The sequence below is a fragment of the Astyanax mexicanus genome, chromosome 3 (assembly GCF_023375975.1).
Source record: "Astyanax mexicanus isolate ESR-SI-001 chromosome 3, AstMex3_surface, whole genome shotgun sequence".
Classification (NCBI taxonomy): Eukaryota; Metazoa; Chordata; class Actinopteri; order Characiformes; family Acestrorhamphidae; genus Astyanax; species Astyanax mexicanus.
The window spans coordinates 33,467,702-33,539,790 of NC_064410.1; the positions used below are offsets into that span (position 1 = coordinate 33,467,702).

At 38.2% G+C, this 72,089-nt stretch overlaps 1 protein-coding gene across 1 annotated transcript; it reads left to right on the forward strand.

Annotated features, from left to right (window-relative positions):
- Positions 1-9,171: 9,171 nt before the first annotated feature.
- mc5ra (melanocortin 5a receptor) lies at positions 9,172-36,292 on the forward strand. Its single transcript, XM_007254680.3, has 2 exons — positions 9,172-9,275; positions 34,717-36,292. The coding sequence occupies exon 2, from the start codon at positions 34,800-34,802 to the stop codon at positions 35,787-35,789; it is 990 nt and encodes a 329-aa protein (XP_007254742.1). The 5' UTR covers positions 9,172-9,275; positions 34,717-34,799; the 3' UTR covers positions 35,790-36,292.
- Positions 36,293-72,089: the final 35,797 nt, after the last annotated feature.

Consider the following 72,089-nt stretch of genomic DNA (forward strand, 5'->3'; position numbering starts at 1 on the left):
AGGAAGAAGCAGGAGATGAACACTGACATAAAAATGCTTAAATTCCAATATTGTCATTGGCATGCAAAGGCATACTGTATCTCCAAAATGTTTCACACATGATAGGGATGTGGACTTTCTAAACAGCTAATGGGTTTTAATGCAATATTATATTATTCCATGTCAATTTTGAGAGTGTTTTTATTGGTCAATTCATTTGTCAGAATTGTCTGGTTACAGTAGCAACCTGGCAGCTGAACCTGTTTGTTTTTGAACTGTTAAAAAGGCTCTGATTAATGTAAGCACAAAATATGGGTTTCTAATAAAGTGGCCCATGAATAGAAGTACAGAGTAGGTGTTTCTGATAAAGTGGCCAGTGAGTGGAAGTACAGAGTAGGTGTTTCTGATAAAGTGGCCAGTGAGTGGAAGTACAGAGTAGGTGTTTCTGATAAAGTGGCCAGTGAGTGGAAGTACAGAGTAGGTGTTTCTAATAAAGTGGCCACTGAGAAGAAGCATAAAGTATGGGTTTCTAATAAAGTGGCCAGTGAGTTTAAGTACAGAGTAAGAAATTCTAATAAAGTGGCCAGTGGGTGAAAGTACAGAGTAGGTGTTTCTAATAAAGTGGCCAGTGAGTGAAAGTACAGAGTAGGTGTTTCTAATAAAGTGGCCAGTGGGTGAAAGTACAGAGTAGGTGTTTCTAATAAAGTGGCCAGTGAGTGAAAGTACAGAGTAGGTGTTTCTAATAAAGTGGCCAGTGAGTGAAAGTACAGAGTAGGTGTTTCTAATAAAGTGGCCAGTGGGTGAAAGTACATAGTAGGTGTTTCTAATAAAGTGGCCAGTAAATAGCCAGTAATTGTAAACAGACATTGTTTCTAGTATGTTTAGCCTATGAGGAACTGCTTTTAGAAAATAACTATAAAAGAAATGATTAAATCTGGAACAGGATGGGTTTTATCTGATGTGTGTGATGTTTAATGTTTACTGTCAGTGTGCTGAACGTCTGAATGTCATAAAATGTTTTGTCTTGAACTTTCTTTAGTGCATTTTTATGTAGGGGCTGTCATATTTCATTAGTATAGTTAAGTGTATGAGGAACAGACAATTATGATTTGATCTGTAAATAGAATCAGTTTAAAGCAAAAAGCGTACAGGGCGGTTATGTCTGGATGCCTAATGTTATTTAAAAGGATCAGGGTAGAAGAAAAAAGTTCAATTTTAGCTAAACTCCTTCCTTTTTTGTCTCCAGGCTTTATATTTTCATGTTGTTTATTGGGCTCTGTTGTTCCAGTATGGGAGATTTTTTTTGTCATACTGAAAATGTGCTGCATCAGAGCTGCTTCAAGTGTGTCTATCTGTTTATGTTTTGTGTTGGTAACTCTGATAATAGAAAACACACTCACCAAACACTCTGTTAGCAACACAGGTACAGCACATCTACTCATTGGTACAGTTATGTAATCACCCTGTCATGTGACAGCGGTGCATAGTATAAAATCATGCTGATATGGGAAGCAGCTTTAGTTAACGTTGACATCAACCAGCGGAATACAGATACAAATGGGATCTCATCTAGTTTAAGTGTGCCATGATTGTTGGTATGAGTACGAGTATTTCTAGAATATAGATTTTCAAATCTGCAGACTGACCGGTCAGATTGGTTGGAGCTGACAGAAAGGCTACAGTAACTTCTATAGTACTTGTAAAATAACTCTGTTCAACAGTACTGTGGTAAGCACAAAGGCCTGTTCAGCTGGGCTAGCCTTTGATTCACACACATTAATAAACTGTGACACTGTGGTGTTTAAAATCTCCAGCAGCACTGCTGTGTCTGACCCACTCATGCCAGCAGTACAGTCACTGCAGTGCTGAGAATGACTGAATCCTTAGGGGTCTTGTGGATTTTATACTATAAGTAAGAGACAGAGACACCAGATTTGGAGTTTGTGGTAGTTTACTTGTTAAACGTAGCTCTCTGCAGGACACAGATACACTTAGCATTATCCTCTCATCTTTAGCTTTGTTGTTCTCTTGTTCTACACCTGCGCACCTCTGCTTAGCATCCTCTCTCTTGTGGTGCGTTCACTAACAGTCCATCCCATGGTGCGTTCAAAACTCTTTTGTTACAATGTGTCAAACATTACCGCAGACATTACTGCTCTGAGCGTTAAAGAGGATAATAATCAAGTATACAGAGAAACAGATACAGAATTTTGAAAATGCAGCATAAGCTCTGCTATAGACTCCAATGCTACGTCACCTAATTACCTATCCAATTAGCTGCTCCCTTCTTTCTCTAAATAACAAACTATCATGCAGTACCTTTGCTGCCTTTCAGACTCTGACAGCTCATTCTCCACCCCCCCTTCCCCACCGCCTCCAGGTTGGTCCCTTTCGGATGCCCAGGGGGTTGGCTCCGCCCTGTCTTCCATGAACAACAGGATCCGCAGAGTCCAGACGTATCAAGACCTGGGCCGATGACGGGGCCTACGCCAACGACTTTATCTAAGACGGTTTTTATATAACCTCTTTATAATATACATGTATTTTGTTCAACATTAAATATTTCAACTTACACATTTGCTTCAGAAATCGTCATAGTAGAACTAAAAAGTGCTCCTACAGGGGTTGGACAATGAAACTGAAACACCTGGTTTTAGACCACAATAATTATTGTCCCAACTGACAGTTCTGGTGGAAACAGGAGAGTTGAGGTGCACATTGAATTCTGCTGTGATTTGGGCAGCCGTGGTTTTATGTGTTTTTGGATACAATCCGGGTTAGCACCCAAACATCCCTTTCAGGCAGCTTTCGCTTGCGTCCACAGTTAATCCTGTTGGATGTGGTTCATCTTTCAGGGTGGTATGCTGACGTTACCCTGGATACCGTGGCTTTTGATACATCACAAAGACTTGCTGTCTTGGTCACAGATGTGCCAGCAAGACGTGCAACAACAATTTGTCCTCTTTTGAACTCTGGTATGTCACCCGTAATGTTGTGTGCATTGCAATATTTTGATCAAAACTGTGCTCTTAACCTGCTAATTGAACCTTCACACTCTGCTCTTACTGCTGCAATGTGCAATTAATGAAGATTGGCCACCAGGCTGCTCCAGTTTAGCCATGAAATCTCCCACACTAAAATGACAAGTGTTTTAGTTTCATTGTCCAACCCCTGTGTATGATTAGTGGGGCTAACAAATGGATAATGGGTGTAGAAACAAGGATCATAAAAGTAATGCTTGATTGGTGTAATTTTAAAAATGTTTTTTTTTTTTTGTTTGTTTTTTGCCACTGTATCCAGAAAATCAATGTAATTCACTTTAGCGCTTTAGTGCTAAAACAAAATGATTGATGAATGATCTCAATCTTGCTTAGTTATTTTATTTTCATAAAACGTTATGTTATAATTTAATCTTGTTTGTCTTTGTCTTCATCCTGTGTGTGTTTTGGGAAGTTGCATAATGAAGTCTAGAAATTATACAAGTAGACGAATGAAATAAGCTCAGCTCTGTTCTCATTTAAGTTATGAAAGTTAAATTAAAGCAGCTGGAATGGCGAGAGTTATTTTAATGCTGTGGTTTATGTGTTATTTCAGAAATCTACTGTTTGTAGTGATCTCTGTAAAGATGTCTGGCTTTTACATCATCAGTTAAAGAGGAAAACCCCTTTGGTGCTTGGAGCCACATTCACTGCGTGAAAATTGAGAGAATATTTCTCAGCACTGATGAGTGTTTCTGATAAAGTACTCCTAAGCCTTAGGACACACACTAACACACACACACACACACACACACACACACACACAGACACTACATTACCAGCAGTTTTTTAATCTTCAGAAAAACTTGCAGGCCCATCTTTGAAACAGAAAAGGGATAAAACATGTTCTACTTTGATGTACGTTAATGCAAGGAGATTTTATTTAAAACTAATCCTTGATCATTTCTTTTGTTCCTGTTCTGATTAAATATTTAGATTGTATAGTTTGAAGGATGAACCAAATGCCTGTGTATGTAAAACTTTAAAGAGGATTTAAAAAAGATAATGTGAGTAGCTTTGAGGCTACTTTGATGTAGAATAGAGCACAAATACAATAGCAATCAAAGCAGACATGGACAAACTAGAAAGAGGTCAGAATAGAAGCCAGAAGTCAAACCAAAGAACCCAACAACACAGCGGTGCTTATTCCTCAGTGACCCATGAGCAACACCCTATACCCCTTACTTTACTATAGGTGCCGCAGTCATGGCTGCCCACCGTTCCAGGTGTGTGTGTGCACTGTCATGCAGGGGTGTCATTTAGTGTGTTTTGTCACTGGGGTGTATGTGTGTGTTCACTGCTGGATAGGTTAAATGTGAAGGCAAATGTTTAGATATTAGAAGTATGGTTACTATGGATGATCACAGGACCTGTCAGAATTTACTGTTATTGCTGGGAGCGGGACCCCATATACATGTACACAAATTAAACGAATTAATAAATAGTCTAGAATATTGTTATAATAATCAATCAATGATTTCAATGTATAACAAACTGAAGGAAAACAAGTAATCAATCAGTAAGAACAACAACGTCAATGCATTTATTCATTCATTTAATTGAATAAAATGTTTATATTTTTTTAATTCCTAAATCAATCCCATACCCACGGACGCACAACTGGCACTCAAGGAAAACTGCAAAAAAAAAAAAAAAAAGAAATCTGTTTTAAACTAATAGCCAATGCAAACAACAACAAAAAAACATTATATATTACTGATAAATATCAAAGTGGAGACACACACACAAACCAATGAGACAATTTCAGCATCACCAATTGACCTGACCCAGTAACAATATCAGCACAAACTAGCACAAATGCAGCACTAACAAATGGAAACATTTTAATTCTGTTTCTGATTATATGAGGGGGGCAGCTTTCCTGAGGCAAGGGCATGTGTTTGGACTGTGGTAAGAAATGGGACAGTGGTATCCAGCAATTGTAGAGTAAGAATTCTATAGAAACAGAGACAGAAAACAGTGGTTTAACCATTGGAACTCTTGGCTGTTTTGGTGTGTTTTTTCTTCCTTTTTATTTCAGTTCCTCTTTCAGGTCTTATAACACTTGGAGCTCTTTTACTCCAAAAACCATCCGGCTGCTCAAAAATTTAATCATTTAAAATGTAAAAGGAAGCAGAATTGTTATATTTTCCTGGAACTGTTCATGTTTTGGTCAAAAATTTGTTTTTACTTATTTTTTAATGTATATACTTTAAATATATTCACAACTAAAATACCTTTCTAAAAATGGTTAGACTAGAGTGTTTATGAGTTGAAAGCATAAGAATATTGATGATTTGAGTTCATTACATGGTTTATTAATTATTAATTTGACAAAATACATGGAGAGCATCAGGCGGACTTGTTTTTCTTGATAATCACACCTCTAGGATACATGTAGACTACTAAAATAAAACCTGACTCAGAGCAGCCTATGCCTTTCAGTATTTTGATCAGGACACACAAAGAAAATTATATACAACAATGTAAACTTTTTTTATTCTAAATAAATAAAAATGTTTAGTGCAAAATAACTACTTTTTTAAAATGTGCAAGTAAACTAAAAAAATATATATAAATATAAGTAGTGCCATACCTAGCTTTAGATTGAGTGCAGGTAGTTTCACACTTTTTCTGTGCACACTTTTGAGTCATTTACTGATATTATTTGGTTTAAAACATCATATAAATATGTTTGAAGCACTAAAGGTAAATAATATTGGTTTGGGAAGGAGATCTCACTTTCTAAGGCGTTTTTCTCAATGGGTTTCTTTTAGATGCTTTACCGCACTGGGATGTCATCACTATTTTTAGAAAGAGTAAATTTTGCTTTTTCTAACCATATATGGAATATATTTACGTGTAAAGGAATTTCTAAGTGATTAAGCTGAGAACACAAGGTGTGATCTTGGACGTAAAATCCATCCATAGGGTTCTAAGGGTTAAAATATTGAGATTAAAATCTCGTAAGGATGTATTGGTAAGTGAGAGTCAATTTGAATGTTACTTGTACGTTAGTGCTAGGTTTGATAATCACAGTTAATCAGTCTGACTGTGTTTTGTGGTTCTCTGCAGGAAGGCTGCACTAGATACAACTCGCCATTCTTTTCCCCAGAAGTTTGAACTGCCTCCCTCTGGCTGACGTTTAAGAGATTCAGAGAACCAGCGGCCAAAAGAACCTCAATAAGAGATCCTTTGTTTCTCTGAGAATCAGTCTGTTGACTCAGATGATATTTCTCCTTATAATTTCTTGTACATTTTTATGAGTTGGCATTGGAGGGTTTTATTGCTGCTTTTAACGTCAGACCCAATTACCTCACTTAGTTCTGATCAGTTCAGCTCAGTCCTGTTGTGTAAAGTTACTGGTTTTGTAATATTCTGTTGTTCAGTTTTCTGTATTCTGTTTTGTAGAGTTATGTTCTACAGAATTTTATGTTTGTAAAATTATGTTTTACTGTGTTTAATTCAGTTTTTAATTAAATTCTGTTTTTAACGTTGTGTTCTACTGAATTCTGTTCTGTAAAGATGTTTTACTGGATTCAGTTTGTAAATGTAAGTTCTATTCTATGTTGTTATATAAAGGTATGTCCTATTAAATCTGATATGTGTAGTAATAGAAAACATTTTATTGTTTAAACTGTAGTTCTACTCTATTCTAATCTGTAAAGTAATTGTATGTATTCTAGTCTTTTAAGTTCTTCTACTGTTTCCAATTCTGTACAATTCTGTTTAATTCATTGTAAATAATTCTAGCTTATGACCAGTCAGCATGCACATGATGAGCCTTGCTCATCTTCTATTCTATTCTATTCTATCCTATGTTCCAGTTTGTTAATGCAGCATGTTAATTTAGATGTTTTCTAAATAAGTATTTTATTCTTAAATGTGCTATATTGATTATTTTCTATAGACAGTTATGTCCATAAGTATTTAGACAGTGACACAATTTATTTATCCTCGGTACACTCCCTCCTCATATGATTTAAATATATCAATCAAGACGTTGCGTCAGACCGTTTCTGGCGCAACAGGCCACCCAACTCCTGGTACAAGAAGTCGTTATCTCACGCCTCGACTACTGCAATTCCCTGCTAACTGGCTTCCCGGCCTGTGAAGTAAAACCACTCCAGATGATCCAGAATGCAGCAGCACATCTGGCCTTCAACCAGCCAAAACGGGCACGTCACCTCACTGCCTATTGAGCTCCATTGGCTACCAGTTGCTGCTCGCATCAAATTCAATCTCTCGCTATCTTACATAATATAATAAACTCCTGAAGACAGAGCTCTTCAAAGAGCACTTACTCTCCTAACACCTCTAACACACTAACTACTTCTAACCCCATTTCCTTCTTCCCCTCCTTCACTCCTCTATCCTATTATTTCCCTTCAACCTCCTTTAAGCCCTATCTAAAGACGTTTTTACCTTTAACTTCTATTACTTTTGTACTTCACTATTGTAAGTCACTTTGGACAAAAGCATTTGCCAAATGTAATGTAATGTAATGTTTAAAAGTGTAGATTTTTCAGCTTTAATATTCTGTACTAAATAAAAGTTTCTGTTTTATTGCATTCTTTTTTGATGCAATTGATTAACCTTGAGAACACAGAGGATGCACCGGAAGTGGCTCATTACTATTCATAAATAATGGAGGGAGTAAAGCTTACTGAAGCTTTTGTCTCCTGGGGGTATCGGCGGATGGAATTGCAGTTAAGCAAACAAGTCAGTTCAGTAAACAACTGAACCTGCTGTTTATATTCTCAAACACCCCCGACACCAGCACATCCTGCAACCGTCAGCATGCCCTGTAGTGATTATCTTTGATATTTCACACACTGCTAAACCGCTGAGAGGTGTTACAGTGTGCTTGGTTAGGAGAAGTGAAACCGACATTCTTAATATTTATGATGTTTCTATAGATTCTGAATTTTACCTGTGTAATTTTAATGTGCCTGATATTCAACAGCCCAGATTCACCCAGACATCATACAAAACAAGCATATCTCCATATCAATACACTACCAGACAATTAAAAACTTTTAAAATAGAATAAACAAACTGATCAAAAGACAGTTTCACTTAAACAAACAGAAAAGTAGGTGCACATACATATAAATGAAGAGACTAACATGCAGACAGCTGTATATATAGACAGATAGATAGACAGATAATCAGAAATAAACTATAGATACATTAGCAGACAAATAGAAAGACAGAAAGTTAGACAGATGTACAGACAGACAGCCAGATGGGCTGCCAGAGTTTAACGCGCAAAGGATAGATTAATACAATAAATAGATAGATGGGTACACAAGTAGTTGAACAGACAGATGGCCAGGTAATCAGATGGACAGGTGGACAGATAGGGGGCAGACAAACAGACAGATAGTGGTTATGTGGTCAGACAGACAGAGCTAATTATTCAGACAGACAGACAGTTCATGAAACAGAGCCAGTCATTCAGACAGACAGTTCATAAAACAGAGGAAATCAGACAGTTTATGAAACAGATCCAGTCATTCAGACAGACAGATAATACAACTGATCCAGTCATTCAGAGAGATAGACAGACAGTTCATATAACAGAGCAAATCAGACAGACAGTTTATAAAACAGATCCAGTCATTTAGACAGACAGACAGAAAAACAGTTAAAAATACAGAGCCAGTCATTCAGACAGACAGACAGTTCATAAAAGAGATCTAGTCATTCAGACAGACAGACAGTTCATAAAAGAGATCTAGTCATTCAGACAGACAGACAGTTCATAAAAGAGATCTAGTCATTCAGACAGACGGACAGACAGTTTATAAAAGAGATCTAGTCATTCAGACAGACAGACAAACAGTTAAAAATACAGAGCCAGTCATTCAGACAGACAGTTTATAAAAGAGGTCTTTTCATTCAGACAGACAGACAGTTCATAAAACAGTGCACAAATACAGACCGATAGACAGGCAGGTGGGAAAAAGCTCAATGAGTTTGTCTATAATCTGTGTTAATCTGTGTGTGTGTGTGTGTGTGTGTGTGCGTGCGTATCTGCGCTGGAGGAGGAAGCCCCCTCCCTCACGAGCCTATAAATGCGCGAGCTGTGCCGATGCAGTTCCGCTTCGCTCCCTCTCCTGCAGACACACACACTGTAACACACACACACATACTCTTACACACACACACAGTGCTGCACTGTGATGAACGCGGCTCGAGCCGTTTGGACTTCATCTATAAACCCAACCAGTAATCAGCGCGCGCGGCTCTCAGGTGAGTTAAGAGTTCATATCAAACTTATAATCACTGCTTTATCAACTGGGGAGACAGGCGGTGACGTCTGCCGAACTTCAAAGGCTTCGCGAAGCTCGTGAGCGTGTATTTAGTGCTTCACCCTGCGCGTGTTTATAGAAGGGACGTGTCGCGAGGAGGTCGTGATGTGAGTTGTGGTGGTCGTGGTGTATGTTAGGGAGTTGAGGTGCTTGCGTGTGTGTGTATGTGTGTTAGTGTTTTGAGGTGCTTGGGTGTGTGTGTTAGTGTTTTAAGGTGGTCATGGTGTGTGTTAGTGAGTTTAGGTGCTTGGGTGTGTGTGTATGTGTGTTAGGGTTTTGAGGTGCTTGGGTGTGTGTGTTAGTGTTTTAAGGTGGTCATGGTGTGTGTTAGTGAGTTTAGGTGCTTGGGTGTGTGTGTATGTGTGTTAGGGTTTTGAGGTGCTTGGGTGTGTGTGTGTTAGTGTTTTGAGTTGCTTGTGGTGCGTGTGTTAGTGTTTTAAGGTGGTCATGGTGTGTGTTAGTGAGTTTAGGTGGTCGTATTGTGTGTTGTGGTGGTTATGCTGTATGTGTGTGTGTTAATTGAAGTGGTTGTGGTGTGTGTATTAATAATTTTTGGTGGTCTTGCTGTGTGTTAAGGTGGTCGTCGTGTGTGTGTTAATGAGTTTAGGTGGTCTTGGTGTGTGGTCTGGTGGTTGGTTGTGTGTGTGTGTTAGTTAGTTAGTTTAGGTGGTCGTGGTGTGTGTTGTAGTGGTCGTTCTGCGTGTGTGTTAATGAGTTTAGGTGGTCTTGGTGTGTGTTGTGGTGGTCGTGGTGTGTGTTAGTGTGTTGAGGTGCACATGGTGTGTGTTAGAAAGTTTAGGTGGTCTTGTTGTGTGTTGTGGTGGTCATGGTGTGTGCATTAGTGTGTTTAGGTGGTTGTGGTGTGTTTAGTGGTGTTTTTGGTATTTTTGTGTGTGTGTGTTAGTGTGTTGAGGTGGTCTTAGTGTGTCGTGGTGTGTGTGTGTTAGTGAGTTGATGTTGTGGTGTGTTGTGGTGTTCCTGGTGTGTGTGTGTGTTAATGAATTTAAGTGGTCTTGGTGTGTGTTGTGGTGGCTGTGTGCGTGTTTGTGTGCGTGTTAATGAGTTTAATTGGTCTTGGTGTGTGTTGTGGTGGCCTTGGTGTGTGTTAGTGAGTTTAGGTGGTCGTGGTGTGTGTTGTGGTGTTCCTGGTGTGTGTGTGTGTGTTAATGAGTTTAAGTGGTCTTGGTGTGTGTTGTGGTGGTCTTGGTGTGCGGTAATGAGTTTAGGTGGTCTTGGTGTGTGTTGTGGTGGTCGCGGTGTGTGTGTTTGCATTTGTTATTATGTTATGGTGGTCCTGGTGTGTGTGTGTGTGTGTATTAATGTGTAGAGGTGGTCGTGACGTGGGAGGCACACTGGGCTGAGGAGTCATCCTGCGGAGTGTGTGTACAGAGTGTGTGTGTACAGAGTGTGTGTGAGCTGTAGATGGGGGTCTCCTCGGCAGTGAGAGGTGGGATTACCGGGGTAATGAGGAGTAATAGGGAGCTGTCCGCTCTCTCTGTGGTGCTGAAATTAAACTGCACCTACAGACGACCAGCACTTAAACTCTACACATTAATAATAGATGATAAATGAAAGTATGTACATGCTGCATTTACCTCACTTTACTTCTGTTTATTACTAAGTAATGTGCCAAAACATTAGGATCACCTGCCTAATATAAAACAAAAACTGTTCACACCAACACAAGACCTATATTAAGGCATCTGAGACAGAGACGTTATAAAATTTATCTCAATTTTTAATGATTTTTACTTTTTTTATACTATTACTTGAGCACAGATGCTGTCGTTCACATTGTATGAAATGTGATAGATTCAACATTATCGCTATAACAAAAATGTAAATCAAGCCTAATTTGTTATTGACTCCTAAAAATATAATCAGACAATCTGATCACCTCAGGTTAGAGTTGAGACCTGCAGAAAGGTATCTCTTCAGGAAGAGGATTAGAGACCATTGTATTAGAAGGTGGGCAACACCAACAATACCCAAGAAGTGTGTTGGAATTTAGGATTTTTTTAGTGATTGATTGGTTTTAATGGGCCTATCCCAGTCTAGACTGTCTGTTCAATATAGCACAACATTTCAGAAAATCTACATTCTGCTTATTTGTCTGACATATCTACTAATGGCAAATTGTATCCGGCCAATGTCATTTATTATTTTTTTTACCTTGCATAAACAAAGTCAATATTATTAATATAATTACAGAATAATGGCAGATGCAATTTTATTTTTTTCCCCTCAGTATCATCCAACATTCCATATCCATATTTTCATGATGTTGCTGCCCAATTCCGACACTCCCATCTGTGTGTCTCAGCAGAAATCTCTCTAGTCTGCTGTTGTAGTTTAATCAGTGTGTCACGTGGTCCCTGTCTGTTCTCGTGTTTCTGTGTTTATTTACCTTTTTCTGTGCCTGTCTCTGCTTGTGCCTGTGAGTGTGTCTCCCACGTGATCCGTGCTCCTCAGTGTTTCTTGCCCTCACCTGTGTATCATTTGTAACTCCGCCCCTTAGCCCCAGGTGTTCTCTGTTTCCCGTGTGTGTTACACTATTTATAGTCCGTGCTCCCTTTCCCTCGTGTCGGTTCTTGTGCTTTGTTAGCCTGTTGTGGTTGCGTCTCCGTGTCTCATGTTTCTTGTTTTCAGTTTAGTTTCCGTTTATTTGTTTATTTTTGTCTTTTGTTATCTGTATAATAAATACACTCGCATTTTGCATCCGCTCTCCTCGTCCCTCCTTCACGCACCCTGACACAGTGCAGTTGTACGGAACGGTCATCTGAGTAACTGGAGCCTTTCTGTCCTGGCCATTTTCTGGTGAACTCTGTAATCAACAAGGCATTTTCACATTTTCATCTGCAGAACTGCTGCTCAAATTTGCATGAAAATCTCAGGAGATCTCAGTAATTTCAGAAACACACAAAAAAAACTGAATCATTACTGAGTTCACACTGTTCCCTTTTCTGATGGCTGATGTGAACATTATTTCCGGAAGCTCTGTGCCTGTATCTGCATGATTTTATGCACTGCGCTGATGTAACATGATTGACTGATTGGATCATTTCATGCATAAGCAGATGTACAGGTCTCCCTAATAAATTGCTCAGCGATGTTCTAAAGAAGTGTGTAATCTTATTTAATGATTAGCTAATTACAAAGACATCAAATTCTAATTGTATTAGGTTTAAAAAAAATACAAAACAAACACAGGAAAAATGTAGGATTTGAGCCTAACTTATCAAAGGAGATATGCTATTGATTATGTAACATAAATAATGTCTCCCTCATAGCTCATACAAAAAAGCAGGGAAACTGTGTGGAAAGATTAAAGATGCCTCCATGACAGTAAATACTGGAGGGAATACTTCAACATGCAAGATAAAAAAAGAAACCCTATGCAATTATGATCCAAACAATCAAAGAGGTTACGATCCGATACAGTACCACATCATCATCTGTCAAACATGGTGGGGGCAGGGTTAACTTATTATATAAGGATGTGTGATTGCCAATTATTTACTAGTGTTTATTGATGGCAATTCTGCTGACTGAAGTATCAGGATGGATTCTGAAATGTATTCAGCTCTACTTTCTGCTCAGATTCAGTCAAATGCTGCAAAACTGATAGAATGAAGCTTCACAGTACAGATTTACAATTACCCAAAACATACCATGAAATTAACTCAAGAGTTTAAAGTCCTATGGACTATCCAAATTATGTTCATAAAGTTCTTTACACACAATCACTCTTACATAAAGAGATCTCACCAGCTCTGTGCTTGTCAGTTTCAGTCCCTTTGGGAATGAGCCATTTAAGGGCTCTGTCACTTTTATGACACTGAGCGTTTACCTCAAGTTAGTGTTAGCTTGTGCTAAATGACAAACTACAAACAGGCTAGTTTATGCCTAACTGCGATACACTGAAAAAATGGTGAGTAAAATTTACTTTAAAAAAGTTTAGCAACTTTCTGCATTTGCTTTTTTTAAGTAAATTTAATTTCAGATAAATTTTAGTAATTCGGTTTCAAGACTTAAATGTTACATAGAACAAATAAGTGAACTGAACTTCAGTCAATCCTTTATTTTAGTAAACTTTACTTAATTTATTTTAGCTAAATCAATCCTTTCTTTTAGTAACCTTTACCTAATTTCTGCACACAATATTACCTAATTATAATTACTTATTTATACAATTCTATTCAAATAATTCATGATACATAATATAATATAATTCCTGAAATTTAAATATTATTACATAAAACACATATTACACTGTCTCAACACATGGATTGCATGTAATACATTCTTTTAAAAAGAATAGTTACTTATTTACTTATTTAGTCTATGTAACATTTAAGTCTTGAAACCGAGTTGAAATGACTTAAATTTATCTGAAATTAAATTTACTTAAAAAAAAGCAAATGCAGAAAGTTGCAAAAGTAAATTTTACTCATAATTTTTTTTTAGTGTAGAAATACAAAATTCATTATTTGAACTAACATCTCCCTCATCTGCTGACTTGCTGTGTACAGTAGGTACAGATCCCTCCTTCAGACAAAGTCTGCCTGATGTTGGCTATAGCATTGAGCTGTGGAGCAGTGAAACTGTATTCTCTGAAATTATGGTGCTTCGTCTTCTTCTGGGATGAGTTGGAGAGTTGGGGATCACTCATCATCCTGACCTCAGTAAAAATCTCATCACTGACAGCAATCAATTATTTACATCCGTGTTCCAAAATCAGAATAATATCAGAATAAACCTTTTTAAAATGTAATTGGTATTGGTAGAAACAGCAAATGAGCAGGTACCTGATATATCCCTCTGTGTATGTATACAAGCAATATCATACAGTATATTATATATGAGATGTACATATTGGATGTAAGAGTCTTATTAGTTATTTTAATGAAGGACTGATTAGATAAACTAGGCATTGAATGGAAACTGGATTTACTGGCCTTTCTTTTGGATTAGATTAGTTTGTATTACATAGATAATACTTTACTGTGCATTATGCCTTATGCTATTTTGCACACCAAAAAGATTAAGTATATATTACTCTTATAAATAAATGCATGCCTACTGACACAGTCAATGCATACTTGGAAATACAGGGGTTGGACAATGAAACTGAAATGCGTGTCATTTTAGTGTGGGAGTTTTCATGTACAAATTGGACCAGCCTGGTGGCCAATCCTCATTAATTGCACATTGCACCAGTAAGAGCAGAGTGTGAGTGTTCAATTAGCAGGGTAAGAGCACAGTTTTGCTCAAAATATTGCAATGCACACAACATTATGGGTGACATACCAGAGTTCAAAAGAGGACAAATTGTTGGTGCACGTCTTGCTGGCGCATCTGTGATCAAGACAGCAAGTCTTTGTGATGTACAAGAGCCACGGTATCCAGGGTAATGTCAGTATACCACCAAAAAGGACCAACCACATCCAACAGGATTAACTGTGGATGCAAGAGGAAGCTGTCAGAAAGAGATGTTCGGATTGTATTCAAAAAACATAAAACCACAGCTGCCCAAATCACGGCAGAATTCAGTGTGCACCTCAACTCTCCTGTTTCCACCAGAACTGTCCGTCGGGACAATAAATTATAGTAGTCTAAAACCAGGTGTTTCAGTTTTATTGTCCAACACCTGTATATATCTTATTTCCACACAGTAAATTTAAGTGGATATAAGCAAACTCTCTTAAAAAGATGAATAAATAAAAGCTGGTGGCTATTTTTACTGCAATGCTGGAGTTCCATTATTATGTAATACAAATAAAGAGAGAACCCAGATCATTTATTCTCTACTGTTTATCTTACTGTCCAGTTATATAGCTCTGTAGATCATTCACACAGTACTGTATGTTACAATACAGGGAGTAACAATAAAAAAAACAGTGAAACTACAAATATAACAGCCCATTAGCATCTGCAGTACATGTTGTGGATAATGAGGGCAGGTGAGAGTCCCAGCCTCCGGAGCATGTGGAGCTGAGGGGAAATTACAAGACATGAAGACAAACAACCTGGAAAGATGGTTTCAGGAGCTGGAGACAGTGTGACAGTGAACACTAGCCTAAACGAGTGGCTGCTTGTTTCTGCTAAAAGACCGAATGAAAAAAATGAGTAAAAACAGGCCACAGACTCAGCCTTAAACATCTGAGTCACCACTGCCTTTCAACACACACACACATAGACACAGACACATATAGCGTGTGTGTGTGTGTGTAGGTGGTAGCTGATTTGATCTGGTAACTTTTATCTAACCCTGGGCCTCCGGCTCTACCAGGCGCTGCTGGTTTAAAAAGAATCAACTCCAGAGCTAAAAGTTGAGCTGCGCCAGAGCAGAAACAGCCATTGTCTGACTTTTCTCGATTTTTCTTTTCTTTTTCTGAAGTAAACTTTCACTGAAGCACTGATGCCTGTTCTAAAGCCACCAACAAAAATGTTGTTCATGCAGTGAAACACTACAAGAATGACATTATGGAAAACATGTCCATCATTTAAAGTGGCAGTCTGTATTATTTTGTTTCTAAACTGAAAGCAGAAGCATTTCTAAGTGGAGAAGGGATAAAATATTGTGTTTAATGGTACCAGTGTGCTGGAATGACTATCCTTTGCTAAGGCTAATATATTCTTCTAACCTAACCACATGTCTTTACGTACTTATATCACATGTACAGCTTCTAAAAGAGGATCCGGCTCAGTTTTACTGAACACGAGTGGCTGGTGGAGCAATAGAGACTTCAGAAGGGGAAACTCAGATCTCAGTAGGTCATTTACTCATAGTTAAAACAAAGAAACGAAGGAGTGAAGTTTCTGATTAAGTGTGCTCTGTCTCTCTCTGACTTAACATAACCTGGAATCAGATTCATCCGCTCTGAAAAGAGACCGCATCACACCCGCCCACTTTATCTTAAGCCTTGCAGTCTCACAGACTACACAGTGCGCTCTATCAGTGTAAATACAATTATTTCACAGCGCAGGAAGCAGTTCTCCTCATCCTCTCCTATTTCCTGTTAATGTTGGTGTTAATGCTTACTATGCACAACTATGAAACAGTATTTTAAAGTGTTACCAGTAATTCTGGTGCTAATAATGCCAAGGTCGTGGGTTCGATCCCCGTACAGGCCAAAAATTCTAAACACTGCTCTCCGCTGGTGGAGTTCCTGATAGTCAAGTGCAGACCTTTTTATTTAGTACGGGAGTTCTCCGCCGTGCTAATAGCTGCTGTCTACATCCCACCCAGCGATAGCATTGGAGCTAATGCTAAAGAGGCTCTGTGTGAACACTATCGGTCTATCAGCGATCTGCAGAACAAACACCCAGACGGACTGTTTATTATCGCCGGAGATTTCAACCACGGAAATCTCAAGTCAGTGCTCCCTAAATTCCATCAACATGTGGACTTTGCAACGAGAGGAGCGAGCGCGCTGGATCTTGTTTACACAAACATCCTCAGTGCGTACCGGGCGGAGCCCCGCCCCCACCTCGCTTTCTCGGACCACATGTGTGTTTGGCTGACTCCAACATACACACCACTCATCAGATGCTCCAGACCAGTTCAGAAGCAGGTGAACTGAGAGGCTGCTACTGAAGGCGATTCTGTTGATTTGGAGGAGTATGCAGCATCAGTCACTGGCTACATCAGCAAGTGTATTGATGATGTCACTGTCTCCAAGACCATCACCACACGCCCAAACCAGAAGCCTTGGATGACTGCTGAGGTACGTGCGCTGCTGAGGACCCGCGACTCCGCCTTCAGAGTGGGTGACAAGGTGGCCCTGAGGAAAGCGAGAGCCGACCTGTCAAGAGCCATCAGAGAGGCAAAGCGCGCACACGCCCAGAGAATCCACAGCCACTTCAAGGACACGGGTGACGCGCGGCGTATGTGGCAGGGCATCCAGGCAATCACCAACTACAGGACAATGCCACCGTCCTGTGAACGTGATGCCTCCCTCCCTGATGCCTTGAACAACTTTTATGCACGGTTTGAGGCACAAAACAACACGATGGCGAGAAAGACCATGCCCAAGCCGGACGAGCAGGTGTTGTGCCTGACTGCAGTGGATGTGAGGAACACTCTGCGCAGAGTCAACCCACGAAAAGCTGCAGGACCAGACAACATCCCCGGCAGAGTGCTCAGGGAGTGCGCAGACAAGCTGACAGATGTTCTCACGGACATCTTCAACATCTCCCTGTGCAGCGCCACTGTCCCAACGTGCCTCAAGTCCACCACCATCGTTCCCGTGCCGAAGAAGTCCACAGTGTCCTGCCTCAATGACTACCGTCCCGTTGCACTTACACCCATCATCATGAAGTGCTTCGAGAGGCTAGTCATGAGGAACATCAAGACACGACTGCCCTCTTCACTGGACCCCCTGCAGTTTGCGTATCGTCCCAATCGCTCCACGGACGATGCCATCACCGCCACCCTTCATCTCTCCCTCACCCACCTGGAGAAGAAGGACACTTACGTCAGAATGCTGTTTATAGACTTCAGTTCAGCATTCAACACCATCATCCCACAGAACCTCATCAGGAAGCTAAGCTCGCTCGGCCTCAACACCACCCTCTGCAACTGGATCCTGGACTTTCTGACGGGGAGACCCCAGTCAGTCCGGTTCGGGGGCAGCACCTCCAGCACCATCACACTGAACACTGGGGCCTCCCAGGGCAGTGTCCTGAGTCCTCTGCTGTTCACCCTGCTGACTCATGACTGTGCTGCAAAACACAGTTCTAACAGCTTTATCAAGTTCGCCGATGATACAACCATGCTGGGTCTCATCACCAAAGGCGACGAGTCAGCATACAGAGAGGAGGTGCAGCGGCTGACAGACTGGTGTACAGTCAACAACCTTCACCTGAATGTGGACAAGACAAAGGAAATGGTTGTTGACTTCAGGAGAGCACAACACACCCACTCTCCACTCAACATCGACGGGTCCTCTGTGGAGATTGTTAAGAGCACCAAGTTCCTTGGTGTCCACTTAGCAGATAACCTCACCTGGACCCTGAACACCAGCTCTACAGCCAAGAAAGCCCAGCAGCGTCTCTACTTCCTCCGGAAGCTGAGAAAGGCCCGTCTCCCTCCACCCATCCTCACACTCTTCTATAGAGGGACCATTGAGAGCATCCTGAGCAGCTGCATCACTGCCTGGTTTGGGACCTGCACCGTCTCTGACCGCAAGACCCTCCAGCGTATTGTGAGGACAGCTGAGAGGATCATTGGCGTCTCCCTCCCCTCCATCACGGACATCTACACCACCCGCAGCATCCGCAAAGCAACCAGCATTGTGAATGACCCCACCCATCCCTCACACGAACTGTTCTCCCTCCTGCCTTCGGGCAGAAGGTACCGCAGCATCCGGTCCAGCACGACCAGATTCTGCAACAGCTTCTACCCCCAAGCCATCAGACTCCTCAACTGCAGAGACTGAACTGATGGTTTTTCTGTACATGCACACACACTCTTACCCCACTTACCCCAGAAAATGGAAAGCACTAAAAACCCTACTACCTCACTGGACTCTATTGCACACTGTGTAATAGAGGTAATTACTACCTCACTGGTCTTTTTTGCACACTTTTTGCACACTGCATAAGTTGCACACTGTCTTGTTATTTATTATTCTTTGTCTGTATTGTGTTGTATTGTCTGTCTGCACTTTTGTACTGTTGCACTTATTGTTCTGTCTACACTGTGCACCATGGTCCTTGGAGGAACGTTGTTTCGTTTCACTGTGTACTCTGTATATAGCTGAAATGACAATAAAAACCACTTTGACTTTGACTTGACTAAAGGCATAGATGGTTAAGAGACTTTTATGCAAAACTTAAGGGATTTAATACTTAAAGGAACATTTAAGGATTTATAAAGATTTCCATTAAGAAAGCCTTTAGATACCACTTAACATAAATAAGGGGACCTATCGTACACTCTGCGTCAACAGATTATTTTCACACCTTTTGCCCACAATATTTAGCAATAAGTCTACACTGATGGACTCAGTGGTCTGGAAGTAAGGTGTGTTCAGGTAAATTTCAAAAATTTCTGAATTTTTTGGCGGCGCACAACACAGGTGCTTTACTGACTACAATTTTTAACTCAACAATAAACAGAATAAAGAATAAAATAACAATAAAATTGCTGTTTCTTTAAATGAGCTGCTGGCGTACCTTCACAGTGTGAATGTGCAGGTCAGTTTTCTCTGCTGAGATGTGCAAAGCGCTGCACTGATAAGATACCAATGCGCCAAAAAGTCACAAACACAGGCCACAAAGTCACAAATGCTCTATATGGTCTGCAGTGGCTGCCCACCCTTTTGGGTATGTGTTCTCACTGCCTCTGTATGTTTGTGTTCACTGCAACCAATAGATTAAATTAATTGATTAAAAGATTGTATTAAATGAATGGATCAAATGAATTGATTTAAATAAAAGGTTAAAAGAAAGCTATTAAATGCTGCGATGGCTGTTAACTGTTAATAATTCAGATTTTTCTCATTTGCAGCAACTTTCCACTTTTGAATTCATTAAGTGCCCCATTTTCCATGTACCAAAGCTGTGTACACTAGAGGTGATGTGATTTTCTGAAATGCTGTAATGCTGCAATGAACAGACAAGAAGTAAAAATACATCCATTGCTTCTCAGGAAATAGGTGAGTGTGATGTGAGGGGTGACACTGATGAGCAGCTTGGATCAACATAACCTAGTTTAAGCAGCTTTTCGGGATTTCACAAGCAAGGAAAATAACAAATTCTGCACTAAATTCAGATCTAAGTTTAAAGACCTGGACAAACTGAGTTTTAAGCCCACATTAATATACATGCATAAATAAGTACATTTAGTTGCTTCAGCATAAATTACTACCATTAATATGCATTTACAATTCTAATTACGCTCAGGTAATTAAGTGATTACCTGATTTAAAAGAGCTGACTAAACTCACTGCATGAATGTAGATCATGAACAGTCAATGAATTCCGATATCCTATGTAGGAAAATGTAGAAAGTCGTTGTGTCATTGATTAAAGCTACAACAAGCTTAATTTATTTAACGTTTCTCATAATAGACTGAATGTCATTTTCTAAAATTATGTCTTATTCATCTACTTTTAATGATCTTGTTAAATGTATAGTTTAATCCTAAGACTGAAGATGGGCCACTGCACTGTGTCCAGTTATTGCCAAAGCAGTGAACCAGTGTACAGTTATCCACAGAGCTACACTATATGGATAAAAGTATTGGGATTGACAGGGTGTGACCAAATGCAAGGCAAGGAGGCACATTAAGGAGTCAAAATCCATCATTTTATTGTCTCTTAGCATGGAAGAACTTTTTTTTTTTTTTTTACAAACTTCTGGTTTAGGTAGCAAAATCCACCATTCATATTATTTCGTTACTAAACTGAAAGCAGAAGCATTTCTGAATGGAAAAAGGATAAACTATTGTGTTTAATGGTACCAGTGTGCTGAAACGACAAAGCCTAATATATTCATTCTAAAAACTGGAGTGTCGAGTCACTTTTTGCCAGAGTTCTTCTTGCCACGTCACACGTCTTTATGTATTTACGTCACAGTACAGCCTCTAAAAGAGGATCTAGCTCAGTTTTACTGAAAGCAAACGGCTGGTGGAGCAATGGAGACTTCAGAAGGGGAAACTCAGAGTGATGTTTCTGACTGAACGCGCTCTCTCTCTCTCTCTCTAGCTGAACATAACCTGAAATCGGATTCATTCTCTCTGAAAGGAGACCGCATCACACCCGCCCAGTTTAAAATGATTCTTCCGCGTGCTCAGTGCAATTACCCATTCTCACCAGAGAGGGCTCTAAATCCCAAAAAAATTGGACATCAGCTTTAATTCCACTAGCTAGAGACTTTTCTCATTTGATAAATCTGCTACATTAAATTATGTACATTTAAAAAAGTGGAGGCAGAAATCTCAAAATGAGTTACATGGATTGTTACTAGGACCCAAATGGGCCCCATTCATTACAGCCCCCTTATTCTGATATAGGTCCCATCTAGCCTCTAAGTGTATTGTACAACACAGATTGGACTAGCATCCATATGTTAGACCCATATGAGAAGATTATCTGGGAGTGCATAGAAAACCTTGTATTGGTATAGAATCTTTTTAATATGTGATCTAACATGTTTTCTTTATCTCTTTTTATGAACCATATTTTTCTCAGAGACATCACCAGTCTGTAGCATCATCTAGAGGACTCTTTTTATTTTGCAGAGACATACAGTGGGTGATTTTGTTGTTATTGTTCCAGCTGAGCGTGAACCTGTCATTATTCTCCATTTTCATCCCAAAACCTCATTTAGGATTCCAGTGTAGTTGTTATCTAGGAGCTATTAGACACAGCTGAGTGCTTTTAAACAGGCTTTAAAGTATTTTTTCTGCACTTTTATGCTCAGAACTGTGCGATAATATTACAAGCACCAGTTGATAGGCATCATCGCGCTGCTGTTTAATCAGAAAAACCTTCAAGGGTGGCCATAAGGTGGTGTTTAAATTAGGTGTTGTGTGACTTTTACAGGCTTTTTTAGGCTTTAACCATTTCCACAGCTGTCTATGGAAAGTAGCAGAACTGTTTAGAGTGAAGCAGGGCTAGCAGGAGTGTCCCTGTAGAGGAATAGAATAGAACAAATCAGAACATAGTAAACACACAGGTTGGTGGTTTATGCATAAGATGGTATGTTTGTTATATTGCACATACCGTGTACAATCGGCTCTTTTTCATCTTATGTTGTGGAATGGTTGACAGTCACATGACTTAACGTCCTCTAATTTCTCTGAAGGTTTGAACCATCTAGAAAATGTTACATACTGCAAATCAAACAAACCTTGTTACAGTTGATCCAAACCAGGGCCACCTGTTTTAGTCGGACCATTATTTGGTCCTTTGGTCTTTTACCGTTGTTCGTGGCGTGGTTCACATCCAGACTGTGACTGCCTCTTTTGGTGAGACTTAATTTTAGACCCAAATTGAAAAGCCTGAAAATCCAGTCCAAACAATGTAAGGAATGTATTCACAGTCCAGATCAACTGAAGCTTGGTCTCTTGATAAAGCCACCTCATACAGTTAATGTACAAGATGTTCAAAGCTCTCATCTAAGCAAGAGGTGGTACTGTGAAGAATGTAAAATACAAAACATATTCTGGTTTGTTTAACACTTTTTTTGTGTACGAAATAATACTTTTGTATTTTTTTCCTTCATATTCTGGATGACTTTATTATTAATCTACAATGCAGAACTTTTTTTTTTTTTTTAATAATTTTATTTAATTTTTTTCCCATTTTCTCCCCAATTTACACAGCCAATTACCAAACCCACTAATTAGGACTCCCCCTATCACTAGTGATGCCTCAACACACCAGGAGGGTGAAGACTAACACATGCTTCCTCTGATACATGTGAAGCCAGCCACCGTTTCTTTTCGAGCTGCTGCTGATGCAGCATTGCTGAGTAGCATCACAGCGCGCTCGGAGGAAAGCGCAGCGACTCGGTTCTGATACATCAGCTCACAGACACCCTGTGCTGCAGACATCACCCTAGGAGTGATGTGGGGAGAGAGCGCCATCTACCCACCCGGAGGGAGCAGAGCCAATTTTGCTCCCTCTGCAGAACATTTTTAAATGTTGAAAAAACACTTAATTTAAGGTGTGTCTGAACTTTTGATAATACTGTACTTTTTTGTCAGAGGTGTTGTATGGCTGTGCAGTGCCACATGGTGTAAATATAATTTTGTGTGGTGTTCTGCACACTGTGTGAACAGATTGCAAAGCTGGTGAATAAATAAATATAAAGTGTAAAATGTAAACTGTAAGTTAGGCTAGTAAGAAACGCTTGGGACTGTAGCTGAATATCGCACCTAGCTGCAGGTCAGGATGCTCTCTGATGCTGAGGATCAGAATAAGATAATCTTCAGTCTCTGCAGGAAGCAGAGCTGGTAATGAGGTGTCTCGATAAGGAGGAGGTTTCAGGGACGAGGAGAGGTCGTCAGTGATGTGTACTCAACTCTCAGAAACTTGAATGTACAGAGGGATGTGAGGTTCTGGGGTGCTTTTGAAGTCAAAGTCATTTCTTATGTCTTTCAGAAGACAAAATGCAGAGAGAGATTGTCATACTTTCTCTAGAACTCACACTGCCTCACTTAATACCTGTAGACTTCTCTTTATTGTTGGAAATGAGCCATGCAACTGTAGTGTAATGATCAGGAATTTTCATCCCATTTTCTCATTAGCGCCCTCCAAGAAAATCGCAGTGTCTTGGTTCTGATACATCAGCTCACAGATGCCTTGTGCTGAGCGACATCACCCTTTGGAGTGATGAGAGGAGAGAGCAACATCTACCCAGCCAGAGACAATAAGGCCAATAGTACTTTCTCAATGTTCTGGCAGTTGATGGCAAGCTGCATGAACAGGATTCAAACAATCCATCTCCTGATCAGAGTGGCAGTGCCTTAGACTGCTGGACCACTTGGAGCCCCATCCAGTGCATGTTTTACTGCATGGTTATAGCTAGGGTACTAGACAGATTTAGCAGGACATTTAGATATTTGACGTACTGATATAAAATTACACAGCATATTGTAGGTGTTACACTTTAGCCCGTGTGTTTCATGTTTCTCCTTTTCTTAGTCCTTTCTTTTTTTGTCTTTTGTTCTTGCTTGTCTTTCTTAAGGCACTTTCACATTGTCAGTGGTATGCCGTGCTGCTTTCCGCTCTGCACGCCACTCTGCTGGATGCTGGTCAGTTGTGGTTGCATTGTGTCTCCCGCTGATTATAGGCAGGGTTTTCTAAAACTCATGTTTTAGAGATTTAAGTTGCTACAGCCTCTGTAGCTCTGTATCTGTCTCTTGCCCTCAGAATAAAGCTCGGATTCTGCTCTTCCTCCTGTTATCTTTAAATTAGTGTACAAAAATGATGTAAACCTGAGGCTGTTCACTTATTATTAATATCAGTCGCTTGCACGTTTTTTGGTGAGACTACAGTTTTTCTACCACAATACCACTTGCGGCAAGGTCATCGTTGAACCAAGTTAAACTTTTACAGCGGTTTTACCCTTCATCACGGCAGAGAAACAAGTGAACCCTATGGGGGTCAGCGTAGAGCTTGTTTTCCTAGCCATGTGCTCTGCAGCACCTGGCCCTGTTTTGCTGTTGTCTTCATCTGTGGTTGTTTGTAACCCCGCCCCCTCATTGTCTGTGCCAGGTGTTCTTAGTATCCCTGTGTATATAGAGCCCCTTTGTTTCAGTGTTCCTTGTCTGCTCTTTTGTATGCTTTGTGGTGGTCGTGGGTCAGTCCGTCCATCCGTCAGTCAGTCCTCAGTTGTTGTTTTGATCTCAGTATTTTCTGTTTTGCTTTCTCAGTTTAGTATTCTTAATTCTATATAGCAATGGCAGAAGTGGGGCTTTTGGGAGATCGAATTAAATAAACCAAATGATTCAGAAAAAGATCTGATTTTGTGAGGCATTCGAATCATCACCCATCACATTGACACCTGGTGAGCAATCAGGCACTTTACTTTAGTTCATTTTCACAAATGCTAATGGTTTGACAAGTTATGAACAATAAATAATAATAATATGGGCAATAAATAATAACAATATTTATCACAATATTATTTGTTACAATGCTTTGCATCTATTTTGAGTTGTGGCAATGACGTCATGTGTGTTACAACAATCACAGTTTTGAGATTTTGATTTTTTAACTCTAATTTCGAAACATTTGGGGACAAAACAGTCTGAGATCTCAGATCAGCTGCTTTCACTTTCTTAACCAAAATGCGTCAAAGGATATAAAACGTTTTAAAACCGTGTGACGCGAGTCAAATGAACCAATTCACTTTGAATCTAAGATTTGAGTTTACCATCACTAGCTTTGTGTTCTCAGTCTAGTTTTTATAGTCATGTTTGCTTAGTCTTATTTAGTCTTGTTTTGCGATACCATACTTGTGTTTGCTTTCGGTTTTGTTTTTGTTTTCTCTTGTTGGTTTAATTTAATCGTATTTACCTGCATTTACGTCCACCCTCGTATCCCTCAACACCTGTGACAAAGGAGACATTCACACATGCAGGATATTGTTTCTTTCAGGAAATTCTACTTAAATATGTCTTTGATTGAGGTGTAAATATAAACAGACAATATAACTTTGAATTGGAGCGTATTTTAAAATTGGACCATGTGTGAAAATCAAACAAAATGAAAACAGAATGGAAAAAAATAAAAAATAACTTGAATAAAGTGTACAAGTTCATTCTAAAAAAAGAGCTCTGGGAGAAATCTGATGGACACCTCTTTTGTGAATAATTGATGCTGAGACTTCAGTCCTCATTAAATGGGTTGCGTCTCTGAGCTACAGCCGTGCACGACTGAAAGAGAGCTGTCAAACCTGCTCTGAAAACAATGAATAATAAATGGTGTGTTTCGCTTTACTGTAAGTGTTGCACAATGAGGTACACTCTAGTGATTTAGGACTTCATATTCAAGAGTTAGAGTGTAATAGTAGCTGATGGAAACAGTGATTAATTATGTTCTTGTTATTTTAGAAGTTTGTGACAGGCGTTGCCAGATTGTATCATGAATGATTCCATAACAGAACATACAAAAAGAAAATATGACTTTTAATTGATTTATGTATTATTTGAACCTTTTACATAAAACCCTGTTTTTATGTATCAGTACCAGTATCTGTATTTATATTTGAACTGGCAGAATGTATGTTAAGTTTTCTTTGAATGTTCATGTGCATTTATTGGGTCTTAAAGGAGCATTCTGTAGGAAATGAGAGTGAGTGTGTAAAATAGCTACAGTAGTCCAATTTCAAAACACCACAGAGAGTAATCTGCCCTGCCCCACCCACCCCTCTCCAGACGCAAAGCTCACTTGGGTTGCCAAGTTGAGGAGGCTGAATCTACACAAACCAGTGTAGGATGAGTTCAGTAACTTTTGCCATGACAAGCAATGATGAGTCATACTCTGTAAGTTAATCAGCTACTGAATACATTTGGAGTGTTTTTATTGTTTTCATATTATAAACCAGCTCATGTGAACTTTATCCATAGTTAGCTAAACTAGCTTCATGCACCGCTAGCTGCGTTAGCCTAAGCCAAGCCTGCTACACTGGAAAAATCCTACTGCTTAACAAAAATACACACCCCAGAGCTGGAGTTACTATTTTACAGGTCCGAGTACTGCTTAGTTTAGCAGATAACAAAAAAATATTTATTTGAGTAGCCTACTGCTTTAGCTTGTTGCAGCTTGATCTAGATCTTAGTTATGAGGTGGCTGGATGTCAATATTTACTCTTGTGTTATTCCTTCTTTGGTCACTGATATTTTTTGAGACAAGTTGAGGTCTTTTAGGCTGTGTAGCAGCTAATGTTTCAGCTAAACCAGCCCACTTGCTAGCTTCCATGCTGCAGCACCGCTCGCTCACTGTTGTGTATCCTACTGGTAACCTCGGGGGTGGAGTTAGTGTTGGGGAATGAGCAGCAGGCGGAGTCAGAGGCCAAAACAAACACAGAAACCCGGGACATACAGCACACTCCAAATAGGAATGAACTGACTGAAGCCCTGCTGACAAGAGCTGCCAGTGATTTAACCCAGCATGTTTTTTTTTTATATCTGATGATAGATCCTGATCTTTTTTTTACTACTAAAAATATTATCCTTAATGGTCCTTTTATAGATTTATATATAGTTATATTTCAGAACTGCGTGTGTTATTTCAGAACGATGAAGAGTAATGAAAACTGGCACAATGAATATTCAATTTAATCAATTTCACAAATGTATTAATTACTGGAGACTCCTGTAGAGATCTGCCCTGTGCTCAGTGTGTGGTCTGGGCTATATGGAACTGGTGGGGCTCTAATGGGAAGTAAAAGAGAGATGTCTTAAACAGTGAAACAGTAAAGGACAGTTTTCCAGATAGGGATTAAGCCTAGTCTTGAACTACACAGCATTTTAAAGGGAGGTTTTAATTAAAGGAAACTCCTCCTGCTGTTTGCAGCTATGCAAACCTTTACATCAACAGTGACCTCAGTTTGAGCCATGCAAGGCATACTTTTCCCGTCATTACAATAGCAAAGACACTTTGACACTTCCTACACCAGGGCCCTTTAATGTTAAACTAAAATATCTCATCTCAGTAAATATGCAAACATGTAAATAAAAGCATTGAGATTGTGTATCAGTGAAGCAAGGTTTAAATAAGGATACTGGTGCAAAATGTTGATGGCGAGCTGCATCTGAATACTTTATTAAAACATTCAGAATCTGCCTGATCTGTTAATTATGTGGATCCATAAACTAGAATATTTACTACAGTCATAAGATATTTATAAGGCAAAGTCAAGGAAAGCAGACAGGACGGGACAGTTCAGTAAAATACGGCGATGCTTAAAAAAAAAATTAACCATTGAGAATTTTCTATTAAATTTCTGCATAAAATTGCATATAAAGCTGCATCAGTTTTTTAAACAAAATAAAATACCTACCTAAAGTAGATAAGAAGAAACAAATAAAACAAAATTATTAGGTTTCTTATTTATCACATATATATTATATTTTCATTTATTTGCTATATTTATATATCTTTGAGTGGCAAAAGTATGTGAAACTTTTAGGTTTAGTTTACAATGTAAAATAATAGTTTGATTTTTTTTTTTAGTCAGTGAAATAACAATCAGTTCTGAGTGGGCGTCTTATTTTTTTATATTTAAAAACAAGTATCATCAAAATCTGATCTTCACAAGATGTGTTTGTGGAAGGATCCAGCAGATGAATCTTAAGATGAAGTGGGTCATGCAGCAGGACAATGACCCTAAGCCATACAAGCTGTTTTATTAAAGAATGGTTAAAACAAATGAATGTAATATTTTAAATTGGTCGAGTCAAAGTCCTGACCTTAACCTCATCGAAATTGAAGTAGATGTTGAAGCTCTTTTGTTCGGAGAAAAATAATTTGGAGGAGGAACATGCCTGAGGCACCTCCGCACAATCTAACATTCTATTAATACTATCTAGTTTGCTTAGGTGTTCATGATGAGTCTTTGTAACACTTGACTGCCCTGTCTTTATCTCTGTTATCTCTCCTTCCTGACTCCACTTATTAGTGAGGGGTGATCCAGCTTGTTCATGCAACAGAAGATTAGAAATGAATAACAGAAGTTTATTTAAATGTTGTGTCTGATGATTCTGGATAATCAGAATACCCTGATGAAAACCCTGAAGGAGGAGAAGCAGATGGATGAATAAATGAACATAATTTCAGCTACAATTTCTTAGTATATATAATGATTAGCTGTTAAGTTATCTTCAACAGTTCAATTCTATTTAGAGAGTAATATTAGACAACCTATTCAGTGCAGCAGCATCATCAGCCTGCCTCTATCTACACACAGTACTGTGAAGAGCTGCAAATACATGAGAGTTAGTGACGTTTATCATCCAGCAAAAGCAATCAAAAAAACTCAAACATCTTTGCAGGAGATGCTCTGTGTCTGTAGTTCTAGCAGGAAAACTCTAGAAACAAAGTGCAGCAAGAAAGATTTAATCCCAATAAACACGTATGACGATTAGTAATAGTGAATATAGTGTATATAGAGTCTTTGGCAAAAGCCCTGTCGAAGCCCAGGTCCGCAGCGTCTGGAACCTCGCAGATCCTGCCGTACTTGTACGGCGGGGGTGGAGCCTATCCCCTGGGCAACCGGCGGGACCGAACTGGAGGCGGTGGGGAAGGAGGAGGGTGAAAACGTATGTCAGCGTCTGCAAGCAGGGGAGAACAGGTATGAGGGAGGTCTTTTAAGGACAGGTGGGAGTTGGTGATTGGCTGAGAAAAGTGGCGTGATTTCGAGTTTCCCGCTAGAACCTACGCGGAGCTTTCAGTTCTAGGAAAGCTTATAAAAATTCACTCACATTTTCCCATTAGCCACTGGACTCCAGGCCACTGAAGCAGCTAACTAGAAAGAAGTTCTTTAGTTTGAAAGGAGGGTGAAATCTCAGTAGTTGCTATCGCTGACCTTCAGTCTGCACTCATTCCAGCTTCTTTCTTCATTAAACAGAAGCAAGAAGCTCTTAACAACTACACTGACAGTCTTTGGGTCCTATCTTACACCCTGCACAAGGCACATTGCGATGCTCATTGCTATCTTTCACCCAACCTTCCACTTGCATCATTTAAATAGCAGCAGAGCTTGTAAATATTTATCTACACTGATGGATGTGGTGGTCTGGAAGTGAGGTGTGATTAGGTAAATTCTGGCATATTGCTATCTTGGTAACAGAAAACACAGGTGCGCCACTGACTGAACACAACCTAGCCAACAGTCAACAGGAAGACGTTCATTGCTATCTTGGCAGTGAATTGTCAGCACAGATGTGCACCTATTATTAATTAAGAGAATCAGTAATTGCCTTTGCTCGTTTTTGAGCCGCGCAAGACGTAAGACACACTGACACCTCCTAAATCAAGCTGCATAGTTCAAGCTGCATAGTTCATAGTTCAAAATGAAAATGTAATGAATAACACACAGTTAAAGAAAAATAGAACTCACCAAATTACATAATAGCATTTCATTCAATCAATCAATGACCTTTATTTTTTACTCGGGAATGCATTGAGGGTAACCCTCATTTTCAATGCAGCCGAGAATTTTTAACCTAAAGGGACTGAAAAAATTAAATTAAACTAATTTAATCAGGTTAAGCTAAAATAAGGAATTTCATAAACAGTTAAGTACCTAAAAATAACATTAAGATAATAAAGAAAGTAAACAGTATAAGTAAAATAAAAAGGTAAAACAGAAAAGAAAATAAATAAAATCATGCAATTGCTATTTTTTAGCACATTAGAAAAGTTTCAAAATGTTTTTTTTTATCTGGTCATTTCAAGTCACTTATTTATCTAATATTGAATGAGACCATTTCATCCAGGAATAACCACCCCTTTAAGAAAATAACCTTTGAATGTTCAGCAATTAATACAATTATTTTTATTCCATATTCATCATATGGTCTCTATACTTAGCTGAGGTAAATCTAATGCTGTCCACACTGTCATGGTAAAATATCAAGGTAATTAAAATAAAAAAATTAAAAGTGAAAGAAAAAGTGACTAAGGTGGGAAAATATAATTTATGTATAATAATATTATATATAATCAACAGAAATACAAATCTTAAAGCTTTTTTAGGACAGGAAGGCACAGTATTTTGATAACCCACTAGCCATTTCTCTCGTTTGGGAGAATTCACTTATAGTTTAGGGTTTATGTAAAGCTCAATTGTGTTATAAATAATATAATTAAAAGAATAACTGACAGCTGATGAAAAGACACTAATCCCACAAACAAAACATCATGCTGCAACCTGGGGAAATATTGTGTGATAGGGAGTTGTGAATGTAGTTTATATTGACAGCACTGTGATAAGCTGCCATGAGGATTGTGCTCATTAGGCTGGTTTGACACAATGGGTTTAAAATAACATTTCACACATCGGGGAGGGGAGGGCTGTAATTGGTACACTTTTTCTTCATCATGTCTACTTTTTTTTTTTTTACATTGTAAATAAATACTACAGTCATCCACATGATGGGAAGGAACACTTAAGAAATCATGTACAGTAGTAAAATAAAAGTGTTTTGGCAGTTTCTGAGGCTCAGACTCTGATGAACTTATCCTGTGCAACAGAGGTAACGCTTGTTCTTCATTTTCTGGGGCGGTCCTGATGAGAGCCAGTTTCATCAAAACATTTTTGATGGTCTTTGTAACTGCACTTGATGATACTTTTTGACGGATTGACTGACCTTCATTTCTTAAAGTTAATTTTTTTTTTCCGAATTACATTGAGTAGTTCTTGCTATAATATGGATTAGAACATTACTCAAATAGGGATATTCACTGTGTACTAACTCTACCTCTTCACAACTTTACAACTGATGCTCTATAACAAATTAAGAGGCAAGAAATTCAAGTAATTAACTCTTGACAAGTTCAGCACAGCTGTTAACTGAAAGCAATTCCAGGTGACTCTACCTCATAAAACTGACTGAGAAAATCCAGCCAAGATGTTTAAAAAGTTGTCATCTAAGCAAGAGGTGCTACTTTGGAGAATCTAAAATATAAAACATGTTCTGGTTTTTTAAAGCTCCACTAGGTAGGATTGAGATTTTGTGCTCGTGGGCTTCATCTACAGTTGTAGAGTGTAACAAATGTTTCAGGCGGATTCGTTTCTCTTTCTCGTTTTCTGGCTTTCAGATACATATCCAGTCTCTTTTCAGCTTCTGCCAGAGTGTCTGTATGTTAGTTTGTAAAGAATGAACCAGTAGTCCTTGTAGAACTGTTAGAACTCTCGGTTTGAGCTCAGAGGAACTCCGGCACAGACCGCTATTCCTCCTATTACACCTCAATGCAGCGCTGCAGTGAGTTTTAAGTTGTAATTTTACTTCTTTAAAAAGATCAAAAATCAAGAAAATCCTACCTAGTGCTGTTTTAACACTTTTGTTGTTTTTCTCCATAGTTTGGATGAATTAAGTATTAATCTACAGTGCAGAACATTGTAAAATAATGAAAAAACACTTAATTTAAGGTGTGTCCAAACTTTTGGCTGGTTCTGTATCAGTATTTTTTTTGGTTTTTGTTTGAAACTAAAAGTTCTAGTCGAGTAATGTGAGTTTAGTCTGGTGTCTGGCTTCTGATGACTCATGACTTTGTGCAGATCCATCAGGGGCTCAGTTAAAAGCTGTGAGGAGGTGAGATATTGCAGCTTTAATGGCTGACCCATATACTCACCTACATAAAAGGAGGCTTTGTAAAATCAGCGGCACTCCTGGGTGACACGTACAAAATCTGGGGCTCTTTATGAAATGGAATAATTAATCTGGGTGAATGATGACATGCTCAAAGGCCTGTTTGTGTCGACAAAAGCCGTACCTTGAATATCAGTGTCTCATATGTCACCAAGAAGACGATGGTGTGGGGGAGCTCTGAGTGCTGGGATATGAATAGAGCCGTGCGTCCTTGGGGCGGAAACGTATTTGCTCTAGCTCTTTCACAGTTAAACAGGATGATACTGTCTCACAGTGGAGAGCAGGATGTGAAGATACATCAGGTGAAGATAAAAGCTCATGTGTTTTTCACAAGCCCACGTGAAAAATCCTTCATCACTGAAAGACACGGCAATGTGTTAAATGATCAGTCTTCATTCATAGGCCTTCAGGGTAGGCTTTAACAGTCATTAGGTAGTAATTAATTTAAAACATCTTACGATGTAAAAACATCTTACAATTACTCAAAACATTACTTTGTTTACTAACCTTAGATGCAGTTGATCAACCAAAAAAATATTTAGTGGCAAATTAAATCCAATCAAATTCATGTAAATAGAGCTTTTTACAGCTTCACACCAAGAATCAAACAGAACCCAAAACATAAAACCTCTATCAAAAGCTCCAAGGGTAATCTCCCTCAGAGCTGAAGGAAGAAACTTTGTGAGGAAACAAGACTCACAAAATCACAAAGCTGCTGGTAGGAGTCAATGTAAACTTAAAAAGAATCAAGGAACGGCAACTAATCCAAGGCATGTGGCATTAGGTATGCGGGTGGTCTTTAACAGGAGAAAGCCAGAAGGTAACATAGACACGAGAGCACCCTGAAACACTGGCATCCACCCACTCCACCGTCCACAGAACTTAATGACTGCATGCAAGCTGAAGGACAACAGCACCAGCGTCTTATTTGACCTCAATTCCCTATGTCCATGAACCCCTGGACCCCTGGCAGGGTTGCCAGGTTCAACCAAAATTTCCAGCCCAAAGTCAGTCTAAAACCCACCCTTCAGAATATTAAACTAGCCCAAAATATCCATCTGTCCCATGTTTGAAGCAAATGGCAAAACAACTATGAGTGTACGACTTTTTTTTATAAGGGATGTATTGTCAGCATCGTTATTTATCTTAAAGTCATTAATAATACTGTAACATCAATTATTTATTAGTTATTTGTAACAGTTTTATTTCCCAGTCAAGAACATTTAATTATAACATAATTAGTATTTTTTTCATCGCCTGGTGATTTCTGGTTACATTGTGATTTTTCTCTCTCTTTCTCTCCCTCTCTCTCTCTCTCTCTCTCTCTCTCTCTCTCTCTCTCTCTCTTTTGTCATCATGTTCTCCTGGTTGTTATTGCTGTAATCGTTCTACCAAAGAAGATTAATTTTAGTGTTAACTTGTACATTTTTGTCTGCCATGTTGACGTAACATTCAACGCAACACCCACTTTTTTGTTGTTTTTTGGCGGCCGTGGTCATTTTTAAAAGTAGTCCAAAAAAAACGCACTCCGCGACTGGATTTTCAAACAAGCCCAATTTGGTGGGAAAAACCACAAACCTGGCAACTCTGACCCCTGGATCTGATCTTTGTCTAAAGGAAAAGATATAAAATGTTACCAAAAACTAAACTAAATAAGTACCTTTTTGGTCTAGACTTATGCTGCATTTACACTGCTCCACAGCCATGTATCCCATTTATTTTCATTGGGAAGCTTTGGCTCCATCAGGCGCAGCCGCGTGGTGCATCATGGGTCTAACACATCGAGTCCGGGCGATGCGATGAAAGGTTGAGCTGGAGTGAATTTAGCTCCACTTTTGAGTGCTCCAGAGAAGCATGAAATAAATGCTAATCACTGCGATTTTAGGCTTTCCTCTCCTTTATGATCAATTATTGGAGATAAAGCTTATATAAAACTATTTTCCATTTATTAAAACGATTTAATTGGATGATGCAACCAGTTGGAGGGGGCGTTTATGTGTGTTGACTCGTCAGAGCAGTGAAAATGCAGCATTAATCCAGATTTAAAGATAAAATGAGACTGTATTCTGAACATTTGCTGGGAGGTTATTGCAAGGTTGAGAAGCTTTATAAGAAAAGGGTATTCCCTTTCCTATCTGGTATGCTAAACATGTATTTCATTTTGAAAGATGCTAGGCTGTCACTGTTAGCAAAACACTGGATTTAGACTGTTAACAATCTCATCTCTTTAAACACAAAATCAGAATTTCTCAACTGTGTCTGTCTCAAAATGCATCCAGTTGATCAGTTCCCAGTCCATCACATTCATTGTTAGACAGGAACCACCACATGATGTTCAGTGAACCGTAGCATGTCTTTGTCCACCACCCCAGTAAAATATGGATGACAGCAGACCAATGCCCAAAAACTGACCATTACCATGTTATAAATGCATGAGCTAGTGGAAGACTGATAGACTACCAATCAATGGCCTGCAGACTGTCAATCAATCAATTTACCCTTTATAACTTTTGTTAACTTTCCCCCATTCTTTATTTTATACAGGACAATGATGCCCCCTTCACCACCCTGCTGACCACGTCCAGGACATCTCTGGGGCATATCTGGATCTGAAGAGCTCAACCAAAATGAATACCTCTGAGGCCACCGTAGTCCCTTTGTGGACCTTCATGGTTAACTCGAGCCTACTTTCTTACATCCCCAATGTTACCCAAGCTCCATCCCAGACCAAATCCAAAGCCTGCGAGCAACTGAACATCGCCACAGAGGTTTTCCTCATCCTGGGCATCATCAGTCTGCTGGAGAACATCCTGGTCATCTGCGCCATCGTCAAGAACAAGAACCTGCACTCGCCCATGTACTTTTTTGTCTGTAGTCTTGCTGTGGCAGACATGCTCGTTAGCGTCTCTAACGCTTGGGAGACCATCATCATTTATCTGCTCAACAACCAACAGCTGGTGGTGGAAGATCACTTTATTCGGCAGATGGACAACGTCTTTGACTCCATGATCTGCATCTCAGTGGTGGCCTCCATGTGCAGCCTTCTGGCCATCGCAGTGGATCGCTATGTCACCATTTTTTACGCACTGCGCTACCACAACATAATGACAGTCCGGCGGGCGGCGCTCATCATCGCTGGAATCTGGACCTTCTGCACCGGCTGCGGCATCGTCTTCATCATCTACTCAGACAGCACGCCTGTCATCGTGTGCTTGGTGTCCATGTTTTTCATCATGCTCGCCCTCATGGCCTCGCTGTACAGCCACATGTTCATGCTGGCCCGTTCCCACGTCAAACGCATCGCAGCGCTGCCAGGCTACAACTCCATTCACCAGCGGGCCAGCATGAAGGCGGCCATCACCCTCACCATCCTGCTGGGCATCTTCATCGTGTGCTGGGCGCCTTTCTTCCTCCACCTCATCCTCATGATCTCCTGCCCCAGAAACCTTTACTGCATGTGTTTCATGTCGCACTTCAACATGTACCTCATCCTGATCATGTGCAACTCTGTCATTGACCCGCTCATCTATGCCTTCAGGAGTCAGGAGATGCGGAAGACCCTCAAAGAGATCATCTGCTGCTACAGCCTGAGGAATGTCTTTAGAATGTCCAAGTAAAATCCAGCGCACATAGACTTTGATTGTCCTCCAAAAAAAGAAAAACTAGCCTATCATTCTCAAACAAATGCTAAAAAAGCTAAGCATTAGCAAAGAGTTAGTGAACTGTTTTGGAGTGCAATTCTTTGAGGTATCTATAGTATATTCTTTTTTTTTGTTTTTCATTTACACTGGTTTATTTGCTTCATTTTTAAAATGTTCTACAGCTACAGCCAATGTTAGAACTGGAGCATGGTGGCTTGTGTTGAGAAATCAGGATGGAGAATGGAGTTTGACTGAAAATGCAAGTGTTTAAGGGAGGATAGTGGTGTTTGGTCGGAGAATGCAAGTGTTTAACCCTTGTGTGGTGTTCGGATCTGTGGAACCCGTTTTAATTTTTAATCAAATGATACCAAAAAAAATATTTTTTCTAACTCAAACTCATTGGCATTGGCTCATTTTTTGTGGAAAACATATATCAAAACACATTTTCGATAAACACACACTGTACACCCCCCCCCCCCCCCTCCCCGCCCCTACACATTTATATTACATACAGTATGTTTGGCCAAGGGCTAATAAACATTCATTTGTAAATTTGAAACTAAACAAATTTTCTACTCATATCTTGAGTTTAATTAATTTTCTTTTACATTTTATTAAAAAACTAATAAAAAAAGAGTAGCACTTTTTGAAAGAAATGTAACATAAGAAAGTTAAAGGGCAAATATGTAAGCTGTTTATATTGCTTGCAATTTAGGTGAAGCAAGCAGGTTTAAAGCATTTTAATGTAAAATTGCTTTATTTTGCTGAATTAAATACAAGTAACAAAGTAAACGAGTAACAAAAATATGAACACCACACAAGGGTTAATGGGTCCTTATTGGAATAGGGTGCCTTCTGTGTCATATAACTTTTAAAAAATGGCTTAAAGGAGAAATCTAGCGTAAAATGAACTTGATGTGTTGAGTAGCCCACCAGAGCTTTTAGCTGATGCTCATAACAAGGTTACAATTCTAGTGATAGGGGCATAGAGTTGCCCATGCAAATAAATTGCTATTTTTACACCATTAACAAGCTGAAAGGAGCTCCACACTTCATTGGTAGAATTCTGAGAGCCTTGGCATTTAAAACGAGGCACTAAGATAGTTTACTAAAAACACAGTTTATGCACACAGTACCTTCAGGTAGTTCTCCAGGCACTGCCATCTTAAAATTAAGTTACAATAAGCCGCCCGAAGAGCACAAATGAATAAGTAGGACAGGGTTAGTGCCGGCACTAAAAAGGTAGCATATTTGCATGCAAAAAAAAATAATCTCCTGTGCAAAGGTTTGACTGCATGTCGAATTTTACAGCACACACAGCAGAAGTTGGGGAGAAGTCGACACCGTCGTGCAGAGACTGTAAATAGAAAAGAAAGGAGTTTGCAGCTCAATAAACATAATTTACCCAAGTCTAATCAACAAATATACACTGGAAAGACATATATCCACATGTAGATCAGTGAAACATCTTGGAAATGCAGAACTTTCTCTTACTAAAAATAAAAAAAAACACTGTTGTCAGGTTAAATCCTCTATATTTAAATGTACGTTATGTATAGATCACAATTTAAAATCTTATTTAAGAGGAAAATCAAACTGTCATCAAAAGTCACCACTAATGTCTTAAAAATACTTTCCATAGTATTAATATTGTGAGTTTAAAATTATGTTTCTGTAGGAGTTATGAGATAGCAAAATAGTTGCAAATTTTGGTTGTATATATACCGACGTTTGGAGTCCTATAAAACATGAATATCAGAGGCTTGTCATGTCACAATACTAAATTCTTAAAGATCTCATTCTCATGTATTGAACGTATATATTTTATGTGATATTACTGTAGCAATTTGGAGTAATGGGACGCCTAAAAAAAAAAGAACAAAGCAAAGCAAATGTTTTGTGCTTAGCACAGCAAAATGGCTAGTGCCGGTGTTCTGTCAAGTTCTGCTACCTTGTCAAACCGTGCTACTCAAGTGTATATTTACCTGTAAAAATACAAAAGAAGCTGTATATTATAGCATGTTCCCAGTTGAAGTTCCAGTAAATGTAGCTAATTTAATTGGATAGCATAAATGACTGTATCATGGTAAAGTTATGGCAATGAGAGATTTTTATGTTTTTTTTTTATAATAATTATTGTATTTATTATTATTAATTTCCATTTACACTTTTGTTCAATGACAATGAGTCCAGGTTGTTTTATGCACAAAATATATATTATATATTATTATTATTATTATTATTATTATTATAAAAAAAATCACCAGAAATAATTAAATAGTGTAAGGCAGTGCATGTGCAGTGCCTTTAGGAAGCATGTATCGATGGGTAGCATAACTCGTTAGAACACCGACCCTAAATAGGGGAACAGATTGCAAAATTAAATTAAATTCTGTAGATGAATGCATGAATACTGTAGAGATATTTTCTGCAACAGCTGGAATTCATGCATGTCCACAGTATTAATAGTGATTTATTTGCATGGGCAACACTATGCCCCTATCAATATCATTATAAACCTATTGAGAGCATCGGCTAAAAGTGATGTTTTTTTTTTTTTTTAATGTTGGGGGTGAACGGAGGCGGGCTATTTAACAAAAGTTTTACTTATTATCATGTTTTACTTCAGCCCAAGTCTATGTCACACCAGATTTCTCCTTTAATCTCCTTCAATCATATTTATAAGACTTCACTACACAGAAATCACATCACAGTCGACAATAACAAGGAGGAAATTTGACATTTCATGAAAACATGTTTGACCTAGAGTTGCAGGCATTTTAAATGGTGTGAGTACCTTGTTCTGTTTCAAAGATATGCACATTTTGATTCCCTAAAATTGTTCTAATTAATGCTATTTTACCACATCTGTTGGACAGCTTACGCTTAACATCAGCTAAGTATGGAAACAATATGAGAAATATTAAGTGAAATGAATATTATTAATTGTTAAAGATGCAGCAATGCAAGTGTCTTCAGTATCTTGACAATAAAACAGTATGAAGGTGTGATGTAAATAATGGCAAAGTTGTAAAATAATGGTTAATTTATAAAAGATAACCCTATAAAATTTTAGGAAATCATGCTGCAGAAACTGAAGGTGTGTTATTATACTGATATTGACCCTATTGGAGAATGGTGGTGTTGGGAAATGATGGTATGGTGGAAAACTCTGGTATTTAAAGGATTATTAATGGTACTTGGTGGAAAATCCTGGTATATGATGAATGTTGAATGATTTTAAAACTAAGGCTTTAGATTTTCAGTGTATATAAAATAATGTATACAGCATTCACTGGTAAAGGTCATAAACTGACCAGAGAGACGACTCTGACTGATACCATTTGGTACACTGGTCATATTCTCTCTATTCGACCGCAATTATGACTGCGTATGTACTATGTAAGAGTTTCTGTGTTTACAAAGTACTTTAATGCTACAGTTTACAAAGAAATAGCTGGGAGTTTTATTCAGTTTTAAATGATATGTATGTATTAATTTGTCAAGTTATCTGATTATGCATATTTTAACTGTTTATTAATGTTTGCCAACTGGACCTCATGGATGTATTGCAGGAAGTGTTTAAAATATGTTGTACAATAGTTATTAATACAGCACTCTCCAGAAACAGCCTATGTTTACTGAAAGTTTAAAATATTCAGGAATGGAAGTTTTTTTTGTGTGTGTAAGAAGTAAGAGATTATATAGAGACAGAACTATGCTTCTGAGAAATGACTCCAGCTTCTTGTTGGTCTCGCTTCTGTCTACTGTGATTGCGGGAAGCGAGGAGCGAGAAAGAGAGATGCATCCAGGCTAAAAATTGGATTGCTGGTATGTTGGTTTGATGGAGCAGCCAGATGGCTGGAGTTTCAACAGACACAAACTAGATTTCAGTCCCCAGACCCTTTATCATTCACTACAACTCCAGCACTGACACACCTGAAGGAGCAGGAGCAATGCATGCTTAACATCTAAAACATCTTTCACCAGTAGCACAGTCTCTCAGACAAACCCTGAACCAATGAAAATACAAACAGAAATTTCAGTCAAGTGGAGCTTCTGGGGACACGAAGCCTATAAATAAATAAAGATCAGTTTTAAAAAGGTTTCCTGAGTTTATTGTATGTGAAGATATTGTATTGAATATAATTCTGGATCGCTTCTATTGGTCCATTTATCATGAAATATTATGTAAAGGGCAGAATGTAAACAGAATGTACAGGACAGCTGGCTTATATATATTCAGTATATATACAGCAGAAAAAAGTAAGAGACTACTTTAGATTTTGAATCAGTTTCTCTGATTTTGCTATTTATAGGTATATGTTCGATTAAAATTAACATTGTTGTTTTATTTATTATGAACTACAGACAACATTTCTCCCAAATTCCAAATAAAAAATATTGTCATTTAGAGCATTTATTTACAGAAAATGAGAAATGGCTGAAAAAAGATGCTGAGCTTTTAGAGCTCAAATAATGCAAAGAAAACAAGTTCATATTCATAGTTTTAAGAGTTCAGAAATCAATGTTTGGTGGAATAACCCTGTTTTTTTTAATCACAGTGTTTGTGCATCTTGGCATGTTCTCCTCCACCAGTCTTACACACTGCTTTTGGATAACTCTATGCCACTCCTGGTGCAGAAATGCAAGCAGTTCAGCTTGGTTTGAGGGCTTGGTTTGATGTTCATTTATCTTCCTCTTGATTATATTCCAGGGGTTTTCAATGTGGTAAAATTAACGAAACTCATATTTTTAAATGGTCTCTTACTTTTTTCAGAGCTTTCCAAAGTATATATTTAGTATATATGCATATATGTGTATGAAATAAGGAGGGAAAAGGAGTACAACATACATTTTTAATAGAGAAAAAGGCAAGAATACTAAAATCAACCAACTCTGCTGAGAAGGATGATTATAATCCAACACATGTTAATATTTCCAGTTATTTGGGGATATAGATTCTTTGCCATGGTCTAAAAGAAGATCTAAAGACTTTCATTCAACTGAGAGGAATTCTCTTCTCTAAACTGCTGAAACCTCTATTGTCACTATCTGTCATCAGTGTGGTTAACATTACCCCTTCCCAAAAAAAGGCTGGTATTAAAAAGTCCCTCCTCCAAACTCAACAGCTTCAAGCTGGACTGAAGTTTGCATATGAATACGTGGGTCAAGATACATCTTTCTGAAGGTTTTACGGTCAGATAACAATATTAACAAATATGGATTTGTGCTTTGATGCTTCAATGTGTTTGGAAGAGCGAAGGTAAATTGAGAACATTGTACCATCTGTTAAGCATGGTGGTGGAAGTGATAAAGCAGGCTAACATGCCATTTAAAAAGCCTTGGCTCTAGATCTGATCAAATACTGTGCAAATACTGTTGTCTATGCTTAAAATCTAATAAAAAAATAAACTGAGCAGTTTTCGCGTGATCAAAAATCTGATCAGAATTCTGGATATTTAATAAAATATGAGGTGTGCTTTACGTATATCTTTGATCCTGTATGTATAAGTTGACCCTGTGTTGACTTCAGAAGCCACACCAAAAAAACTTCATGTTCAGCTTTAAATTATTTTTATTTTTATTAAAGATGTATGTTGTCACTTGTACTGCCTCAGAAAATGAATGGTTCAAAGAAATGATTGAAAGCCCAATATTGCCATGATATTCATGTCATTTATGAGTGTATTTATGTAAACTTCTTACCACAACTGTATAATGACGAACATTCTGATCTGAAATTGTTCAATTCAGACAATAAATATATTATGTGCCAAATGTCTTTCTGTATTTCAGTTTCTTTCCTGCACATGGCTTATTTGCATGTTCTCACTTTTTAAAAAAATTAACAAAATGTGTAATTTGACCAGAGATGCTATTCCAAAACAGATGAAAAAACAAAGTCATTGTTATCCATCAGTCTGGAAAAGAACACAAAGATCTGTCTTTTATTTACCAAAAAAACATATTGATGATTCCCAGGACAAAAATATTCTGTGGACTGATGACAAAAGTTGAACTATTTGGAAGGTGTGTGTCCCGTTACATCTGTCTTAAAAGTAACACTGCATTTCAGAAAGTGAACATCATACCTACAGTAAAATAGGGTGGTGATAGTATGATGGTCTATGTCTGCTTTGCTTACCAGAAAATCCTGAAGGAGAATGTCTGACCATCTGTTATGACTTTATGCTCGGGAATACTTGGGTTCTGCAGCAGGACAATGACCTGAAGCACACAAGCAGGTCCACCTCTGAATGGCTTTAAAAAAAAAAAAAAATGAAGGTTTTGGAGTGGCCTAGTCAAAGTCTGATTGAGATGCTGTGGCGTGATCTTAAACAGGATATTTATGCTGGAAACCCTCCAAAATGACTGAATTTAAAAAAGTCTGCAAAGAAGAGTGGACCAAAATTCCTCCAGCGGCTGCATAACAAAATCTGGACAGAAGATTTCAGACACACTTCAGCTCATCAGGCTTTGTACTAGATTTTGGGTTATTGATGCCATTTAGTGACAAAAATGTATTGATGGCAAATGTATTGATGTACAGAAAGACGTATCTTATTAAATTTAGTGGCAAAAATTTGTTCACATAGGGTCAGGTTGGTTTGATTAGATTGTTTCCCCCTTAATATATGAAAATATTGTGATATTACACTGTGAAACAAAAAATCTAAAACAAAAGATCTGTAGGGGAACATACTTTTTCGCAGCACTGTAGCTTACCTAGTCCTTACAGTGAAGTATTGCCAATAGAATAGGACCGACAGGAGCAGATAAACACAATGGATGGATGATGGAATGATGGAGTGATGGTGCGCCATCAATACATTTTTGTCACTAAATGGCATCAATAACCCAAAATCTAGTACAAAGCCTGATGAGCTGAAGTGTGTCTGAAACCTTCTATCCAGATTTTGGGTCATATATCTGTTTAATGTATGCAAAATAAGCGCTCATTAAAAAGACTAGTACACCTCCGGGATATAAATGATCAAGCCTCATTGAGTGTTTAGAATTCAGTGAATGTCTTGCCATCAGAGAATTAGCACTCCCCACCCTGTTTCATCAACAGCGAATAGATGAGCGGAGATGAGCTCGACACAAGAACACAAGAGCGGACACAGCCCTGCATTTCTCAGCCTGTTTAGCGGCGGTGCGTTCAGACTAGAGTGTCTAACGTCAGGGTTTTGAGCGCCTCGTTTGGCGCAAGGTGAAGCAGTAATCAGGGGTGTCAACAATGCTGAGAGCTCCTGTCTTTCCCCAGGTAAATAACACGAAATGCAATAAGATGACAATCACTGTGTACTCAGCCTCCTTACACTGAACACCAATTCATCAGGCCTCACCTTCAGCAAACTGGCTTAAGAAGAGCCGAAACCTGCAATATCCACATTTCCTATTAAACCAAATCAGCCACAGCCTCTGTTCTGTACTCAGAGCAAACACCAAATTACCCATAACCTCAGGCAGCCCATCAATATTAATATCCTGTGTGCAAAAAAAAGCAGAAAAGGAGAAGATGGAGATAAGATGAGATAAAAGCACGATTACTATCTTTTAATATGCACACTAACCATGTCAAATTAAACGATTGTGCATCTAAACAATATATCTAATATAGGGAGGCTAGCGGGGTCTTATTAGAGAGGAGGTTAAATAGAGACAGAGCACATTTAAGTCACGCCCACACCATGGGGGAAAGCGTTCCTCTCAGCTTGAATAGAAGTGAATGGGAAATTGTATATTGTAGTGTCATCCAGTAAATCCTGATACCCTTCTGTCTGAAGAAAGAGAAATATAAAAATACAGCTCTAATAAGAGATCAACTAAAACTGATGAGTTTCTATTTACCAAATTGAAAATTGGAATATAATCAAGAGGAAGATGGATGATCACAAGCCATCAAACCAAGCCGAACTCTATTGAATTTTTGCACCAAGAGTGCAGGCATTAAGTTATCCAAAAGCAGTGTGTAAGACTGGTGGAGGAGAACATGCCAAGATACATGAATACTGTGATTACAGTTAGTTTACCAAATATTGATTTCTGAACTCTTAAAACTTTATAAATATGAACTTGTTTTCACACTGTAATCTGTTTTTTTTTTTTAGTTATTTCTTATTTTCTACAAATAAATGCTTTAAATATTTTATTTGGAATTTGGGAGAAATGTACCAGGAGTGGCATAAAGTAATCCAAAAGCAGAGTGTAAGATTGGTGAAGGAGAACATGCCAAGATGCATGAAAACTGTGATTATTCCACCAAACCAGGGTATATAAACCTAATAATAGATTGGGCCAAGCAGATGTTTGACCTTCTCCTTCAAAACTTTTTACTAGACGGGAATTCATTTAATGGTTCCCTTTATTCATTCCATGGTTTCCAGGTCCTGAAGCAGCAAAACAGCCATAGACCATCATAGATGCTCTTTTTCTAAAATTATTTGTTACTACTATGCCTGAAGTAACGGGGAGACACACATCTTCCTAAAAGTTCAAATTTAGTCCACAGAGAATTCTCCTAAAAATCTAGAGGATTATCAAGACATTTCTGGCAAAACTGAGACGAGCCTTTATGTTCTTTTTGCTCAGCAGTGGTTTTGGTCTTGGCACTCTGCCATGCCGGCTCCTTTAGCCCAGTCTCTTTCTGATAGTGGAGTCATGAACACTGACCTTAACTGAGGCAAGTGAGGCCTGCTGTTCTTTAGATGTTGTTCTGGGTTCCTTTGTGATCGTAGCTCCACTGAAATGATTTCAGATGTGTATAACTTGTTTTAACAGGCTCATAGCATACAAATCCAATCTTCCAAGCCTTGTTTAAAACCGTAAAGTGTGAACTAGTGTGATAATTTTACTCTACATCCACACAGTTTACATTTGAAAATGAAACAGCAAATCTTGTTTTGAGAAACAGCCAGTATTGAGTTTAATAAAAAAAATAGCCCTTTTCATTCTAAAGAAAGAAAAGACACTGGGAATTGGTAATGTACAAATAGACAAAATAAATAAATAAATAAATGTGGTTGTTTCGGTAAAACAAACAGAAATGTTAGAAAGTTTAAGAAAAAAGTTCAATAAAAATTAAGAGATTACATATGTTTGAATAAAATTAACAATGTTGTTTTATTCTATATTACAAATTCCAAATAAAAATACTGTCATTTAGAGCATTTATTTGCATGTTCTCTATCGCCACACTGCTTTTGGATAACTTTATGCCACTCCTAAGCAGTTCAGCTTGGTTTGATGGCTTGTGATCATCCATATTCCTCTTCATTATATTCCATAGTTTTTTTTTTTTTTTTGATAAATTAAAGAAACTAAACATTTGTAAGTGTTCTCTTATTTTTTCCAGAGATGTATATATAGCCCTTATATAGCATATTATAGCATCTAAATTGGGCAGATCTGTGTGAACATGTAAATCTGATATTTGTTTAGATTTTAGTCACATAATCAAGTATATATCTGATTTGTGGGCATATAACATTAATGTGAATGGTTTGATGATATTCCATGTATCATTTAATTTTTAAAATGTGCTTAGCTGCTGCAACTGGTAACGGAGACCTAAGTTCTTATGGAAAAGTCTGTTCATTCAGTGGCCATTTTTAGAAAGCACCTGGGCAGTTTTTTTCCAGTCCCCAAAAAACAGGCTCCTATCTCTATGAATGGGGAGAGAAGAAAATGCTTGAAACAGAAGCACAAATTAAAAAAGTGATGTTCACATTAAAATTTTTATTTATCTTATTTTTAAAAAATCAGTATGTTGACTTTTTTGTAATCGGCCAATAAATAACAATAACCTGTAATATATTTTACATATTAAATGTGGTCATCTCAGGCCTCGACTGCTGCAATGCAATGCTAATGGGGCTTCCAGCCTGTGTAGTAAAGCCACTACATTTGGTCCAGGACTCAGAAGCACATCTGTTCTTCAACCAGTTAAAACGGGCACATGTCACCCTACTACTCATTGAGCTCCACTGGATACCAGTTGCAGGCTCCCTCCTACTTGCACTTACTCCTAAAGGCTGCGTTTTCTGCACAGAGCACCAGTGACGTCAGCAGTGGCGGACTCTAAAGAACGATGAGTCAAATCTAAAGGGAACTGCTTTACCAATAAAAAGCCGCGTGCAGTATTACATTGATTAGGCCTGTGATGTGGGGCCGTGTTTGAATCAATGTGTAATTACAGTCGCTGTCTCTGGCACCCCTTTGTCTCCTACATCCCCTCACACACAAATATATGCTGAGTTTCTGAGCTCTGGATGGGCGGTTGTGCTTAAGCTCTATTAACACACTTCTCAACAACGTTTAACCTTTAATTCAGCTGGAAATTAATTAATTAATTTAAAATGTTTATGGTTTAGTGATATAATAAAAAAAATAAATACTTTACCATTAATTTACAGTACATGCACCTATTTAGCTAATTAGCATCTCTCAATCATATCAAAGTTATAAGGAGTGTCTGTGTTCTCACAGTTGTGACATGAGCCTATAAATTTAGTTTAAACCGAGACATCAACCCAAATATATATGATATAAATATGTTATTTCGCTATCCTACCACTGAAAACCTCCCTCACTGCTGTCGTCCATTTTTTCTTCTGCTGGCATCTGTATTCTTTACTCCTTACAGCCATCTTTTTCTTTTCCTTGACGTAAAAGGTGCATGAATATCCAAAAACTGGTTTAACTGTTTAGACTCTAAACTGTTTTACCCTGTAGTGGATATACATTGGATTTTAATACCACATAAAAAGTGATTTTTATTTCATTTTTAATTTTTTTGCTGTTGATACTGCCACACACATAATACGTCTGAATCACATATGATGAAAAAGATGATGAAGGTGATGATCTGAGGATCGATGTTTAGAATCCCATCAGCAGCCGGAGTCTGAGAAAACACAGTTGGCCTTGTTCTCTCTGGGTGGGTAGATGTAACTGTCTCCCAGTATCGCTTCCCAGGGTGATGTCAGTCAGCACAGGCATCTGTTGGCTGATGTATCAGAGCTTGGTTGCTGCACTTTCCTATGAGCGTATTGACAGTGGGTGGGGTAATTGGGCTTCCAAATTGGAGAGAAAATGGAATAAAATGTGATATAAATGTTGGGCAGCTCAATGCTTCTTGTATTAGGCAATAGGAACCAATAGGTTTATGTTTATCTAGAGCCATTCAGAGGAGAAAATGTACACAGAAGATTGGATTTGGAACATGATCGATTACAGCAGGGTGAGATAAAAGTGATTTTTAAAGACATTGTCATCCAGCCCTTCCCCAAACACCATTACCACCACACACACACACCCCCCATGTTGTGTTTTTTTTCCCACACAGCAAAATCCCCCACCTCTTCTTTAGATTAGGGCAAGTGTATCACACTGCAGGCCGCATATCAATCACAACAACAGCGCTCTGTAGAATCCTCTCCACACATTGTGCTGCAGTGTATCTCATCTCACCCAGCAGTGCAGCTGTAACTGCCTCAGCATGAGAACCCAACACACGACCATTTCCTCCCCCACCTCAACAATTCACTCCACTGATACTTTCTTACACACAGCAAACACGGGCACACACACACTGAACATGAAGGATGAAGATTGTATAATACCTGCTGCCACAAGTGTTTTATTCAGAAATGCTAATGCAATCTACTGTGTTTATTTGTGTCCCTCCACTTCACCAGTTTCATTCATACTGTTGAAAAAAGTTTTTTCAAAATAAACTGTGCTTCTATCCTAATTCAGTTCATTACCAAAAGGATATAATCAGCAGGAAGAAAGACCATAAAAAAGTTAACTTATTCCTGTCTTGATATAAATTCTATATAATCTCAAAAACACGTAAATAGTAAAATGTTGCTGCAAAATATTTATTTTTTAATTTTCCTTTTAGTGCATAAAACAAATTTGATGTTAACCTATTAACATGCCTTGACCCGTATACGGGCTACAGGTGTAGGTGATACAAAACCCTTATTCTCTGCATTAAAGTAACTCAGGTCTGTAGCAGCAAATTCTGGGCCCTGTACACTTTCAATGTCAGTGGGCCCCTATCCATGCCAGCACACACGGAACGTGGATTTTCATGGGCCCCTCTTCCTACTCAGGCCTGTCAGGTCCACTTTTCCCCCCACTACCACGCCCATGAAGTAACTTATTTAAATTCTGTCCTGTAGGAGATTTCAAAGCACTCAAATGTTATATAAATGTTATACAAATGTTATTTATATAACATATGAGGGCTTTGAAATATCCTACAGGACATTTAAATTAGCTGTCTGTTTACTCTCTACTACACTTAATAATTTCAGATAAAAAACACTAATAAACCCAAATTCTGCAGGTTTGAAAATAGATGCAGAAACTAGACAATTGTCACGAAAGGACAGGTTTGGAGGACATAAAATGTTTGATTTGTTTTCAAAAAAAAATACTGATTTTAAAATTAAGCTTAGGAAAGAGCCAATTTTACAATTTGAGTCATTATATTTTGACAGTTGCAGATTTACTTCAATATTTTCTATTATAATTAGAATTATGATTTTCAGTAATGTTCCTTATCAAACATGAAACCTTTTTATAAAAACCTTTCTGAAAACCTTTTTTTCAAGGAAAATATTGAAGTTCAGGAAAGAGCCAATTTTATGATTTGATTCATTAGGTTTCGACAGTTGCAGATTTACTTCAATATTTTTCTATAATTTGTATTACAATTACAACTACGATTTTCTGTAAAGTTCCTTATCAAACATTAAAGAGTGTTATGTAATGCTTGAATAGATATCCCTCAAGATTTAGGTGTTAAGGTGTTAATCCAGCTAACAGAGCTAACATTATAAGCACACTTAAAACATTATGAAAGGCTTCCATTAAGAATGGCCGGTAACGTTACAGAAATAATTTCAGTTTCAGAATAATTGGCCTGGATCACCCTCAAGAAGATTCTCATTCTTCTGTCCAAACCCAAAGAAAAGATCATAAAAAAATCACAAAGCAGGTGTCTTTAATATCAGAGGAGTTTCTCCAAGACAACAGTGAGATCAGATAGAGAGACGAATAAGACTGTAGAATAAATCTGCTTCTGAAATGCTTCTCCTAAGACAAAGAACACAGTAATCTCACATTACAAAGGCTATGTTCACATTACAAGCCACATTGTTCAAATCCGATTTTTTGCTTAATGGATCTTGATGGTTAACGTACACAAATGTAAGTGATCTGTGTCTGTGTGTGTAATGTGAACGAATGCAGCTATTGCAAACCGCCTGGCCTTTTTTCTCCTCCTTGACCTGAGAGTATACTTCAGAACAGCTGTTTGCTGTTTCTCCACTTCAGCAAAAGATGCTCCACATATGAGCTGCTAAAGCATCCATTTCTCTTTATAAAGCTACGAGTCTCAATTTCTCTTAAATATGACGTTTTTTGTTGTTGGTAAAGAAGGTGACATTTATACAGGTATCAGTGTGCGCATGTGAGGCGTTTCAGGGACAGATTCGTTCACATTACACACAGATACAGGTCACTTACATTTGTGAATGTGAACCGTCAAGATAGCCAAATCTGATCTAAGTTAAATTCAGATTTGAGCAATGTGGCTTATAATGTGAACGTAGTTTTTGTAATATAAGATTACTGAGTTCTTTGTCTTAGGAGAAGTATTTCACAAGCAGATTTATTCTACACCCACACTCGTCTCTCTATCTGATCTCACTGTTGTCTAGAAAAAACTCCTCTGATGATAAGGACACCTGCTTTATGATTTTTTTATGATCTTTTCTTTGGGTTTGGACAGAAGAATGAGGATCTTTTTGAGGGAGATCCAGGTCAATTATTCTCTCCATGGATGACTGTAACATCTCCGCTGATGGTATAGGAAGCTCATCAGGTGTTTAAGGAAAGGGAATACTAAAGGCAGAACTGAACTGAAGAAACTAAAACAACCAAAGTGAGGTCATACTGGCATACTGTGAATACAACCCTAATCCAACCAACTACTATATGAAGGTAGACGGAATCTTTTCTGATATAGGATTAATTAGCACCATTTGTGTTGGCAGCTTGCACATCTGGAAAAACAGCAAGACAATAATATACCACATACTGCATCTATCCTTCATGGAAATGTAATATACTGTATGTATATATAGGAGATTGGCATATATGAACTTGGTATATATGTCCACATGAATATACAGCTCTGGAAAAAAATAAAAGAGCACTTAAAATTATGTTTTTCCTTGATTTTATCAAATTGAAAACATCTGGAATTTAGTCAAGAGGAAGATTGATGATCACAAACCATCAAACCAAGCTGAACTGCTTGAATTTTTGCACCAGGAGTGACATAAAGTTATCCAAAAGCAGTGTGTAAGACTGGTGGAGGAGAACATGCCAAGATGCAAGAACCAGGGTTAGTCCACCAAATGTTGACTCTTAAAACTTTATGAATATGTTTTTTTTTTTCTTTTTGCATTTTTTCGCATTGTTTGGTTCTGAAAGCTATGCATCTTTTTTGTTATTTCAGCCATTTCTCATTTTCTGCAAATAATTGCTGTAAATGACAATATTTGTATTTGGAATTTGGGAGAAATGTTGTCCGTAGTTTATAGAATAAAACAACAATGTTCATTTTACTTAAACTTATACCTATAAATAGCAAAATCAGAGAAACTGATTCAAAACTGAAGTGATCTCATATTTTTTTTCTAGAGCTATATGTGCAAAATATATTAAACCTACTTACACTTGGAACAATTTCATATATCTGCCATGTAAAATGTCTATAGTCATATATTGTTTGTGAAATACAGGTTTTGAAATAAATCTCTCATTTGTGTTTCGCCCTTAGAAATTTGTATTATGTGAATTTAAAAATATTTTTGACACATACAGTACCAGTCAAAAGTCAATTGTTTTCTTTATTTCTTTATTTAATTTATTTTTGACATTATAGATTATTATTAAAGACATTTAAATAGTAAAGAGAGACATATGGGGTTACATAGTAAATTAAAAATTGTTTTTTCCTCTATAATCCCCTGATCTTAACCAAACTGAGATTAGTGATTTGGGTGATGGGTACTGTGTGTTACACATGTCTAGCCCATACAGGATTTTTTTCAATGTGTGCTATACACTTACATTTTTTTATATCTCACACATATTAAAAGGACATTTCCACTGTAAAACATGCTCCTCTCCACACAGCCTACATTAAGTATAGCATGTATATACAAAAGTGCTATACATAAAATGAGCTTTAAGCAATATGTTTTTTCAACATACAGGCTCTTTTGTTAGCTTTTATCACACTTATCTCACACCTACAGCATTTAAAGCACGAGGTACATACAGTAGAACCAGTCATAGCATTAAAGCTAAACAGCCGAGAGGAGATGCATGTGATAATAATATATCACCTTATAAGTAACATACATGGAAATAGTAAATATGTAAAGCACTTTTAAAAATTTAATTTTTATTTATGAAAGTGAAGAAACTATCCAAACCAAGCTAGCCCTGTGTGAAAAAGTGTTTGCCCGCAAATCCTAATAACTTAGTTTTGACACACTTGGCGGCAACAACTGCATTCAAGCTTTACCGATAAGTGACAATGAGTCTTTCACATCTCTGTGGAGGAATTTTATTCCACTCTTCTTTACAGAACTGTTCTAATTCAGACACATTGGAGGGTTTTCCAGCATAAACCTCCTGTTTAAGATCATTCCCCAACATTTTAATTAGACTTTAACTAAACCACTTTAAAAGCTTGTTTTTTTAAGCCATTCAGAGGTAGACTTGTTTGTGTGCTGTGTATCATTGTCCTGCTGCAGAACCCAAGTACACCTGAGCTTGAGGTCATGATCAGATAGCTGGACATTCTCTTTCAGGACTGTCTGGTAAACAGTAGATTTCCTGGTGCCATCTATTACAGCTACTCAGCAGTGTTTTTTGCCTTGAATCTCTCCCACAGAGACTATTTTTAAACAGTCTCTATCTGATTATTGAATCTTTAACACTGACCTAACTAAGGCAAGTGAGACCCGCAGTTCTTAAAATGTTGTTCTGGGTTCTTTTGTGACCTTCTGGATGAGTTGTTCACGCCCTTTTGGAATAATTTCAGTCAGCCGGCCACTCCTGGGAAGGTTCACCAGTGTTCCATGTTTTTTCTATTAGTAAATAATATATCTCACTGTGGTTCTCTGGAGTCCCAAAGCCTTAGAAATTACTTTGTACCCTGTTCCAAACTGATAGATGGCAATGTCTTTGTTTTCTCATCTGTTTTTGAATTTCTTCAGACGGGCATAATATGTTTCTTTTTTGAGATCAGCTTCATGTTATCAGACAGTTAAGTCTAGCTAAGTGATTTCTTCATTCTACAGGTCTGGCAGTAATCAGGCCTGGTTGTGGTAAGTAGTAAAATCGAACTCAGCTTTCCAAAAAGTGTGATAAATCACAGTTAATTTATGTGGGGCCAAACACTTTGGTCTAGATTGGTTTGGATATTTTTTCTAAATAAATAAAATCATCATTTAAAAAGTGCTTTTTATATTTACTTAAATAATATTTGTTTGATATTAAAGTTAGTTGGATAATCAAAAAAAAAATGCAAAAACAAAAAAATCTGTAAGGGGGCAAATACTTTTTCATGGGTTTATCTTAAGAGGAAAATGAATCTATTTGAACAGTCCCTAAACTATCACTATTCTTCTAGGGGTGTAAACATTATCAAAGCTTGATGTATCTTTCTGATCATAGTCTCTTCAAACCTGCTTTGGATATTTTTAAAGTAATCAGCAAAGCACTTTTGTAAGTTGCTCTGGATATGGGTGTCTGCTAAATACCCTAAATTTAAATGTAAATTTCTAATAAAGTTGTCAGAGTGAGAGGAAGCACAAAGTAGGTGTTTCTAATATAGTGGCCAATGGATGGAAGCACAAGATAGGTGTTTCTAATAAAGTGACCAGTGACTGAAAGCACAACGTAGGTGTTTCTAATAAAATGGCCTGTAAATGGAGGCACAAAGTAGGTGTTTCTGATATAGTGACCAGTAACTGAAAGCACATGGTAGGTGTTTCTAATAAAGTGACCAGTGACTGAAAGCACAAGGTAGGTGTTTCTAATAAAATGGCCACTGAATGGAGGCACAAAGTAGGTGTTTCTGATAAAGTGACCACTAACTGAAAGCACAAAGTAGGTGTTTCTTATAAAGTGACCAGAGACTGAAAGCACAAGGTAGGTGTTTCTAATATTGTGGCCATTGCGTTTAACCACAAGGTAGGTGTTTCTAATAAAAATGGCTATTGAACATAAGCACGTGTAGAGGTTTCTCTACAAGTGGCCAGTAAGCACAATGTAAATGTTTCTAATAAAGTGGCCAGTGAGTGAAAGCACAAAATAAGTGTTTTTGTTAAAGTGGCCAGTGACTGAAAGCACTAATTAGGTGTTTCTAATAAAGTGGCCAGTGACTGAAAGCACAAAGTAGGTGTTTCTAATAAAGTGGCCAGTGAGTGGACATACAGAGTAGGCGGTCTAAGTGTATTAAGTATGGTATGTTATTAGCGTGTGCAGCCGTTGAGTGTGTGAGTAATGCATTTGCAGCGTTTTCTTGTTGACGTAGGGATTGTGAGGAGGCAGGTGAAGGGAAGGTGACATTAATAAATGAAAGGTATAATTTAAGTAGGGCTTTTGCTGGGGGAGGTAGTAATAGGTAGCTGCAATAGCTGCTGGGGGAAGAGGGGTGAATCAGCACAGACATAGTGAAAAAAAAAAAACATCCGTGAGTAGACTACAAAACTTGTAATGGGAGTAATGGGACAACTGCCTACATCTATAACAAATGGAGCTTTTCATGAAGCATTATTAATATCTTTGTAGAGTTTTTTTTTCTCTGTAATTCTCCAACCTGTGGGAAGAGTAGTGATGTTTAAATCAGCCTTGGTTGCCCATGGTGACATTCATTTTCCTAGCTAGACTGTGGAGCTCCAGCAGGGCTCTTCATTAATGCTCTTGTTTCACTGGGTGTGTTCATCATCACTAAATATATGGAGGCCAAAACACTAATTAAAAAAATTCTAATAAAATTTTAAGCAAAACGCAATATCACATTGAAATATCACATTTGTAAAAGACAGAACATGATGGCAAATGTAATTCAATCTGCAGTAAAACATTAAATGGAAGTTCATTTGTGCTGCGAGTGGCACATTGTTTTCCATCAAGACTCAAAACAATATAGTGACAGAAAATTAATCTGACTATGCAACATAATTTATTTATGAAAGAATTGATGGGAGGTTTGTTCCCTCCACATAAAATGCAGTCCATTAGTCCGGAAGCAAAGAGAGACCCCCTCCACCAACACCCAAAACAAACTCAAACAAACATCGCAAATTCTCTTAAGTCACTTAACTTTAGAGTCTTTTGAGTGTGAGTTGCCTTAGCCTTCCTCTCACATTTATCATCTCTGTCCAAGTGAAGGCAGAGGCAAGGGCCGTTTCTCAATACACACGTACACAAGTCTGTACTCCCGTACTTGGCAAGTACGGACTTGGGAAGTTCGGATCACGAGTGCGTGCTCCCGAGGACGGGAGGGAGTGGGACGGTTGTTGTGTAATTGGAACAGCTGTGTACTTGACGTCACCCTCTTAGAGGAGCGGAATGCGTTGTTCCGAAATAGGAGCATATTTTCACCTAGCTGCTTTCTTAACAAATAAACCACATATCTGAAATCTAAACCCCGACATTCTCGCCTAAAAATAACTTAGCAATATTTTAGCACACAGCAGTACTGTTTTGAAAACGTACAGGTGCTTACAGTTATGTACCTTCTCCTCCTGCATTACGCTGATACTGCTGAGAGGTGCATTCTGGGTTATCGGGCTGTAAGAAGTTCACACAAGTCACCTTCCTTGCATCCTTGATAAAGTGGGAGGAGCAAGAACACATCCGGGTATTAGTTGTGTACTTGGATGTGATCTTCTGAATTGGAACAGTACTTGGGCTGCGACTGATGACGAGTCCACAAGAACACAAGTACAGACAAGAACGTAGATTGAGAAACGGCCAAGGTCTTTATGCCAGTCCCAGCTGACTGCTTAATCAGTCCAACAAGGCCCAGCTGGGGCCAACCAGGGCGTGTCCTAGCATGGGGGAGACCCATGGTTCCCCTGCCTCTGCACGTCACAAAGCCAAAATATGTTTTATACTTTAGATTCTTCAAAGTAGCACCTTTTGCTTTGATGACAACTTTGCCCTCTTTTGACATTATCCTGTCAGTCAGCTTCATGATGTAGAACCTGCAAAGGTTTTCCAACTCTCCAAAATGAGTTGTAAAGGTGCTGGGAACTTGTTAACTGCGTTTCCTTCAATCTGTGCTCCAAATTTGTCCCAAAATTGTCCTAAACCCCTGAGATTGTTTTTTATGTCAGGTGTTTGTGAAGCCAAATATGTTTTGTCCACTACCTAATTGTATGTGTTCCTATAGTAGTGTGTAAATTATACACTGTTTCCTTAAAATATATATATTTTTATTATTATACTTTTATGAAAAGTTCCCTTTTTGAGTTTCAGCTTCTCTGTAACACTTTATAATAACTTTCATTAATATACCATTAACTAATGAATAATAACTGTTATTTTTCATATTTTATGAAGTTGCTATTACATTCGTAAATACTAATAAACGCATTGGCAACCTGAATTGCAATTGATTAACATTTCCCGGTTTAAAATGACTATTTACTAGCAACGTATTTATGTTCAAATTCTGATGAGCTAATGATTTGCTAACTCTTTAATGTGGATATCCACACTGACAAATAAGTGTCATGTGTGAACATTTGTTAATATTCACATTCTGATTAACTTCTGCTTTGATCACATCTACTGAACATTAGTTAAAAATATATTAATAAAAGTTATAATAAAGTGTTACCCAGTTTCTCCTAGTGGTTCTTCCTCATGTCCTTCCTGTTTTCCCCTCATCATTTCCTTTTCCTTTTCCTTTTGAGTCTTGGTTCCTCTTAGTTGTTCTTCTTCATGTATTTAGGGAAGTTCTAATTGTTTGTCTCAGATCCTGTTAGATGTTTTATTCAAGCAATTTAGTATGCTCTGCTTTTAACCTGATAATGAATACATGGTGTTTCCCTGAGGCACAAATCATTTTTTGTTTGTAACATCAGCCAACCTTTTGGAAAATATCATTTTTATGGGGGTGCTCAGGAAGCCCAAAAATGAGCTGCAATTGCAGAAAGATGGATTACTGTAATCCAATGTAAAAAATGTAAAAAAAAAAAATGTAAATCTTAGAAAGTATATCATTATACAGAATTCTAAGAATGAAAATATAGCAGTCTTCCCTCAATGTGCAAATTATACGGTCCACTTCCTCTCAGCTCTGCTGTGCGCTGAGCATGCATGCACAATTCTTTTTTACTTTGGAAGCTAATGCTGCAGGCTAGCTGTGGTTCTGTTGGTTAGTCTCTGTGTTGATAATATTGATGACAGTGCGCTAGACTAGTACTGTCTGTATGTCTTTATCAGATAAATAATGTTACAGAATAATAGAATATATAAGGGAGGCAGATTCTCAGCACACCTAAACCTCTGACCCTAGAATTGCCTCTGGCTACATTTTATACTGCAACCGGCTGACAGAGGCACTGGACCTGAGGTGGTTTCATTTTCGAACGAGAAAACAGTCCTTTTCCACAGTAATTAAGTAAGGCTGATTTCTCATGTCTCTCCTAATATACAGACTGAAGGGGGTAGTGGGATGGGGTAATTCCTCAGAGAGGTTAACTGATGGATTACTGTTGTCAAAACTGTTTAATGTGTGTGCAGTACCATATGGCATGGATAGCATTTTGTGAGGTTCTTGGTTTGCAGTGCAAGAAGATTTCAGACCCTATGCATTATATTATGCTGCAGATTAAGCTTCAGACCAGGGACTAGTTTTAAAAAAAAAGTTATCATTACCAGAGGTGGAAAGTAACGAATTACATTTACTCATGTTACTGAAATAGAGTAGATTTTATGAGTAATTTGTTCTTTTTAAAGTAGTTTTTAAAATAGGTAATTTTACTTTTACTCAAGTTCATTTTAAGTAAGTACTTTGTACTTTGTGGCCAGTAAGTACATTTTAAGCAATTTACTTTGCTACATTGAAAAACTCCCCGTTACCGACTAAAACCTAAAATGCTGGGAAAAAAACAATTGACGGGGCAACCGGTGTTCTGTCAAATTATGATACCCATTGATATGTGCTTCTTTACAGCACTGCGCAGGTGCCGACCAACATTTTTTTGTATCATTTCATGTTTTTAATGATAAGACTTGAGAACATTAAACAACCTGCTTAAATGTAAAAAAAACATGTAAATATCAGTTAAAGCAAAGAAAAAGTAAAAAAATAATAATGAACTGAAAAACTATAAACTGTGTGTTTATAGTTTTACAGTTCATTATTATTTTTTTACTTTTTCTTTGCTTTACACACCCACACCCTGTACACACTCATTCATTTTCTATACACATCGGATGCATTGAGCTTTTTTCAGGAAAAAAATTATTGTACTTTTCTAGTTTCAACTTCTCCCATTGGTTGGGACATCACAAAAATAACTCCCAAAAAGTCCCAAATAATGTGCCAGATAAACCACCAGCACAATTAGGAAAGGACAGTGAAGTAAATCAATTAGGAAAAGAGTTTAATAACAGAAGCAAATGAGGCATTACTGGATCTCATTAGCAGATGATTAGTAGAGTTTGCCCATTTAAAGGGAGTTTTTTTTTAGATAATATGAAAATTCAGGGGCTAAATAAAATATTTTACTGTAAATAGGTTGACTTTTAGTTTCTTTTTTTTGTTGATAATTACACAGTCAGATGCTGTCAGATTGTTGATGAGCTTTGGTGGTTGATCACTGTGTAGTGGGTCCCACACAGCTGCTTCTTTTTGGCCATTGTTGTTAGAATTTTTGGACAGTTAATGATTCAGTTGGCACTGATGGCTGGCCATAAAAGAACTGTGAATCAGTGAATGAAGATAGAAACAAAAGAGAGTACAGCAAGTACAGCTACAGCACACACAGACAATGGCTTCAGATTTTAACACCAGTGGAAGCACACTTGTAGCCTATCATGTGTTCTACAGCGTCACTATTTTGTGCCAGGACCAGCCCAGCTGTGGCTAGCTGATGCCAGCTGTGCTGTCAGCTGACACCCAAATATGGGAAAAGTCATCTCAGTCGAGAAACAAGATAATTGGGCTTACAGTTTTTCGTTTTGGTACATTTCTTGAGTGCATTTCTCAAAACAGTGAGTGCAAACAGCAAAAGTCAATGAAATACCTGCAATAGCTTGTACACTCTAAAAAAACAGAGGTACGATATGAGTACTTTTTTGTACTCAAAGGTACACTCTTCATAATTGTACCCTCAAAGGTACAATATTGGTCTTTACAGGGTCAGATTTGTTCCCTCTGAAGTACAAAGTAACTTCTAACAGCAATAAGTACAGATTTGTACCATTTAACCAGCCAAAGGGTACATTCAGTATTCTGTATCACTGCACTAATAAACAATATATATTTAAATTGCACATTTTTTTTGAAAGCCAGACAATTTTCGATCCATGTTCGAGCCATATTTAGTTGATGATAATGTTTATAATCTTTATAATCTTTACTGGCACAAAAACATGGGTCCAAAAAAGGACTTTCACTGAAAGGTACTTTTTTGTACATTAATATAAGGTACAGCCCCAGCGACAAGTTTTGTACTCTTTTAAGTACAAATCTGTACTTACTTTTCTTAGTGTGTACCTCACTCAGAATTCTTTGTTTTTGCTTCAAAAGCAAATTTTTTATTTTAATCAGTTTGTTAGTGCCAGCAGAATGTCTAGTCTGTGTTTCATTGCCTCTGAACAAGGCAGTCAAAATACTTAGTCATGTTGTCAACAGTGCAACAGTGTAAGTATATTCTGATGGAAACAAGCTTTTGATTCGAATCAAATCAATTAAAATTGTACGTGTTACACAAAAAAAATACATGAAAAAAATACATGAAAACTTACACAAAACATAGTTAATCCTGACTGTATGTGGGAGATTGAAAGCAAGAAATTAGACTGTAATCAACATTTTTCAAGTAATATTCTTTTACTGTATTGTTTGCACTGCAATTTGTTGACAAAAGATTTAGAAATTCAGGAAAGACAGATAACTCTTTGGCAGCACTCTGAACATAACACAAAGGAAAAACTACAAAATTAGAAACTTACTGTAAACATTCAAAACAACTTGAGATAACAACTTAAGGAATTATAGTGCTTTATTTTTTATGCATTCTGACTGCATTCCTCTCTGTTGGGCCGCATGTTTTCACTCATGTTACACTGAATATCATCCCTTGCAATGCTTTTGAATGATCAAAGACACTGTTGTTCTTTCAATATTTGGCTGCACCCGGCGAACAACTTTAGCCATTATAAGACCAGGATTTTACCAACTTTACCAACAAAGTTTTATAGAAATGTATAAATAACGACTGAGAGATTATGATAACATGTTCAGCACTTTTGCATGTAATGACCTAAAGCCTAAATGTTTTGGAGGGAAGACAATTGCATAGACATTCAGCACAACACATTTTGATGAGCATGACATAAGCAATGGATAATGCAAAAAAAACAACTAAAAATTGCATACATGTTCATTTGCATGAATGACAAACACATGTGCAAAAGGTCAAAAACAATGAGAAATGCAATTGTGATGTGCACAAGTGACACGGAGATGTGGAGATTGAATAAACTGTTTTGAGAATTTCAAATCTGATCTGAGAAATGTACCAAACCAATTGAGAAAAACTGTAATGCAAGTAGCAAGTGTGGGTAAAACACAGCCCCTGCCTCTTTCTGGGGAGCTAACAGTGCCTGACTTCAGTCCCAGTGCTGCCAGGGCTACACTGCTGTGAGCAGACAAAGCCAAAAGTGATCAGCTTGAGTACAAGCATGAACTACTCTGCACTCAAACAGAAAACAAAGCTTCTCCATTTACATGTATGTTTGCTCACAATACATTTCTGCACATTTTTTTAGACAGACCAGGGCTGGGGTTTCAAACTAAACCCTATAAAGAACCATATTAAAAAGTCTCAACAAAGTGGGATCTGAAAAGTTATGAAGTGAACCTGGACCTAGGACTGGGGAATGGGAAATAAGACCAAGGAATAGAAAATAGAACTGGAGAACAGGAATTAGGACTGGGAATGGGATATAGGACCTGAGAGTTGGAACTAGGACTGGGATATAAGACCTGGGAATGGGAATTAGGACTGGGGAATGGGAGCTAGGACTGGGGAGTGGGAGCTAGGACTGGGGAGTGGAAACCAGGACTGAGAATAGGCAATAGGACTGGGGAATGGAAAATAGGACCAGGGAATGGAAAATAGAACTGAAAAATGGGAAATAGGAGCAGGGAATGGGGAAATAGGACTGGGGAATGGGGACTAGGACTGGAGAATGGGAACTAGAACTGGGGAATGGGAAATAGGACCAGGGAATGAGAACTAGGACTGGGGAGTGGTAACTAGGACTGGGGAATAGGAACCAGGACTGAGGAAAAGGAACCAGGACTGGGGAATAGGAACCAGGACTGGGGAATGGGAACTAGAACTGGGGAATGGGAACTAGGACTGGGGAATGGAAACTAGGACTGGGGAAAAGGAACCAGGATTGGGGAATAGGAACCAGGACTGAGGAATGGGAACTAGAACTGGGGAATGGGAACTAGGACTGGGGAATGGAAACTAGGACTGGGGAATAGGAACCAGGACTGGGGAATGGGAAATAGGACTGGGGAATGGGAAATAGAACTGGGGAATGGGAAATAGAACTGAAGAATGGGAAATAGGACCAGGGAATGAGAACTAGGAATGGGGAATGGAAACTAGGACTGGGGAATAGGAACCAGGACTAGGGAATGGGAAATAGGACTGGGGAATGGGAAATAGAACTGGGGAATGGGAAATAGAACTGAAGAATGGGAGATAGGACCAGGGAATGGGAACTAGGACTGGGGAATGGAAACTAGGACCAGGGAATTGGAACTAGGAATGGGGAATGGAAACTAGGACCAGGGAATGGGAACTAGAACTAGGGAATGGAAAATAGGACTGTATAAAACATTGGTTCCACAATCAAATGTTCCGCTAAAGGGAGGAAAACATAATTATTCCCTGTCCTTTATGATCCATCCCTGTTAAATTACAGTGACTCGGATAATACAGTGTGGACAAAAGTTGTCGTAAGGTTGTTGGTGGGTTTTAAAAACATTAATGCAGTATATCATTTAGTTAGAAAGGTTTGGATTTGTTAGCCTATATGCTGCTCAATAGATTTTGTTATAAGTTGAAGTTTAGAAGTTGACATAAGATATAGCTTTTATAAATCTATTTCCCATTTAACACATTGAAACAGAAAAATGAACTCAGCCGTTCACACCCACACGCAGACAGCTGAAGGGGGGGGGAGTGTTCATGTCCGTTGATGCATGTTTCCTTTATATCTGATGACCCATTCTGATCATTCAGGGTCAGTTTTCAGTGATTAGGTCTAGTTGTAAAGGTCTAGTTTTTTCTATTGAACAAAAAAATCTCCATTCAGAATGCTGTGAAGTCCAAGACGAGGCATTATCCCTGTCTCTGAAACGGCCTCTTTAAAGATTAATACAGAAAGTATAATAAATACTGTACATCTTGGTCCTATAGAAAGCTTGGCCTTTATAAACTGCAGCTCTTGCTATAAAGATGATTCCTTTTGTGCATTTAGTGTTCAGTCTTTGTAGTTTGTTTGAGTGGAGCTTTTTCCAGGAGTTGAGAGGTTATAGTGAGCTGCTAGGCCTTGGTGCTCGATCTTTCTTCTCACCCTTTTTGTATTCTTAGAATGTACAGTATGATCTGTGATTTTGTATTGGTGATAAAAAAAAATAATTCTTTATTCTTTTCCAAGAAAACGGCAACATATTGCAGTTATTGTTCATGGTGATTCATAGCGTGATCCGGATGCAGCAGATAGAAATCAGGTTAAAAAGAAAACTGTACTGGACTGTATCTCTGAACCCCGCTCGCAAGTATTGGAATATTGTATTTCTTTCTGAAGATGCTCTCAGCCTGCATTCAAGTCTCTTTGAGAGTTTTCTCCAGCCCACGCATTTCATTCTGCATGCAGATGGCTTCTCCACCACGCCGCTTTGATTACGCACTGATGTTCGCTGGGCTTGAGCCGCTGCGCTTCTCTGTATAGTGTCAAACCACCTGATTGCATGATATGGATGGCAGGGGATCTGTGTAATTATCAGCTAACACCAGAATAGACCTGGCATCCAGATAACCCTTCTATGATCCGAGGGAACAGCAGCCAGTGCACATACATTACTGCCACAACAGCGTTAATGCTGGAAATGCATCCTGTTAGTATATATAGCTGCTTTAATCAGCGCCGGCCTTTAAAACATAGCATGTACCAGGGGGTTGTTTACATCATCATGTTACACTTCCAGTAAATATGAAGTAGACGTTCTCGGAAAATTTCAAATTGTGTACAAAATAACAGTACATGTTTTTGCAAACACATGACAATGAATTTTTTGATGAGCCAAAAAAGCAAATAGTAAATCCACTATAGGAAACATGGTATTTACTGTTAATGAACTAATTTTAACAGAATAACTCTTTGATGCGCAATATATGCACACCCCCTCTAATGCACAACATGGGTCAAAAATGACCCGCATTCAGTTCTGAGTGGTCCAGCGGGCTAAGCTCTGCCACTATGATCAGGAGATCGCTGTTCGAATACCGGTCATGTAGCTTGCCATTAGCTGCCGGAGCCCTGAGAAAGCACAATTGTTCTTGCTCTCTCAGGGTGGGTAGATGGCGCTCTCTCCCCACATCACTCCAAAGGGTGATGTTGATCAGAACAATGCGTCTGTGAGTTGAAGTATCAGAACCGAGTCGCTGCGTTTTCCTCCGAGTGCACTGTGATACTACTCAGCAATGCTGCATCAGCAACAGTTCAAAAAGAGACAGTGGTTTACTTCATATTTATCAGAGGAGGCATGTGCTAGTCTTCACCCTCCTGGTGTTGGGGCATCACTAGTGATAAGGGAGTTCTAATAAATGGGTTTGGTTATTGGCTGTGTAAATTGGGTCAAAATGGGATAAAAATTAGAAATAAAAAAAAAATGACCCGCATTAATTTCCCAGGTTATTTTCTTCATTCTATCTTTTGATATCAATGTATTTTATGATTGTTTATTCCAAGTGTTCTTTAGATATTGTGTTTTTGATTACAACACATCATTATTATTTTTTTTACTTTAATAATTTATGAACTAAAACAGTTTTTATATCACTATATTAAATGATGTACACACATGGGTTAAACATTTGTGATATAAATTCAAGTAATTCTATTCCAGTGGCACAACTACGCTCGATTATCTGTTTATTGCTGATGTAAAAGTTTGCATAGCTGCCAACAGGCATGCGCTATGGGTTTGTGCATTGCTGTGTGTCCATCTGTGTGTTACAAGCGGGGGTGTTTGCATGTTGGGGATGCGCCTTTGCTGACAATTCACAAATAGGAAATGTAAATGAAATGATTATATTTTGATTCAAGTTCAAACTTGCATGTATAATTGGGACATTTAAGTCCAAACATAGGATAACGTTAAGCAAATTTTGATACTAATAAGCATTCATCTTTTTTGTTGCTACATAATTATCCCCCTTCACCACTAACTAATCTTTTTTGGACCATCACTACTAACCACTACTTGGAGGAGTGAGCTAAGATGCTGAGGGATGGGGGAGAGATGGAGGACCGTCGTCCCACTTACCTTTTTACTCATTCATCGAGAGCTGAGAGAGAACAAGGTCAGGTATGCTCTCTGGGAGCGCTGGACCGAACGATGAATCATTTTTTTGTAAGGCTCAATATGCAGGATAACCATGTGCACACTCTAAAAAACAGAGGTACGATATGAGTACTTTTTTGTACTCAAAGGTCCACTTTCCATAATTGTCCCCTCAAAGGTACAATATTGGTCTTTATAGGGTCAGATTTGTTCCCTCTGAAGTACAAAGAAATTTCTAACAGCAATAAGTACAAATTTGTACCATTTAACCAGACAAAGGGTACATTCAGTATTCTGTATCACTGTACTAATGAACAATATATATTTAAATTGCACATTTTTTTATTTGAAAGCCAGACAATTTTAGATCATCAAGTTTTTGAGCCATAATCAGCTGATGATAATGTTTATAATCTTTATAATCTATACTGGTGCAAAAAACATGGGTACAAAAAAGGACTTTCACTGAAAGGTACTTTTTTGTACCTCAATATAAGGTACAGCCCCAGCGACAAGCTTTGTACTCTTTTAAGTACAAATCTGTACTTATATTTCTTAGTGTGCAGAAGGTTTTCCCACAAATGTGAAGAGTCCTTTCACAAATCATATAACTACTTAAGCATTCACATGGACCGAAATATATATACTGTAGAACTATTCAGTCATTTGTCTATAGAGCTCCTGAACTGAAGAACGAACCCACAAAGAATTTTTTTCTTAAAGGATAAGAACTGAGTAAGCCTGTGCCGTTTGGGAAAACTGAACTGATGATGATGGCAAAGAGAAAGTGTGGAGGAAGGAGAAAAAAACAACAACAAAGCAAATTACTTCAGCCGAGCAGAAGGTGGTGACACAGCTTGGGTACGCAAGATTGCTTCTGGAACAGAATTCATTCAGCTTTATTATTTAATCACAGTGCCAGCAGAACAAAGGAATCGGAAGATACAGAAACGCACAAACATCTTCTCTTCCTACGCACTTTTAAAATGTGTCCAGATTCACTGGCCAGTGCTTTATCATTCAAGACAATGACCCAAAACACAATGCCAGCGCTGTCAAAGAGCTCAGCAGGGGGGAACAACGTTGGGCAGGCTGAACATTTGGACACGCCAAATGAGTCTCTGGGTTTAATTCCAATCAAGTGCCCGCAGCCAGAAACCCCCCTGAACAAATGGTAATTAAATCTGGCATCTGACAGAGCTTGGCAAACACTCCTAGAACAGAGAGTCTGGTGATGCTGATGGGTCATGGGTTTGATGCAGTTATTAAGTTCGTTTCACACTCAACTCTGTTATGAAGACCTACTGCCCTTAAATCCGTGCTTTATTTAATGGTTCATGCTTTTGAAATTAGGATGCTTGTTAGGGTTACATGAACATAATTGCTATGTGTGTCAAATCTGATATAACACTACAGATTCAACACTTCTGCATTAAAAAAACACAGGCCCTGTTTATGCCAGGTGTTGACTGGCAACTCAGATGCATCTCATCTGACCACTTCTCAGACAGCGTGAACAATCGGCCCAAGCTATTCTTCATTCTGTCTTCAGGTCTGTTTACGCTCGTGTTAGCACAAGTGGCTCGGGCCAATTGCAGTATTATACTTATCAGTTGAAGATTTAGCAAAAAATATGGTGCAGGCCAATTACCAGTTTGCATAACATAGCTTAGTTTTTCTGTTTTCTAACTTCCCAAAACAATACTGTTCTGCCCCTGTTTAGCACTCACTATTTTAGTTACATGTTAGCTTGGTCATTTACATAATTTTCATACAATTCGTACTCTTACTGCAGGATTTTGCTAAGCAGAGACAGATATTTTGGACATAACCTTTCATAGTTGCATGGGGTAGCAATTGTGGTTTCTGGAAGACAAAGGGATTGCAAAATGGTTTAACCTGGTCTTGTATAGGCTCAGGGCAGGTTGGAGCTATCTTGAGGGGGAAAGAGTTTTCACCTATTTTTGTTCTTCTATATTTTTTTTGTTATGAAAGGGTTTTCTAAAACTCTGTTTAGCAAGATTTATGAGTGTTGTACCCATCTTTTTAAATCTGAATGTGGCAGATATATTTGTGTACAACTCTGTGTTTAAATATTTGGCTCCCCCCTCCAATCTAAAATGGTATGTCCTTCCTCAATTAACCACTAGGGGAGGCCCATATAAGGAGTCAGTCTTCCATGGCTGGGAGAGTGGAAAAGAGTAGAAAAAGGAAAAGGGGGAAGGGGAAAGGGGAAAGGGGAAGGGGAAGGGGAAAAGGGAAGGGGGAAGGGGAAAGGGAAGGGGGAAGAGGGAAAGGGAAGGGGGAAGGGGAAAGGGAAGGGGAAAGGGAAGGGGGAAGGGGAAAGGGGGAAGGGGGAAGGGGAAGGGGAAAGGGAAAGGAAGGAAGGAGATTTTGTGGATCACTGCTTTTGTAAAGATTTAGAGAGTGTTTTGAGAAAAAAAAAATACCAACAACAATTTGTGGTGTTTTTGAACCTCTCTAAATTATATATATACTTTATTACATTTTTTTTTGTAAATATTTTTTTCTTAATTTTTTCATCAAATGGACTCTTTTTTTTTTTTTTTTACATCAAAAGCACCGTTAAACACACATTTGCACTGAAGGTGCTATGTTGTTCGTCCAATTTTTTATGTGTAGAAGTGGACATTTTTAGCAGTCCCATTTAAAAGAGACCCACAACCTTGACAGACTCTGCTACCCGCACTGCAAAGTGTGACCGGTGTGCTGTGTACAGGAACATTTGTGGAATTATCAAACCAGAACATGTTTTATACTTTAGATTCTTCTAAGTTGCCACATTCAGCTCTGAGTACAGATCTGAACACTCTTGGTGTTTTTATCTCAGTGTCTTCATGAGGTAGAGTCACCTGGAATAGTTTTCTCAGTGTCTTGAAGGAGTTCCTGGAGGTGCTAAACAACAGTTGCTGCTTTTCCTTCACGCGGTGAAGCTCCAGCTCATCCCAATTAAATCACCTCGAATCACCATCTCAGCTGGGTTTAGTTCAGAGGACTGTGGAGAAAGAACACTCTATAGAGTTATACAGCTCTGGTAAAAAAAAAAAAAGAAAGAAAAGAAAAAAGAACGCACTACAAAATGATGAGTTTCTTTGATTTTACCAAATTAAAAAAACTCTGGAATATAATCAAGAGGAAGATGGATAATCACAATCCATCAAACCAAGCTGAACTGCTTGAATTTTTGCACCAGGAGTAAATAATAAAGTTATCCAAAAGCAGTGTGTAAGACTGGTGGAGGAGAACATGCCAGGATTCATGAAAACTGAGATTAAAATCCAGGGTTATTCCACCTAATATGAGCTCCAGCGCTTTCTTAGCTTAAAGAATTTCATTTAAATTATATATTTATATATATGAGCTCCAGGGTATTACCGCTGCAAGGGCAAACACTGTGGAATGATTCCAGTGTTTGAGTTGTCAGTTGATTACAAGGGAGTATTTTACACACTAAAGTAGTGCTGTTCTACAGGGACACAGCTCTCACTCTGATCAAAGTAATGTCACAGTGAACAGTGAACGCTCCTTCAGCTTACGCACTCAGAACAAACGGATTACAGACTATTTTTATGTGATTTGTATGGCAGCATCCAATTTATGTACTTCTTTATGTAGCTTTCATTTTGGAATTCATGGCAACAGTTAGAGAGCCATCACAAATCCTGTGCAAAGGGCACTTCCAAAGATACGAGCCACAAAAAGATGGTATGGAGAAGTTCAACTCAACCGCAGTAAGAAGGGTTTTAAAGGCTCTGGGCCACAATTATTTCAGCCACATCAACAAGGGTTTGAAATGGTTTGCGTCCCAGTAAAAAGGTTTTAAGGTGGGTTTGAAAAATTTGGGTCACAATATAAAGTTTAAAGTATAAAGAGTTTGAAAAGAATTTGAAGGGTTTTAAATGTTTTGGGCCAGAGTAAAAAAGGTTTAAAAAGTTTAAGGCCACAGTATTAAGAGTGTCAAAAGTTTTTGTAAACAGTAAGAGGTGTTTAAAAAAGTTTGGGGCCACAGTATGAAGAGTTTAAAAGGTTTTGGGCAACAGTAAGGGGGGGGGGGGAGTGTGTAAAAAGTTTTGGAACACAACATTAACTTTAAAGGGGGGATAAAAAGTTTTGGGCCTCAGCAATTATGGTTGTAAAAGTGTTGGGCCACATTATTTATAGTCTAAAAAGTTATGGGCAACAGAAATGAAGATTTGAAAAGTTTTGAGCAACAGTATAAAGAAAAAAATATGGGCAACAGTTAAGGGTGATTGAAAAGGTTTGAGCCAAAATATAAAGAGTTTGAAAAGTTTTGGGCAACAGTATAAAGAGTTTGACACGTTTTGGGCAACTGTATGAAAAGTTTGAAAAGTTTTGGGCCAAAGTATGAAGGGTTTGAAATGTTTTGGCAACAGTATAAAAAGTTTGAAAAAGTTTGGTGCAACATTGGGGGGGTTGTGCCATAGTATAAAGGGTTTGAAAAGTTTTGGGCAACAGTATAAAGGGTTTGAACAGTTTTGGGCCAGCAATATGAAGAGTTTGAAAAAAAGGGCAACAGTATAAAGGGTTTAAAAAAGTTTGGTGTAACATTGGGGGTTTTGTGCCATAGTATAAACGGTTTAAAAAGTTTTGGGAAACATTATAAAGAATTTAAAAAGTTTTAGGCAGTAGTATAAAGGGTTTAAAAAAACAAAAATAGTCAACAGTAAGGGAGGTTTGAAAGGTTTTGAGCCTTAGTATCTGAAAAATGTTTGGCCACATTAAGGAGGGTCTTATAGTTTCGGATGGCAGAAAGGAGAGTTTGAAAAGTTCCGGACCACAGTGTCTCCACTGGTAAAGTTTCTGGCCACAGTAAAAGTTTTAGAAGGACCATAATGAAGATTTTTAATGTTCTAAACAACAGTAAGAAGGATTTGAAAGGTTGTTGTCCAGAGTAAGAGGGGTATGTCAGGATCTGGGCCACAGTAAGACAGTTTAAAGAGTTCTTGGTCTACAGAGAGAGCTGCTTGTGATGTTTTGAGCCACAGAAATTACATTTAAATGGCTTGGGGCTACTTTGTGAGCTGTTTGTGAAGTTTTGAGTTACAGTCAGAGTTGCTGTGAGGTTTCGGGCCACAATGAGATGATTAAGGCGATTTGAGGCAACAATGAGAGCTGTTTTTATGGTTCCAGGCCACAGTGAGAAGATCTGAGAAATTAATTTAAAAAAAAAATTAGTTTACTTAGATGCCCCCAGCAATGAGACCTGCAAAATTAGAAGGGTAACATGGGGACACCCTTGTTCTATACTATTGTAACTTAACCCTATGAACCCTTGGCTGTTTTGGTGTGTTTTTTCTCTGTTTTTGTCAGTTCCTCTTTCAGGTCTTATAACACAGTAATTATATCAGACAGACACATGCTCTGATCTCTTTTACTCCAGAAGCCATACGGCTGCTCAAAAATGTAATCATTTATTTATTTTCATTTATAAATTTTACCAAGCGCCTGTTTTTTTTCTACTTATTTTTTAATATATAGGCTTGAGATATATTTTCAAAAATGGTTAGACTAGAGTGTTTTTGAGTTAAAAGCATAATAATATTGATGATAGCTCATTACATGATTTATTATTTTGACAAAATACATGGAGAGCATCAGGCGGATTTATTTTTCTTGATAATCTCACCTCTAGGATACATGTAGATTATAAAACTTAGACTCAGAGCAGCCTATGCCTTTCAGTAATTTGATTAGGACACACAAAGAAAACTATAAACAAAAATGTGAACTTTTTAGTCTAAATAATTAAAAATGTTTAGTGCAAAATAACTACTTGTGCAAGTAAAATAAAAACTATATAAAGTAGTGCCATATCTAGCTTTAGTTTGAGTGCAGGTAGTTTCACACTTTTTCTGTGCACACTTTTGAGTCATTTACTGATATTATTTGGTTTGAAACATCATATAAATATGTTTGAAGCACTAAAGGTAAATAATATTAGTTGGGGAAGGAGATCTTACTTTTTTAGGTGTTTTCTTAATGGATTTTTTGTAGATGCTTTACCACACTGGGATGTCATCACTATTTTTAGAAAGAGTAAATTCCATAAGTAACCATATATGGATTATGTTTTTGGGTGAAGGGATTCCTGAATTATTAAGCTGAGAACACACAAAGATGCGTTTTTGGACGTAAAATCCGTCCGTAGGGTTCTAAGGGTTAAAATGCGATGCACCTTATGTATGAAAATTGACCAGAAAATAGATGTTTATTAATAGTGCACTTTATAATATGGTGCGCCATTTCCAAACCAGGGGAATTAATAGAAAGTGGTCCTTTTTTGCCACAACCAACCTCCTGTCTTTTGGGATGTCTTTCCACACCATGCTGAGAGTGCGTCCATTCAGCTAAGAGAGTGTCTGGCCTGCAATCAACATCCCAGTTCATCCCAAGCCCCAGGTGTTCAGTGAAGTTGAGGTCAGGGCTCTGTGCAGGACACTTTGTGGAGCTTGCTTTATGCTCCGGGGTGCAGTTCAGCAGACTGCCAGACAGTGAGGCATGATTCATCACTCCAGAGAGCATGTTTCCACTGCCCAGAGTCCAGCAGGGCTGTGTTTTACCACTACAGCCAACACTCACTGTTGCGCATAATAATCTCAGGCCAGTGTGCAGCTGCTCAGCCTCAAAATCCATTTAAGATGCAGCTTTAAACTAACTTGTGGAGAAGGGGGCATACTGTGGCAGTGCCCAATGTCACTGAGCTCCTCAGTACAACAACCCGTACTAATCCACTGTTTATCTATGCAGACTGCATGACGATGTGTCTGATTTATGCATCTGTTTCTCATGGGTGTGGATAAAACATCTGACACCGGTCAGTTCATTGGTCAGTTCACTGGTCAGTTCATTGGTCAGTTCACTGGTCAGTTCATTGGTCAGTTCACTGGAATACTTTGTATATCATCCAGCACCTCTACCCGAATGTTCCCACACACACATACACACAGACTTGGCCGATACTTATCTTTATTACATCTCTTTTCTTTCTTTTCTCTCTATCTTTTTTTTCTTGCTATATTTTGTCTTTTTTTGTTTTTTATTGTTTTTTTTTTGTTTCCTCTCTCCTCCCTTTTTGCCTGTTAATTTGCTTATATTATTATCTCTAATATATCTTTGTATTAACACTAGTAAAGATTAAATGTCCTCCTAGAGGTGGTGGTGGCATGCAAAAAATAAAATAAAAAAATAATAAAAAAAGGAATACTTTGTATATGTTTTCCCCAAGATACAAATGAATATAATGTACAGTAAGTGATTGTGTTACAAGATCTATGCTCAATTGAAACATTTACCGTGTCCCCTAACACATGTCTTGTTTCTCTTGTTTTTGCTTTTTAATATTTTTTTAGATTATCAAACTAATTTTAATATCAGACAGTTAAAACCTGAGTAAACATAAAAAAAACAGGTTTAAATTATGAATTCATTTATTAAGGGAAAAAAGGCAATAAATTAACTGTCATTAACCACATTTTTGGAAAGCGGAGTATAGCCACAACCAGGCATGATTACTACCAGATCTGTAGAATCAAGAATTCATTTGAATAAAACTAAGTTGTTTTTAAGGCTTTGGGAGTCCAGCAGACCAGAGTGAGAGTTATTATGCACACAGGGAGAAAACACAGAACACTGTTGAACCTTTCCAGGAGTGACCAGCCTACAGAAATGACTCCAAAAGGGCATGGACAACTCATCCAGGACGTCACAAAAGAACCCACAACAACATTTAAAGAACTGCAGGTCTCACTTGCCTCAGTTAAGCTCAGTGGTAATGATTTAATAAGAAGAAAGAGACTGGGCAAAAATGGTATCTATGGGAGAATTCCAAGGCAAAAAACACTGCTAACATAAAGGCCTCAAAAGTCTCATATTTAACAACAAACATCTTGATGATCCACAAATATTCTGTGGACTGATGAGACAAAAGTTGAAGCTTTTGGAAGGTGGAACAAAATGGGGGTGGTAATGTGAGGAACTAGGGCTGCTTCAGGACCTGAACTCCAAAAAAAAAAAAAAAATCCAGCTATCAGTTTGTGACCTCAAGCTCAAGCGTACTTGGGTTCTGCAGCAGGACAATGATCCAAAGCACACAAACAAGTCCACCTCTGAATTGCTTAAAAAAACTAAAATTGAAGTTTTGAAATCGCCTAGTCAAAGTCTGCTTGAGTTGCTGTGGCAAGATTAAAAAGGCTGTTCATGCTTATAAACCCTTTAATGTGTCTGAATTAAGTTCTGCAAATAATACTAAACCAAAATTCCTCCACAGAGATGTGAAAGAATCAAATGCCAGT

Coding starts and splice junctions, on each gene's coding strand:
- mc5ra (XM_007254680.3), top strand. CDS start 34,800: ATGAATACCTCTGAGGCCACCGTAGTCCCTTTGTGGACCTTCATGGTT.